At 41.0% G+C, this 65,989-nt stretch overlaps 5 protein-coding genes across 6 annotated transcripts in view; all 5 read right to left on the bottom strand.

Annotated features, from left to right (window-relative positions):
- Positions 1-11,078: 11,078 nt before the first annotated feature.
- On the bottom strand, positions 11,079-21,180 carry LOC130910470 (class I histocompatibility antigen, F10 alpha chain-like). The gene is made up of 11 exons (XM_057827815.1): positions 21,082-21,180; positions 20,988-21,005; positions 20,802-20,904; positions 19,004-20,729; positions 15,771-16,037; positions 15,382-15,660; positions 14,013-14,312; positions 13,856-13,954; positions 13,762-13,779; positions 13,568-13,672; positions 11,079-13,495 (listed from the first exon to the last, which is right to left on the bottom strand). The coding sequence occupies exons 4-11, from the start codon at positions 19,068-19,070 to the stop codon at positions 13,482-13,484; spliced, it is 1,149 nt and encodes a 382-aa protein (XP_057683798.1). The 5' UTR covers positions 19,071-20,729; positions 20,802-20,904; positions 20,988-21,005; positions 21,082-21,180; the 3' UTR covers positions 11,079-13,481.
- Positions 21,181-21,394: 214 nt separating this feature from the next.
- LOC130910473 (class I histocompatibility antigen, F10 alpha chain-like) lies at positions 21,395-28,516 on the bottom strand. Its single transcript, XM_057827820.1, has 6 exons — positions 25,347-28,516; positions 25,159-25,243; positions 23,987-24,253; positions 23,741-23,906; positions 23,628-23,667; positions 21,395-21,536 (listed from the first exon to the last, which is right to left on the bottom strand). The coding sequence occupies exons 1-5, from the start codon at positions 25,365-25,367 to the stop codon at positions 23,634-23,636; spliced, it is 573 nt and encodes a 190-aa protein (XP_057683803.1). The 5' UTR covers positions 25,368-28,516; the 3' UTR covers positions 21,395-21,536; positions 23,628-23,633.
- A 109-nt stretch (positions 28,517-28,625) lies between these two features.
- LOC130910961 (class I histocompatibility antigen, F10 alpha chain-like) lies at positions 28,626-35,232 on the bottom strand. The gene is made up of 7 exons (XM_057828633.1): positions 35,175-35,232; positions 31,636-31,902; positions 31,247-31,525; positions 29,009-29,308; positions 28,848-28,946; positions 28,754-28,771; positions 28,626-28,663 (listed from the first exon to the last, which is right to left on the bottom strand). Exons 1-7 carry the CDS (start codon positions 35,230-35,232, stop codon positions 28,626-28,628), a joined length of 1,059 nt encoding a protein of 352 aa, XP_057684616.1.
- A 9-nt stretch (positions 35,233-35,241) lies between these two features.
- Positions 35,242-44,507, bottom strand: LOC130910471 (major histocompatibility complex class I-related gene protein-like). Of its 2 annotated transcripts, XM_057827816.1 has the most exons (8): positions 44,365-44,507; positions 41,355-41,621; positions 40,973-41,251; positions 40,517-40,816; positions 40,357-40,449; positions 39,299-39,316; positions 39,107-39,209; positions 35,242-39,034 (listed from the first exon to the last, which is right to left on the bottom strand). In XM_057827816.1, the coding sequence occupies exons 1-7, from the start codon at positions 44,429-44,431 to the stop codon at positions 39,121-39,123; spliced, it is 1,113 nt and encodes a 370-aa protein (XP_057683799.1). In that variant the 5' UTR covers positions 44,432-44,507; the 3' UTR covers positions 35,242-39,034; positions 39,107-39,120. The 2 variants fall into 2 exon arrangements, with proteins under 2 accessions (XP_057683799.1, XP_057683800.1); XM_057827817.1 differs by lacking the exon at positions 39,299-39,316.
- Positions 44,508-64,449: 19,942 nt separating this feature from the next.
- fabp4a (fatty acid binding protein 4a) overlaps positions 64,450-65,989 on the bottom strand; it is a 2,857-nt gene continuing 1,317 nt past the window's right edge. Inside the window, exon 4 of the mRNA XM_057827827.1 lies at positions 64,450-64,642. Coding sequence (XP_057683810.1) covers positions 64,589-64,642 — 54 coding nt within the window. The 3' untranslated portion in view covers positions 64,450-64,588. The remainder of the gene's footprint in view (positions 64,643-65,989) is intronic.

Below are 65,989 nucleotides of genomic sequence, written 5' to 3' on the forward strand. Positions count from 1 at the left end.
TTGCTTTATTTGACTTTTGTGCTTAAAAAATAAAAGTTCTCCCTTAACTTCTTTCTTTCCTCTTTTAGAAAAAGGTTTGGCGCTATCTACTGTAAGTACTGACAATCATTTGGGGTGAGAAGTTTGAAGAATGCAGTGTAACAAAATCTGATTAATACACACAGTTTCATAGTACACTGCTACGAAATGGTGGGCAAAAAATATGGGCCCCTTTGCATTATTTTGCTTAGGGCCCCCAAATGGCCTGGACCGGCCCTGCTCCACACCCTTCTCACCTTTTTAACCCCTGACCCATGAAGAGGGCCCCTGGAAATTGCCAAGTCCGCCACTGGGGATCGCCCCGACGTAACGTACTACGTCACCGGCGTGGCCAAGGGTCAAGGGAGCAAATGAACATCTAATACATTCAATTGTGATTGGGCATGGTTACAGATGACTGAACTGCCCTCAGAGCCAGTGGCGCCTCCAGAAATTTTTCATAAGGGTGGCCAGATGGAGCCACTTAAAATCTTGGGGTGGCCAAAACTAAAAGCCATAATTTCAGGTTTTCATTATATTATTGCAGTAAAAAGGTCAGGGGAAAACTATCGGCTACTGATATACTTTGGTGTATTGTGTAATATTTGATGTTACTAATGATTTAATGTGCATAGTCCGTAACTATCCAGTCAACATTTTGAGTTCCACAATGTTGAGGTGGTTGCAGCTCAACGTTGCATTCGTAGAAGAACTGACGGAGAATAAGTTGTCTTTTAGCCAAAACTTGGCGTGTTTAATATCCACTGACATGCGGATACATCCTCTCTCATTGCTGTCTTCACAGGCAATCCCACAAATCAAAGTAATCGAAGTCAAACACAAAGAAGTAATGAAAGTAGCACTCTAGACAATTAAGTCCCATCCTGCCATCTTGTGGCGAAAAGTTAATATGTTAATAATAACAAGCAATAGGAGCATTATTTCCACATCAACTGAGGACATGAATACAAAACATTTCCTCCACCATTTCTCTCAACACCCCCACTTGTTCTAATGTTGATGGCCTTTTTAACAACCAAATGAACTTTTAAATTTCAAAAATAACACTGTCAAACTTTTTCAATTTTAACTTTGTTACAGGTTTTGTCATGAGATCAGCTATCATGTCATCCGTTGTCAATCAGGTAGCACTCCGCATCTCCTCTTTTGAGTGCGACTCCACTGCACCGGGTACCATCTGCCAACTCGACGCTGTGGTTCTCTGGTTTGAACGTCTGCTAGAAGCTTTTGAATTTGGTCTCGTCATTAATGATATGAGATGTCGCTACCGGCGTGGTCAAAGGTCTGACTGAAGAGCGTCACAACCTAAAAAATGTCACCGCCTTCGAATGGCTAGTCACAAAAGCCATCGACTATGCGGGAAATGAAGACAACTCCAAGCAACAAGATTTGTCCTAAAAGCTCCCTGCTTTTATGAAGCGAAACAAAAGTTTGCGTGGGACTAATGCGCATGAACAAAACGCGAATGCGATCTTCAAACAATATATTGTGCAGGCCATGTTGTGGTTTGTGTTGGGTTCATATTTAGTCTCCTGTTATAACAGCTGTTTTTCCTCTCAAGAGTCCAGAGAAGCTCGCCGAGCTCCCAACCAACTTAGTTAGATTTATGTCATCCAAAATTGGCAAGAAATACAGGCAGGGAGGTATGTTTAGTCTTTCTGGAGAGAAGCTGGCACCAGATGTACAGCTCAAAATGCTCAGCTAGATCAGCTTGTTCTGAACACTGCTACTCCTTTATTCGATCAGGGGTAGGAGCAAATGAACATCCAATACATTCAATTGTGACTGGGCATGGTTATAGATGACTGAACTGCCCTCAGAGCTTGATTGATATGACCATTGATTGATCAACTCAAGACTTCCAGACACTCTCTCATCATAGAGTGGTGACATACAGTCAAGGGCGTAGGTTTGGTCTCAACATTGGTAGGGACAAAATAACGGCATAACTTGCATGTACACATTTTGCTGGGGACGAGACATTAATCAGACCAAACAGATTGGGTTCACAGGGTCAGGACTCCATTTCTCATGAATATTAACCTAATTAATTGATAGGCTAATTGATCAATGCCAAATAAATCTGTATTGACTTGTACTGACTTTCATACAGTGCCTCGCAAAAGTATTGGGCCCCCTTGAATCTTGCAACCTTTCGCCACATTTCAGGCTTCAAACATAAAGATATGAAATTTAATTTTTTTGTCAAGAGTCAACAACAAGTGGGACACAATCGTGAAGTGGAACAACATTTATTGGATAATTTAAACTTTTTTAACAAATAAAGAACTGAAAAGTGGGGCGTGCAATATTATTCGGCCCCTTTACTTTCAGTGCAGCAAACTCACTCCAGAAGTTCAGTGAGGATCTCTGAATGATCCAATGTTGTCCTATGATGATAAATAGAATCCACTTGTGTGTAATCAAGTCTCCGTATAAATGCACCTGCTCTGTGATAGTCTCAGGGTTCTGTTTAAAGTGCAGAGAGCATTATGAAAACCAAGGAACACACCAGGCAGGTCCGAGATACTGTTGTGGAGAGGTTTAAAAGCCGGATTTGGATACAAAAAGATTTCCCAAGCTTTAAACATCTCAAGGAGCACTGTGCAAGCCATCATATTGAAATGGAAGGAGCATCAGTCCACTGCAAATCTACCAAGACCTGGCCGTCCTTCCAAACTTTCTTCTCAAACAAGGAGAAAACTGATCAGAGATGCAGCCAAGAGACCCATGATCACTCTGGATGAACTGCAGAGATCTACAGCTGAGGTGGGAGAGTCTGTCCATAGGACAACAATCAGTCGTACACTGCACAAATCTGGCCTTTATGGAAGAGTGGCAAGAAGAAAGCCATTTCTCCAAGATATCCATAAAAAGTCTCGTTTAAAGTTTGCCACAAGCCACCTGGGAGACACACCAAGCATGTGGAAGAAGGTGCTCTGGTCAGATGAAACCAAAATTGAACTTTTTGGCCACAATGCAAAACGATATGTTTGGCGTAAAAGCAACACAGCTCATCACCCTGAACACACCATCCCCACTGTCGAACATGGTGGTGGCAGCATCATGATTTGGGCCTGCTATTCTTCAGCAGGGACAGGGAAGCTGGTTAAAATTGACGGGAAGATGGAGGCAGCCAAATACAGGAACATTCTGGAAGAAAACCTGTTGGTATCTGCACAAGACCTGAGACTGGGACGGAGATTTATCTTCCAACAGGACAATGATCCAAAACATAAAGCCAAATCTACAATGGAATGGTTCAAAAATAAACGTATCCAGGTGTTAGAATGGCCAAGTCAAAGTCCAGACCTGAATCCAATCGAGAATCTGTGGAAAGAGTGTTCACAAACACTCTCCATCCAACCTCACTCACTGAGCTCGAGCTGTTTTGCAAGGAAGAATGGGCAAGAATGTCAGTCTCTCGATGTGCAAAACTGATAGAAACATACCCCAAGCGACTTGCAGCTGTAATTGGAGCAAAAGGTGGCGCTACAAAGTATTAACGCAAGGGGGCCGAATAATATTGCACGCCCCACTTTTCAGTTTTTTATTTGTTAAAAAAGTTTAAATTATCCAATAAATGTTGTTCCGCGTCACGATTGTGTCCCACTTGTTGTTGATTCTTGACAAAAAAATTAAACTTCATATCTTTATGTTTGAAGCCCGAAATGTGGCGAAAGGTTGCAAGATTCAAGGGGGCCGAATACTTTTGCAAGGCACTGTATGTAATAATAATAATAATAATAATACATTTTATTTCTAGAGCGCTTTTCAGATACACAAAGACGCTTCACAAGAGGCATGGAATTACAGTACGATAAAAAGGTATTAAAAGGATTAAAAACTTAAAAGCACAATAAAAAGAGGTAAAAAATATGACAGCTAGGGGTTATGGTGGGTAAGATAGAGTGAACAGGTGTGTTTTCAGTCGAGATTTGAAAAGTGATAGAGTAGATGTGTTGCGGAGATCAGGGGGTAGGGAGTTTCAGAGCTGGGGGGCGCAATGACTAAAAGCTCTGGAACCAAAGGTGGAGAGGCGGACACGGGGGACGGAGAGGGGGGGAAAAGTGGTAGGGCGAAGTGAACGGGTTGGATTGTTTGGATGGAGAAGATCGCAAAGGTAGGGAGGGGCCAAGGCATGGAGTATTTTGAAGGTGATGATGAGGATTTTGTAATTGATTCTTTGTTTGACGGGAAGCCAGTGAAGTTGACGGAGGATGGGGGTAATGTGGTGTGTTGCGGGGGTTCGTGTGATGAGGCGTGCTGCTGAGTTCTGGAGGAGCTGCAGTTTCTGGAGGGACTTATTAGGGAGACCGAAGAGCAGTGAGTTACAATAATCGAGCCGGGTGGTTATTAGATTACAGACCAGGGTGGAAGCGATATGGCGGGTGAGAGAAGGGAGGAGGCGAGAAATGTTGCGAAAGTGGAGATAGGCTGATCTGGTGATGCTGTTGATATGTGACCGGAAGGAAAGTGTGCTGTCGAGGATGACACCCAGACTCTTAACCTGAGATGAAGGAGAGATCGGTAAATTGTTGATTGTAATAGAGAACTTATGGACATTAGAGAGTGTTGCGGTGGTACCAACCAAGAGGACTTCTGTTTTGGAGCTGTTAAGTAGGAGGAAGTTGGAGGAGAACCAGGAGTTAATGTCATCTAAGCAGAGGGTGAGGGAGGAAGGTGGGAGGGAGGCGGTTGGTTTTGAGGATATGTAGAGCTGGGTGTCATCCGCGTAACAGTGAAAGTGAATGTTGTGTTTGCGGAAAATGGAACCGAGGGGTAGAATGTAGATGATGAAGAGAAGCGGCCCCAGGACCGAGCCCTGGGGCACGCCAGAGGAGACAGGGAGGGAACTGGATTGATGGGGGCCAAGTTTGACGAATTGTGTGCGGTTGGACAGGTAGGAAGTGAACCAGGAAAGGGGTGTGTGGGTGATACCAATGGAGGAGAGTCGGTCGAGAAGGATTGAATGGGAAATTGTGTCGAAGGCGGCAGTGAGGTCGAGGAAGACGAGAATTGATAATAAACCGGAGTCGGATGCTGTGAGGAGGTCGTTTGTAATTCTAAGTAGGGCTGTTTCGGTGCTATGGAGGGGGCGGAAACCGGATTGAAAGTGCTCGTAAATGTCATTGGTAATTAGGTGGTTATGAAGTTGGGATGCAACAGTTTTTTCAAGAATTTTGGAAATGAAAGGTAGGTTGGAGATTGGGCGGAGATTATAGAAGTTGGTTGGATCCAGGTTAGGTTTCTTTAGAATAGGTGTGATGGAAGCAGTTTTGAGGGATGGAGGGACTACACCGGATGTAAGTGAAGAGTGAATGATGGTGGTGATGAGGGAAGACAAGTTTTTATGAGGGCAGTGGGAAGAGGATCAAGGTGACAGGTAGTGGATTTGGATTTGGTGATGATGTCAGAGATAGCCGGGATTGAAGGAAGGATAAATGAAGAGAGGGTGCTAATGAGGGGAACATGAAAGGGAACAGGGTCAGTCCCAGAAACTGCAGCTCCGGAGTGGGTCAGGGATTGGTGAATGTCAGTGATTTTCGTGGAGAAGAATGTCAGGATGGCTTCACAAAAATTAGCAGAAAATATGTGACGAGGGAGTGGATCGGGAGGCTTAGTGAGTTTGGCTAAAAGTGAGTACAGGCCTTTAGAGTTGTGTTGATTAGCTGAGATGAGACTGGAATAGTAAGTTGATTTGGCTGCTTTGATTTGGTCCTTGTATAAACTGAGTTGTGCACAGTACATTTCTTTGTGTATTGATAGTCCAGTTTTCTTGTACAGGCGTTCGAGCTGACGGTTTCGTGACTTAAACAGGCGGAGAGCAGGGGTGAACCAGGGCGCGGATTGGGTGAAAGAAACAGAACGGGTTTTTAGGGGGGCGTGGTAGTTCAGGAGTGAGTGGAGATGGGTATTGTAGTGGGACACTAAATCGGCAGGTGAAATGGTGGAGTTTGTGGGAGGGAGGTTGTCAATGTCACAAGAGAGTGCTTGGGTGTTAATGGTCTCGGTCTTGCGAAATGAAATTGATCTGGGGAGGATAATTTTTGAATAGGGGATCTTGAGACTGAAAGTAACTAGGGAGTGGTCAGAGTATAGTAATGGGTGGGGGGTGCAGTCAGAAGGGGTGGAGCCAGAGCAGCAAACCAAGTCCAAAATGTGTCCTTTGTTGTGAGTGGGAAAGTTGATGCATTGTGTTAAACCGAGGCTGTCAAGGCAAGAGATGAAATCTTTTGTGAAGGGATTATTTTGATTGTCAAGATGAATGTTGAAGTCGCCAAGGATGATAATAGTTTGACAGAGGGAAAAAAGATGGATGACCAGTTGTGAAAAATCAAGTAGAAAATCCTTGTTAGGTTTAGGCGGCCGGTATATAGTGGTAATTGTTGTGGGAGAACGACCAGGCAAGAGTGAGGCGGAGTATTCAAAAGATGTGAGAATGGGGCTATCAGGTACAGGTAGCAACCTCCAGTTATCACGGTAGATGGATGCAATTCCGCCACCACGACCAAAGTTACGTGGTTGACACGTGTAGGTGAATCCAGGTGGAGTAGACTGATTCAGTGGGGTGAAATCCTTGGGCTGCTGCCATGTTTCGGTTAGACAGAGAATATCCAGTTTATGGTCACTTATGAGGTCATGAATAAGATGGTCTTTATTTGAGAGAGAGCGAATGTTGAGCAAGCCGAATTTAATACTGGTATCAGTGTGCTTATGAGGAAGGATCGGAGGCATTAATTTAATATGGGATAGGTTGTTGATGTTTGCTCTTTTGTGGGTAGGATGGGCACGCGTGGGTCTTACACAAATAATGGTTGGAATTGGAAAAACAAAAGTGTGGGAGTGTAATGGCGAAAAGTTCCAGGTGGGGGAGCTAGGGCCAGTGGTATGCTGTGACGGTGCAGCGAAAGAGAGAGAGGGAGAATGCGAAGGCAATGGGGTAGTGACGGGATCTCTCGTTCACTTGAGTAAACGAATCCATTCCGGTTCGTTCAGTAAAAAGATTCGTTCAAACGAATCGTTCAACAAATCGTTCGCCCCCCTCATCTCCCTCCCCGCCCAAATGAATCGTTCGGTTAGTGAACGGGAAGTGACGTTGCCGAACGAATCACCAAAGACCGCTTCGCAGTATAACTGAACGGGAAGTGACATTGCTTGGTCCCTCCCTCTCTTGCACATTGACCACTCGTCGTAGTTTCAGAAATGAGTGACAGGCGATATCATTCTGCTTTCACAGACACAGACAGCCTCGTCTCCCTCCCGCTGCTCCAAAAGCGAGGGAGAACTTCCGCGTCGTCTGTCCTAGTTCTATGGGCTCAAAGTCATGGCTCGTGCTTGCATTTCGATTTAGGACACGGTTAAACATTTTCCTTTTGAGGGGGAAGTGGGGGTTTGGGGTCGGGGGCGCACGGACTTTCTTTAGCATGATCTTGCTCACATATACAATGCTGCTGCTTCTACCAGCCAACGCGGCATGCTTGCTGTCACGAAAATAAAAATAAATCGAAAGTTTAATTCCTAAATATGGAACGACCAACACATCATATTTTCTCTCGCTCTGTTGTATTTTTGTTTTTTATTATTAAGACGATCGTATTGAATTTTTGCACTGGTATTAATAAATAAAATAATCCGGTCAGCTCCCCTGTCGTCCCCGCATCTCAGCTCGTCAAATGCTGACGAGAAATAATTGTTTGCTCTTTATGATGTCGCCTTTCTACTCTCATTAGTCTGTTAAGAAAAATGTAGACATATTGCGACTTCTCCCGTGTCCGCGCGCTTTGTTTTGGGCGCTTGAGTAGCACATGATGGACGGATTGACATAATTTGTCAAACCAACCGACACCCTCTGACACGGGGGGGGAAACACTCGGAAAAAATTGACATGTATATACAGTTTCATTGCAAATCAGTATTGTGGTGATCATACTAAATATTCTTTTTTTTCTGTGCACATATGAGGTAAATATCGCTGTCATGAAGCCTCCATATAGTGACAGTTCTCTGCCCGCTTCACTGCCGTCACTGCCTCGTAGCTACGCGTGTTTTAAATTACTGTAAATTTGATAGTATATCGTCATAGGTACAGTCCCGAGTCTGTTGAGAAAAGTAGAACACTAAACCATGCTCGCTAGATTTGTGCGGTGTTTTTGTCTGTTTGAGCAGCATTTGATAGGCTCCACGTTAACAAATATGTGACAAAGTCATTTCCTTTCATTTTATGACTCGTTCACCGCATAGTCATTACTGGAAAGTCAAGTTAGCAGCAAGCTAGGTCAGGAACCGGAGGACCGAATCACTGAACGGGAAGTGACAAAACTCAGTCTTTCCCCCCTGCCTGCACGCTTGCTGCTTATTTGGCCACACGTGGGAATGAGTGACAGACGCCTTGATTCTGTTTCCGCTCCCTCCCCTGCACGCAATGAGGCTGGCGTCTGATTGGTCGTGTGCGATGTCAGAAGACGCTGCCGCTTGCTCAACGCCCTCCCACGCAGCGAACAAGCGCCACCAACTTCATAGAACGAATCAGTGCAGATGGTGATTAGTTCGGTCTCGTTCACCCAAACAATTCGTTCAAAAAGAACGAATCGTTCGCGACCGATACAACACTACAATGGGGTCGGAAAGGGAGGGGTATCGGTTCAGATGATACACGGTTTGATTCAAACCATTGTTTTCAAAAACTATTAAGGAAACATTTAGAAAATTTCCAGAATAAATGTCTGGATTTTTGAGCAAATTAAAATTGCAAGATTTGAACATAAATTATATGAACATACACTGAGGCAAATAAGTATTTAGTCAACCACTAATTGTGCAAGTTCTCCTACTTGAAAATATTAGAGAGGCCTGTGCTGAAGGAATGTGGGAAAAAAAAAACAGAAAATCACATTGTTTGACTTTTAAATCATTTATTTGCAAATCATAGTGGAAAATACAGTAAGTATTTGGTCAATATCAAAAGTTCATCTCAGTACTTTGTTGGCAATAACGGAGGCCAAACGTTTTCTGTAACTCTTCACAAGCTTTTCACACACGGTTGCTGGTATTTTGGGCCATTCCTCCATGCAGATCTCCTCTAGAGCAGTGATGTTTTGGGGCTGTCGTTGGGCAACACGGACTTGCAACTCCCTCCTCACCCCGTGGCGTCAAAATGATAACAAGAACGGGGAGCAAAAATCCCAGAACCACACGGGGGACCTAGTGAATGACCAACACAAATTTGTTCATAATCTCTAAACTACCCACGAATTCAAGAAACATAACATTTGTCCTCAGAAAACTCAAAATTCTCTGTCTAAAAAAAAAACACACTCGGGTTTTGCAGGTTAGCAATTCACAGTTTAAGTTATGCTAACTCTGATGCAGGTCAGCCTTTCAGTAGCAAAATTAGTGGTGTTTTCCCCACTTCCACAACATTGACGTATTTTTACATGGCTGACAGCGGCTGCTGCTGCTGTATAATAATATTATGTATAACAATCTCTAAACTATCCATGAATGCAAAAAAAAAAAAAAAAAAACATTTGTCCTAAGAACACTTAATATTCTCTGTCTAAATAAAGAAATTAGATATGACAAAAAAAACCCTATTTAGGGATAAACAATTAAAAATGGGGCCTTCCTTCCTACATGATAGGGATTTCTTTGTGTCAATCGGAAACTATCAGTCAGAACGAACCAAATTCACGTGTGGAGTCCCTCAAGGGTCAATTCTTGGACCACTCTTATTCAACATCTATATGCTTCCGTGAGGTCAGATAATGGAACAGTATGACATCTCCTATCACGCCTATGCAGATGACACACAACTGTACATTTCTGTGTCCCCACATGATTATAGTCCCTTAGTCTCCCTGAGTAAATGCATTCATCAAATCAATGAATGGATGTGCCAGAATTTTCCCCAGTTAAATGTGGAGAAGACAGAGGTGATCATTTTTGGGCCAAAAAAGGAAAGGTCAAAGATAAGCAGGCAACTTAGCACTATGTCACTTACAGCTACAAATCAAGTCAGAAACCTTGGCGTAATTATTGACTCAGACCTAAAATTTGATAGCCATCTAAAGTCCGTCGCTAAATCCGCTTATTACCACCTGAAAAAATATGACCAGAATTAAGGGGCTTCTGACTCAACAAGACATGACATCAACAAAACTCATGCATGCATTCATTTTCAGCAGATTGGACTATTGCAACGGTATATTTACAGGTCTTGATAAAAAAATCAGTCAGGAAGCTGCAGCTAGTACAGAATGCTGCAGCCAGAGTCCTCACAAATACAAGGAAGCTGGACTACATTACACCGGTTTTGAAATCGCTACACTGGCTACCAGTGAGTCAAAGGATAGACTATAAAATACTACTGCTCGTCTCCAAAACACTTAATGGCCTTGGACCAAAATACATGCTTGACTTGTTAGATTCCTATGAGACATCTAGACCCCTAAGGTCGTCTGGAACCGGTCTTCTGCATGTTCCAAGAACCAAGCAGGGTGAGGCAGCATTTAGTTATTATGCTCCTCACCTCTGGAACAAGTTACCCGAAGGTCTGAAGTATGCTCAAACTGTTAGCTCTTTTAAATCAGGGCTAAAAACGCTTTTGTTTAGCACTGCATATCCTTAACTGCCTATATATTTCAATCTACTTGCTTTCTATTCCTCTTGTGCTTATCCCCATTGCTGATTTCAATTATTATTAGTAGTAGTAGTTTTTGTTTTATTTATTTTTCATTCTATTTGTGATTAAATGCGATCTTTTGTCTTGGTTTTTACGTAGTATTGATTTAAATGTGATTTTTATGATCTTCATGTGATGTAAAGCACTTTGAATTGCCTTGTGTTGAATTGTGCTATATAAATTTGTCTTGCCTTGCCTTCCTTGAGGAAAAACACGACTGCTTTTGTCCACAAACTCAACAAAAATGAAAGCTCCTTTGCGCTGCTTTCAGGTTCACAGGAATAAAATAAAAATTAACATCGGGGTCAAATTCGGTTCACGGCATTTCTCAGTTTTATTAACATAAAAACAGTAGAAAACACATACAGGACACCTCTCTAAGCAGCCTCCTACTCGAATTTTGGAGGTTAGAAAATTCACACAATTTAATGTTATGTTACCTCTGATGCAGGTCAGACTTTCAGAAGCAAAATTAGTGGCGTTTTCCCCACCTCCACAACATTGACGTCTTTTGACATGACTTACAGTGGCTTCTCCTGCTGCCCGGAAAAAAAAAAAAAAAAAAATCGAATGTCCCGACACTTCAAAGGGGACAGAGGAGGCGGTATGTTGTCGACATGTTGTATTTCTGTCGGGGCTGTGTGTATGTGGAGGTTCAAGTCATCAGCCAATCAAATGTGCGTTTGAGGAAAAAAAAACATGGATTGCCACATTTAGTGTTTGAAAAAAAGGTTAAATCTAAGTCCGAACACAATAAAAATAATTCACGTTGTTATGGTAGGGTCAATTCTATCCTTACAACATATGGGAAGACAATCTAAATGACCTACAGTATATAACTGAAGTCATGATATAATGCAAATACGGTTGGCGGGGACAATTTGAGCATCCTGAAAAGTTGCTAGTGTTATGTCCCTACCATCCCGAAGCAAACCTAGGCCCTTGCATACAGTCAGTTCAAAAGTACAAGAACTGTGCCACATATAAAGATCACTGGAACAGTTTCATCTGGAATTAATGTATGAGGAAACATCAAATAACATGTACAATTTCCCCAACATATATATATATATATATATCCATCCAAGAAGTTTCTTTGTTCCTGCAACCTGGCCAACAGAATGGCTCCCACAACCTAAGAAGTGGGGTGCCTCTGCCCTAAACCTTACAACTAGGGTTGGGATTCTCTGGCATGAAGCCGATTCGATATGTATCTAGATACAAAGGTTACGATTCGATTAAAAAACGATACATTTTTAAGGCCGAGCGATTCGATACAGTGTAAGAACGATACGGTTCGATAGAGCGAAAACGATACGATCGTAAATATTTGTTGTGTTTGTACAGTATTTTAAACATATAAAAAGACCACGTTTCTAATATAGCAAAATTAAACAACAAAATTTCATACCAATGTTATGTTTTATTTTTTTATGGAAAAAAATTAAAATAAATAAGGCTTACTATATGACCGTCATTTTGTTGGATGGGATTGATAATAAAATAAAACTCAAGTGACAGACAACAATAAAGTGCAGTCATTCAATTAAGGTATTTCCTGGTGTTTTGAACACAAGAGGTAAGTAATTTAAGTGCAAACTTTCAACGTAAACATCAATTATATGCAGCAGCTCTAGAAAAAAAAAAAAAGAATTAAACCTGCTAGTGTTATCATAAATAAATAATACATTATGCTTTACCACTGGTATAATTGGGGTAATAAAAACATGGCATTTTAGACAGACAGGTCAATAATCATTACTTTAACCTAATACACAGCAAAGTCATTCACTCATGCCTGTGCTTCCTCATTTTTTTATTCCTCATCACTGTCCATATCTTTTTTGAAGGGCAGATTTTTCTTGAGGAAGATCAACTAATCCACATGTTCATATTTAAGAAGACTGTGTTTCGTGGAAACAATATGCCGCCCTTTCCACCATTGTAGTGGGTTATTTTTCAGGGTTAAAAACTCACAATCTCTGTACCGCTCCACACTTCACACAAGCTCTGTCCCATGCGAACAGATCTGGCTGCCTTCATCACTTCGAAGTCGGACTTTTGTTTTCCTGGGTGCGTTGAAAATCAATCGCTGCGCGTCGCTGGCGTCGGTGATCACATTCTCCATTGTTTTTAGCATGTTGCTTCGTTGCCACAACTAGTTTCATTTTGGGCTGTGAAGAAAATGCTACGGAGCGTGCGTGACAGTGGTTTCGTTAGCTCTCGCGTTGTTATGACATGCCCGTGACGATCGGGTAATGACGGCGACTAGTAGCGGTTCTGCCGAAATGCATGGGAAGTAACTTGTGGCAACCACGACTGTGAGTAGTGCTTGTCCATATTATATCATGCGTGCGGTCTCGATCTAAGTGCGCTGTGTGGTGAATGACACAAGCGCAGCATGTGAAGTAAAAGCTAAATTATTATCATATTAAGCAATGCATTGAACTAGGCATTAGAAGCGGATTCTTGCGCTCGCGATAGCCGAATTCTATCTCTACTATCGGTTCATTGAATATTTAATGGCTAATTACTGTTGAATGGTAACTTTACTGTCGATACATCTGTATGTCTCACCTGGAAAACCGGATATCCGGTCGTATCGGTTTATCGTTCTCAAGCTTACAACATATCATTATAATTGATGCATCAATTGGATCTTAAAAAACACCAAATCAAGCACAAAAGTCCACATGACACAAATGGCCCAATTGGACAAGAAATCCAGTCTTTTCGTGCTTGCGTTGGAACATCGCAATCATCTTCCAACACCTGCAAGAAGAAGAGGACAAGAAATATTGACTCCTTCTTCAAAGAAGAACACAGCGATCGGGTTGGACTTACCATGTGAAGGGGTCTCACTCGGGAGCGGGCTCGGCTGAAGGGGGGGCTCGGCGGTAGGAGAAGCGGCCTCGGGAACGCTCTCGAAGGAAGATTGCTCAGAATTGGCTGCCAAAAGGCAATAAAATCAAAAGATTTGGTGAAGGTCAGACCTCCGCCTTGGCTTTGTTTAGCTCCAAGGAAAGATTTTGACTTACCAGCTTGGGTGTATTTAGCTGCAAGCAAAAGACACAAGCAAAGTTGTTGTCACCGGCAACTAAAGAAATTGCTGACATAGTAAACGTCCCTTACCTTTTCTGAATTTGAAAACGACGACGACAATGATGATTGCGAGGGCTATGAGCACCAAAGGGACAGTGACGGCCAACGCCGTCTTCCTCCTTTCTTCCGCTTCATAAAGGAACAGAGGTGAGTCTTCATTTGACGAGAACAGAAGCATGCGACTCACCTTCAATGCGTTCGTTGCTCAGGATTTTCGCGTGGTCCAGTGGGACAATGACGTCCTCCGGGACGCCGGCCGGCTGGAAGATGCACTCGTACTTGGCGTCGGCGTCCAACGCTTTGAGGACGGCGGTGGTCTGGAAGGTCCCGTCGTGGTTGGGGAGGGTCTCGCCCATCTCCACGTCCTCAAAGAGCTCCTCGCCGTCCTTCTTCCAAAACAGGGCGGCCTCCCTGGGGTAGAAACCCGTGGCGTGGCAGGTCACTGGCGACCGCGACGTCTTCTGCAGCAGGGAGATCCGCGGAAGCTCTGGACGAAAAATGCAGAGTGTACTGACTAAACCCGATTCTCAGTCTGATACTGAATGACATTAAGGAGTTTGTGATGACGTGCGCCCAGTGTAGATGAAGAAGCGTAGCATACACAGCGAGTCCATTTCTCTTATCCAATAGTTCATTTTGGTGGCATCTTGTAACTTAACTCAAATGCTCTTTATCCAAATAAAAGTAACAAACCAAAAGACTCAAAAAACGTATTCATAACGGAACAAACAAAATGAGTACATTCGTTTTAAGCACAATGAAGCTACAGTCAAAATTGTTTTGCCCTCCTAACGAGCAACACCTGCGAAATCATTAGCTGTCATTTTAAGCGTACCGGGGCTGAAGATAATCCGGGTCAGTGGAAAGACATGATTTACAGCCCCTAGTGGTAAGGAGTAAAATTACAAATAATAACACTAATAAGTCAGGAATATGGCTCATACACAGAGAATAGTTTAGGACAAAAGATGGTGAAAGTGTGTGAGGAGAAAGAGGGACAGGAAAAGAAGAAACAACGAGTAAAGTGTGAGATGGGAAAATATCTAAGGGGCAAAGATAAAAAGGATGCATGGTTGAGACAATCTACAAGAGAAGCAAACACGTAGGGAATGTGTGAGAGGACAAACGAAGATTGAAGGAGAAAACAGACATAACCAAGACAAAATGTGTGAAAGGACCAAAAAACGGAATGAACAAAAGATGTTGAGAGAGGGAAAAGATGGTTAAAACTTGGGAGCAAAAATTTAGAAAGACTGTGGGAGTAAAAAAAAAAAAGAAGGGCTCATAAGTCATATGAAAGAAAAAATATGGAGAGAACACGTGAGAGGACCAACGATGAAAAGAATGTGTGAGATGAAAAATGATAGGAGAAAATGAACATGTGAGAGGAAAAAAGATATTGGGAAGAAATGAGAATGTAGGAGAGAAAAGATGGATGGAAAGCATGAGAGGACAAAAGATGGAGGGAAGAGGTGGAGAAGGGAAAGGGTTAAACAAGGAAAGGCTGTCGTGGGAGTCAACTTCCTGTAGGAGGCGGCGGTGTGCAAAGATTGTACCTGTTCTCATGAGGAAGTCCCTCCCATTGTGAACGTGTCTCTTCAAGGAGGAAGGGCAAAGCTCAGTCATGTAATGCTTCTTCCATTGCTTAAGATTGTCTGATTGTTCCCACTTGTGTTTGGTGACGACAGCTTGCGGCTTGACCGCGATCCACCTCAGTCCCTTCAAATCAAACGATATAAAGTCTTCTCCGTCGTAAGCGTAGTGTTGCCAACCGTCCACCTCGCCGGTCTCATCGTCCCATTCGCAGCCATACATCACCTGGAACATGTGAACACCTGAGAGAAAGGCACGTGACGGCGTGTCCAGAGATAAGCCAACGTCTGCTGAAAAAGGCGACCAGCATACGAAATGTCTTGAAATGCTCCAAAGTTGGACGGCAACAAACCTCCAGTTTGGTTGAAGCGCTCTTTAGCAGTTTCAATGTTGACTTTGTGGACCTGCTCCTCGTGAATATTGATCTGTGTAACTCTCTCCCAGTAGTCCGGATCCTCAACTGTGATTTTGTTCATCCACTCCTGTTTGGGTCGATATTTCCTGCTCTTGCAGTCGTAGTGTGTAATCTGAACACCGTCAACATAACCCACCTCCAAGTACTCTGGGAAGCTTGGAATTCGAGACGACACAGTCTGGATATACTTGAGCGTGTGAATCACTGAAAGAAAAAGCAAAAACATTTGTCATCTGACATCCCAAAATCTTCTACTCATCTCATTTAAAAAGATTGGAACACAGCAACACCAGAAAACACTTTCACCAAACTCATCACCATTTATGTAGCCTTTCATTTAAAAAAGAACAGTGTCGTGTCCCATAAACTGGACATCAATTTACAAGCAAATACCTAGAAAAGTAATAAACCTACTCAATGAAACGAGGCGGATTGTGCATTTTATTCCTTCAAATTTGGAAGCCGCAGTGCATTGTGGGTCGAATCGCCATTTTGAGTGCTCACTTATTGTAAACAACTGAGCAGTGAGAATCGCCTTTGCTTTCATCATACTCTTTGATAAAATGGGACATTCGTGTTGTGTGAAAGGCTGCCATACTAAATCACACGACAAAAATGGCAGCAAAGTTGAGTAAGATTTTTTCGTTTTCCCTCTTGGAAAAGAGGTTATGGACAGCAGATTGAGGAACTCACAAAGCGGTGTCGGATGGCCTGGGTCGCAGCGGTGAAAGAAACGGAAGGGGATCACTTTCGACACCATATCTCCCTTCCTGCGTGTTTGATCTCGGCATTTTCAGAAAGGCAAGTCGGAGTTTTTTTTTTTTTTAAAGTATTGATACTGAATATGCTGTTTTTTTGCTTTCTAAAGTCGCTATTTTCTCATTGGCTAACCTTAGCTAGCTAGCCTCACTTGTAAACTCCAGGGAAAGAGCAGTGGAAATGGGTCAATCTGTTCGTGATTAATCAGTGTTTAATTTATTCAGTCATCGTTTATAAAACACTATAGAGTGAATGATTTGAAAGACAAAGGTAAACAGCAAAAATGCACAGAAATATCTATCAACGCGTGAGATTTCCTTTTGTGATATGAGAGATCTGATGGAATGGTAGCATGTCTGATTAAGTGTTTACGATTGTGAAATGCCATGGAAATATCCATTCTTACCTAGCTTTCTAAATACAACCTAATGTGATTGCAGATGAACCAGCTTATGAAATGATGGAGACTGACCCAGACTGGGCACCATCCCTACATCTGTGACACGCATCTGTTACACCGACAAACACTGCACGCTTTCAAGACGAAGTAGGCGTGAGCAGCTACGGAAAGAGACACTGCAAGCACCAGAGATGAGGGTCCAGCAGGATGCAAACATTGAAGAGCTGCAGACCAAGGAGGGACCATCTGAGCCTGGTGAAATAAACAGTCACCAACAGAATGAGGAGGGGACACCTGATGCTGGAGAAGAAAGTGGTCAGCTACAGACTGAAGAGGGGGACACATGAAGCTAGAGAAGGTGATCAGCTAATCATAGAGGATGAGACACACAACACCAATCAGGATGTGACACAGACTGTGATTAATGACTGTTTTGAAATTTTCACAGAAAACCCATCAAATCTGAAAGCACGTGCCCAAATGTTTTCCAGCTACAAGCACCACCACACTATGAAGTATTTAATATGTATTAGACCCAAGGGAGCCGTTTGTTTCTTATCAAAAGGCTGGGAAGGTGTACAAGTGACAAACATATAACCCAGAACTGTGACTTTCTTGATAATTTGTTACCTGGGGACATTGTCATGCCTGACAGAGGTTTTGACATACAATAATGTGTGGGCATGTAGTGTTCAGATTTCAAACTCCCAGCATTTACAAAAGGCCGCTGTCAGTTAGCAGCTAGAGATGTGGCGGAAAATAGGAGAACAGCACATTTGAGAATCCATGTTGAAAGGGTCATCGGAAATGTTTGTCAGAAGTATAAGATCTTAACAGGAACCATACCCATAAACATGATTCTTCCATGTGAAGGTGAAGAAGCCACAATGTTGGATAAGGTTGTCACTGTCTGCTGTGCCCTGACAAGCCAGTGCCCAACAGTAGTTTAGTACAATTAGTTTACTTTTCGTAGTGTTTGTACAAGCAGTTTTTTAAATACGTTTGTAGATGACTTAAACCTGTTTAATAAAGTATGTCAGTGACCATTTTGAAGTCTTCTTGACTGTTTGCCTCTCTTAGGTACATAAAGAACTAGTGTTGGTGTTGATAATGAAAAGTACTTTTTTTTTTACTAATTACATTCAAACAATTTTGTGGAGATAAACACTGAATATGAAATACGATGTTTGCTAACAAAACGAGAAGTTTGACAGTTTTACTTTTTTAGATATATGATTTTTACTAAAATTCTCAATCAAAACACAGCAGCAGCACAATGGTAAACAGAAAATAGCAATACAAGGATATATAAAACGTGCATATGAAGTAAAATAACACTAGTTGTAGAATAACGTGTTCAAGTAAATTTGTCCCACTTCACATAAGTCCTGCATTGAGAGAATTGCACATCTTTGCATGGCAATGTCAACACTGAAATCATACATTGTGCAATATACATGAATTTGCATGTCATTATGACAGTTCATTCACCTGTTTTAGTGATGCGATGTTTAAGATGATATTCAAGGTACAATTCAAGTTCAACAATGTTCAAGTAAGAGCTGTATCATGTTTCTGAGAGGAGCAACGAGAATGACGACTGTGTTGTCGCAGTCCTGCGGTCGAAATGCGGAGATCCTGTACCGACCCATTCATTAAATGTCCGTGAGCTTCGAGAGATTTATAGTTTTTATAATGTAAGCGCTGATACCATAAATCCAGCGATGAAGTTGGAGGCAGTAATGTTGCGTCGGAGCAACTCCTGTTCTGGTTTGTTTACATCCGTGGTACACTCAAAATGGCGCATGAGGGCGTGTCCGCTAGTTTGGGCACGTGACTGACAAAGACCGATTGGAAATGATTGGAACGTGGAAACATATATTTTTTTTACCCCTTAACAGGACTTCTAAGCTTGAATTCTTCCACTTGACATCTTGAGGTGAACTTTGAAGCGAGCGTTGCTTCGTAAAGTGCGTCACAGTCAAACAAGATGATGAGGAAATGAACTTACTGGGCTTGACGTTTTGAATTTGCACAGCCACAAGCAAAAGTGCCACTAACTCCTTCATCTTGCACATTTTTGCCTCCTTCTCAGTCCGACGTCGACCCTCGAATATCAGACAAAGTGTTCGAAGCGTTTACCTAAGCTGGGTTATAACGTTAATTTGCTTTCACTTTCGCCAACTAAGCCTTTCTGGGAAATCACGTGACCACGAATGGGCGGGAACCTACTTTAACACTTTAAATAACGAAACGAAATGATGCCGATACTGGAATGGTGTGAGGTTTTTAAAAATATATATATTTTTTTTAAATATCAACAATTTATTTTCCTTTAATACGAAATTACTGCAAACTTACTATTAGGGGTGGGAACCTCTGGGGATTCGCTACAAAGTTCCATGTGGCAATATAACAATTATCGATACATGGGTCAGGAAATATTTCTACACTATTTTACGATACAAAGAATAAACATAAAACACAAGCTTTTTCATCATTCTTCTGCAATATGAATTGAGTTTATCATTAGCAGATGTCCAATGGACCATGGATATTATCTGAAATTGAGGCTTGTCAGTCCCACAGCATGGCAAGTGGGCATTTGCATCTTGTTTTCGACACCAGCTTTTGCCTGTGTTCCGGGACCTGTGCGTCTGTAGTCATCCCTGCGCTGTCATATGTACTTTGCGTTCCAGCACCATATGATTTACAAATTAAGCACTGGCGATACATATTGCGATATAAAAAACTAGAAGAGTTTTCACTGGATGACTTGAAAAGCTGTGTTTCGTTGGGTCACCATGACCACACTTTATTCATAAAATACCGAATATTCCAGTCCCAGGGAGTCCTTCTGTGAATGATGAAGATTGCTGTATTTCAAATTAAGGGATCCAGGAGGCCAAGTAAATGTAAAAGCATCGTATGACATGTAAAAGCATAGCATAACAACAACTAGAAACTGCAATTTGTGGAGAAATTACTCTGGTGCTGTGCTGTGTGGATATACAGATCTTAGCCCCGCTCAGTTTAGTTTGGGGACATTTCGGGGACAATATCAGGTCACTCCCTGTTGATTTTGGGACATTTGGGGGACCATACCAAGTCATTTGGGAACATTTGGGGGGCGTGTCCTGGACCTGGTCATATTACGTCATTTGGGGACTTTTGGGGTGGTGTGTCCTGGTGATATTGTAACGACCCGCAGGTTAGTTCTGCCCCTGAGACAACAGCAAGAGGAGGCTGGACGAGGCTTTTCAGTTCACACACCTTGTTTTTTTAAATAAAAATGATAATAATAATAAAACAAGAAAAACAGGCTAAAAGAGGGTGTGTTAATCCTGGCTTGGGCCGGGCAATTTGAGCATTCTGAAAAGTTGCTAGTGTTATGTCCCTACCATCCCTAAGCAAACTTACGCCCTCGCATACAGTCAGTTCAAAAGCACAAGAACTGTGCAGCATACAATGAATGATCACTAGAACAGTTTCATCTGGAATTAATGTATGAGGAAACATCAAATAAAATGTTGTTCAATTTCCCTAACATTTATATACATACACCCAAGAACATTCTTTGTCCCTGCAACCTGGCCACTAGAATGGCCCCCACAACCTGAGAAATGAAGGTGCCTCTGCCGTGCAGCCTGCGATATATCATTCTCCTCGATATATCAATTTTATCCCATAAGTTCTTTTCGCGCTTGCGTTGGAACATCTTGATCGTCTTCCAGTGCCTTCAAGAAAAAGAGGACATGAAATATTGACACTACCTTCAAAGAAGAACACAGCGAGCGTGTCAGACTTACCGTGAAAAGGCGTCTCACTCGGGAGCCGGCTCGGCTAAAGGGGTCTCGGTGGTAGGAGAAACGGCCTCGGGAGCGCTCTCGGAGGAGGATTGCTCAGACTTGGCTGCAAAAGGCAAACAAATCGAAAGATTTGGGAGACGTCAGACCTCCACCTTGGTTTTGCTAACTTCCAAGGAAGTGACTCACCAGCTTGGGTGTATTTGGCTGCAATCAAAAGACATGAGCAAAGTGGTCATCATCGGCAACTAAAGAAATTGCTGACGGAGTAAACATTTCTTACCTTTTCTGAATTTGACGAGGACAATGACGATTGCGAGGGCTATGAGCACCAACGGGACAGTGGCGGCCAGCGCCGTCTTCCTCCTTTCTTCCGCTTCAAAAAGCAACAGAGGTGATGTTGTCTTCATTTGACGAGAACGGAAGCGTGCGACTCACCTTCAATGCGTTCGTTGCTCAGGATCTTCGCGTGGTCCAGCGGGACGACGACGTCCTCCGGGACGCCGGCTAGCTGGAAGACACACTCGTATTTGGCATTGGCGTCCACCACTTTGAGGTCGGTGGTGGTCTGGAAGGTCCTGTCGTGGTTGGGGAGGGTCTCGCCCATTTCCACGTCCTCAAAGAGCTCCTCGCCGTCCTTCTTCCAAAACAGGACGGCCTCCCTGGGGTAGAAACCCGTGGCATGGCAGGTCACCGGCGACCGCGACGTCTTCTGCAGCAGGGAGATCCGCGGAAGCTCTGGACAAAAAATGCAGAGTGTACTGACTAAACCGTATTCTCAGACTAATATTGGATGACAGTTAGGAGTTTGTGATGACGTGCGCCCAGTGCAGAAAGTAACAAACCAAAACGTATTTACAACGGAACAAACAAAATGAGTACCTTCCTTTCGAGCACAATGCACTAAGCCACAGTCAAAAACAGTTTTGCCCTCCTAACGAGCAACACTTGCGAAATAATTAGCTGTCATTTTAAGCGTACCGGGGCTGAACTGAATCCGGTCAGTGGACAGACATGAATTACAGCCCCTAGTGGTAAGGGGTAAAATTAAAAATAATAACACAAATCAGGAATATGGCTCATACACAGAGAATATTTTAGGACAAAAGATGGTGAAAGTGTGTGAGGAGAAAGAGGGACAGGAAAAGAAGGAACAACAACTAAAGTGTGAGAGGGCAAATATGTCAGGGGCAAAGATAAAAAGGATGCATGGTTGAGACAATCTACAAGAGAAGCAAACACGTAGGGAATGTGTGAGAGGACAAACGAAGATTGAAGGACAAAACATATACATAACCAAGACAAAATGTGTGAAAGGACCGAAAACGGAAAGAACAAAAGATGTTGAGACAGGAAAAAGATGGTTTAAACATGGGAGCAAAACTTTAGAAAGACTGAGGAAAAAAAAAAAAAATGAAGGACTCAAAAGTCAAATGAAAGAAAAAATATGGAGAAAACACGTGAGAGGACCAACAATGAAAAGAACGTGTGTGATGATAGATGAGGACCGGAGAAAAGGAACGTGTGAGAGGAAAAAACACAATGAGAGGACAAAAGATATTGGGAAGAAATGAGAATGTGGGAGAGAAAAGATGAATGGAAAGCATGAGGACAAAAGATGGACAATGAGAGAATGTGTGAGAGGACAAAAGACAGTGGCGCCCCCAGGGGGTGGCCAGGGGTGACCACGGCCACCCCTATAAATTTGTTGGCCACCCCACTGGCCACCCCGCTTGCCACTAAATCGTAGATTGTTGTAGCATCAATTATGCATTTCATCCCAAATTCAAATCTGCTAGCACCTGTTTTTTCCCAGTAATTATTTTGTTTTGTTAAATGTACACCTTCTGCCTAATATATACATAACCCAATAAAACAAAATTGTTGTGGAACTCAAAATGTTGACTGGACAGTTATGGACTATGCACATTAAATCATTAGTAACTAGGAGTGTCAAACAATTAAAATTTTTAATCGAGTTAATTACAGCTTAAAAATTAATTAATCGTAATTAATCGCAATTCAAACCATCTATAAAATATGCCATATTTTTCTGTAAATTATTGTTGGAATGGAAAGATGAGACACAAGATGGATATACACATTCAACATATGGTACATAAGTACTGTATTTGTTTGTTATAACAATAAATCAACAAGATGGCATTACCATTATTAACATTCTGTTAAAGCGATCCATGGATAGAAAGACTTGTAATCCTTAAAAGATAATAAAATTTGTAAAATTTTCAATCAAAAAATAAACTGGTAGCCCGCCATTGTTAATGCTAATAATTACTTACACAATGCTCATGGGTGCTGAAGCCTATAAAATCAGTTGCACCCAAGCGCCAGCAGAGGGCGACAAAACTCCGAAAAACACAAGTACACATTTCACTGTGCTGTCATTTTAATGTTTGAGCGGGGCATGTGCGTTAATTGCGTCAAATATTTTAACGTGATTAATTAAAAAAAATAATTACCGCCCGTTAACGCGATAATTTTGACAGCCGTATTAGTAACATCAAATGTTACATAATATACCAAAGTATATCAGTAGCCGTGTCCTTAAGTCTTTCTTATAGTTTTCCCCCTGAACTTTTTACTGCAATAATATAATAAAAACCTGAAATTATGGCTTTTAGTTTTGGCCACCCCAAGATTTTGAGTGGCCCCATCTGGCCACCCCTATGAAAAATTTCTGGAGGCGCTACTGACAAAAGATGGAGGGAAGAGAAGGAAGAGGTGGAGAAGGGAAAGGGTTAAACAAGGAAAGGGTGTCTTGGGAGCCAACTTCCTGTAGGAGGAGGCGGTGTGCAAAGATTGTACCTGTTCTCATGAGGAAGTCCCTCCCATTGCGAACGTGCTTCTTCAAGTAAGAAGGACATTCCTCAGTGTAGTAATACTTGGAGTATTGAATGTCATGGTAATATTGGTCCTACTTGTGTTTGGTGACGACAGCTTGTGGCTTGACCGCGATCCACCTCAGTCCCTTCAAATCAAACGATATAAAGTCTTCTCCGTCGTAAGCGTGGTGTTCCCAACCGTCCACCTCGCCGGTCTCATCGTCCCATTCGCAGCCATACATCACCTGAACCATGTTAACAACTGAGAGAAAGGCACGTGACACACCGTCACGTGCCTTTCTGAAATGTCTTGAAATGCCCCAAAGTTGGACGGCAACAAACCTCCAGTTCGGTTGAAGCGCTCTTTAGCAGTTTCAAGGCTGACTTTGTTGACCTGCTCTGAATGAATAAGGAGCTCTCTGTTTCTCTCCCAGTAGGTTGGATCCTCGGCTGTGATTTTCTTCATCCAGTCCTGTTTGGGTCTTAATTTCCTGCTCTTGCTGTCGTAGTGAACAATCTGAACACCGTCAACATAACCGACACTCAAGAACTCGGGGAAGTTTGGAATTTGTGACGACGCAGTCTCAATATACTTCAGCGTGTGGATCACTGAAAGAAAAAGCAAAAACATTTGTTCATCTTAAAATCTTCCACTCATCCCATTTAAAAAGATTGGAACACAGCGACACCAGAAAACACTTTCATCAAACTCATCATTTATGTAGCCTTTCATTTCAAAAACAACAGTGTCGTGTCTAAAAAAATTGACATCAATTTACAAGCAAACATCTAGAAAAGTAATAAAACTACTCAATGAAACGAGGTGCATTGTGTGTTTTATTCCTTCAAATTTGGAAGAGAAATTGGTCCATTGTGTGAGATGAGTTTTGAAAATACGCGCCGCCTGCGTTGACACGGCACACCTAAATTTTGTATGAATTTTGCGTCGATGCAAAATACCAACATTTTCTACTCAAATAGTGTTTATGTGAACTCACGGCTTCCATTGACGGTGCTAGACGTTCAATTCCTTTTGACTGGGAGGGGCGAATGAACGAACGTTCATTCGCCCCTCCCAGTCAAAAAGGAATTGGACGTCTATTGTTGTCAATGGCAGGTCATGAGTTCAGAAAGACACTCATTAGTTTGCTGCAATAATCTAGTGTTACTGTACTTATTTACAGAAATGTTGCACTTAAGAAAGAGCTAAAACATACAATTTTTCCACTTCCAAATTGCATGTTTTTGTAACAGAAAATAGTCGATTGATTTCCTAACCCGTGTATCAACAATTGTCGTATCGCCATATCGTGAGATCGTGAACCTTGTAACACAAATCATATCAGAAGGTTCCCACCCCTAATTTGCAGGTATTTTAACAAGCCTTGCCTATTTCAAAATCATAGGGGCACATTGTACATGAACGAGATAAACAATAAATCAAAAAACAGGACTTCCGAGCTTGAATTCTTCCACTTGCGTCATAGTCGGACAAGATGAGGAAATGAACTTACCGGGCTTGACGTTTTGAATTTGCACAGCCACAAGCAAAAGTGCCACCAACTCTTTCATCCTGCACATTTTTGCCTCCTTTTCAGTCTGAAATCCAAGTACATTGGCATCAACAGAATCGACACACACGGCCGTCAATGGCAATAAACAAAGTAAATGTGTCAGAGAATTTCCCAGCAATCTTTCCCACCTCCGACCGGCAGAACTGCATTCTCCAGTGGCCAAAAAGCAAAACACGTCAATGTTGTTCGACAAGCGCGACACGCCGAGGAGACTTCTGGTGAAAATCCCGCAGACAGATCCTGTCAAGTTACCTGTGCTTCCTTTGGAGCCGCAGCCATCTTCAGTGGACACCAGTATTTCCACCAAGCGTCCCAGCTTGAAGCTGTCCGTGTGGGATCGTCCCAACGTAACGTACGACGTGACCGGCGTGGCCAAGGGTCTGACTAAAGAGCGTCACAACCTCAAAAATGTCACCGCCTTCGAATGGCTGGTCACAAAAGCCCTCGACTATGTGGAAAATGAAGACAACTCCGCGCAACAAGATTTGTCCTGTGTAAAAGCATAAAAGCTCCCTGCTTTTATGAAGCAAAACAAAAGTTTGCGTGGGACTAATGCGCATGGACACAACGCGAATGTGATCTTCAAACAATATATTGTGCAGGCCTTATTGCGGTTTGTGTTGTGTTCATATTTAGTCTCCTGTTATAACAGCTGTTTTTCCTCTCAAGAGTCCAGAGAAGTTCGCCGAGCCCCCAACCAACTTAGATTTATCTCATCCAATAAGAAATACAGACTTGGAGTTATGTTTGGTCTTTCTGGAGAGAAGCTGGCACCAGATGTACAGCTCAAAGTGCTCAGCTAGATCAGCTTCTTCTGAACACTGCTACTCCTTTATTCGATCAGGGGTAGGAGCCAGTGTTGTGCATGAACGCGTTTAATGAACGATCGTTCATGAACACGTTCACATTTTGGGCGAACGTGAATTGAACGCATCATATTTCTGTCTCATGAACGTTACTGACTGTGAACGCGCTCATTCTAGCAGTTGTGAGCAGTGCTCATAACTTCGTTCATGAGTTCATCACATTTAGAGCCTTACCAACAAAACTGCATATAAAGCCATAGGCTAAAAACACACAATAAAAAAAATTAACCTTAATAGCAGAAAACTGTCCAACCTGGCAACCCAAGCTGCCTGTCACGGCCGTATTGTTTAAGCCAGACATGTCCAAAGTCCGGCCCGGGGGCCAAATGCGGCCCGTGGTCAAATTTCATCCGGCCCCCAGCCTCTGTCGTAAAATCAATAACGACTGGCCCGCACACAGACTTAATAAATTGGTCAGCAGTACTGCAACCAGCATATGAAGTAGCTTACACACGAAATGCTGCTCCTCATTTACCCACTAAAAGGCAGCAGCACTTTAACCCTTTATTGCCAAATGTATCACATTTGATACACCTAAAATTTCCTTATTTTGAGACTAATTTAGAATTTTGACATTTCTTTTTGAAAACAAACAAAAATGATGGATGCAACTCAACACATGCATTTGCAGGTTCTATGAGAAAAAAAACATGACTTAGCATGGGTTATGAATATTAGAGCGCTTATTACACATATTCATTTTGACTTTTCTTTTTACAAATTTGAAAAAATAGTTTCATTAGGACCTTATTTTTCAAATTTTGGGATTCTCTGATAATTGCTTCGTGTTGCAGGTATTGAAGGGCTAAGCAACATTACCCCGTGTGACCTATTACTTCCATTTTCTAAAATGGTGACAATCAACAAAAAAAAGAAAGTTGACTGTGACGGCCGACGCTTCAAGGATAGGTGGAAATTGGACTATTTCATCACTAAAATACGGAACAACTGTGTCTGCCTCATTTGCAAAGAGACAGTCACTGTTTTTAAAGATTTCAATGTTAGCCGATATTACCAAACAAGACACGCTGACATGTACGGCAAGATTACAGGGAAGATTCGCAGCGAGAAATTGAAGCAACTTGGAGCCAGTTTAATTTCACAGCATCAGTATTTCGCAAGAGGCCGAAAGTCGCAAGAGAACGCCACAAAGGCTAGTTGTAAGATTGTTGAAATTATTCAATTTAAAAAAATAATAAAGTAAATGTGACACACTGAATGGCTTGCTAAAATTTGCTTAAATATATTGTTCTCCGTAAAGGACGTCAGCCAAGGTCGGCCCCCCACATTTTTACCTCACCAAATCTGTCCCTCTTTGCAAAAAGTTTGGACACCCCTGGTTTAAGCAAATACGTCATACGTCGGATGGCTAAAATATAACGTTCACTTGTAAACTTTGTCCACCTGGATTGAAGAAGACCGTCCGTACGTCGGTAACGTCTTTAGCCAACCTTAAACGGCACATCGAAATAAAGCATGCGACAAGCCTTGCTAGGTATCTGCGACTGCGAGCATGTGCGATTAAGAAAGAGACTGCAACGGTTGGCCAGAGCAGTACCTCTGCCACCCAAATACCGCTAACAGCATACCAGATTCATTTAAACAGCAAGGTTTTGCTTATGCTTATGAAAATATACTGTAGATAAAAGCTGTAGAGCTGCTAATGTGTGGACGGACTGAGTGGCAGCAAAGCATCATGGAAATCCCAGTAATCTGAGGGCTGCCCCCTCACTGCTAGTGTAAACCCTGGTTATACAAGGATTTGAAATTGAATATGAAGATGAATCCGACACATAGTTTCAGTGTTTAAAAGGATACATGAATTGCTGTCTGTGGTTCTATATGGAGACTGCCAATAATAGCTTGCAACAATTTTTGGCGAACAAAAAGAACTGAACTTCAACAGTTCATTTTTTGGAACCATGAACTTTAGTTCAAAATTTTGAATTATGAACTACGAACTGAACAGTTCATTTTAAAATTTGTGAACTGCAATTTGAACTAGTTCATGTAGAAAATGAACTTTCCCAACACTGGTTATGTCCCTACCATCCCTAAGCAAACCTAGGCCCTTACATACAGTCAGTTCAAAAGTACAAGAACTGTGCCACATACAAAGATCATTGGAACGTTTTCATCTGGAATTAATGTATGAGGAAACATCAATTAACATGTACAATTTCCCCAACATTTATATACATCCATCCAAGAAACGTCTTTGTCCCTGCAACCTGGCCAACAGAATGGCTCCCACAACCTAAGAAGTAGGGTGCCTCTGCCCTAAGGCTTACAACATATCATTATAATTGATACATCAATTTGATCTTAAAACACACCAAATCAACCACAAAAGTACCCATGACACAAATGGCCCAATTGGACAAGAAAACCAGTCTTTTTGCGCTTGTGTTCGAACATCACGATCATCTTCCAATACCTGCAGGAAAAAGCAGAAGAAATATTGACTCCGCTTTCAAAGAAGAACTCAGTGAGCGTGTCGGACTTACCGTGTGAAGGCGTCTCACTCGGGAGCGAGCTCGGCTAAAGGGCGCTCTCGGAGGAAGATTGGTCAGAATTGGCTGCCAAAAGGCAAAGAAATGGAAAGATTTAGTGGACATCAGACCTCCGCCTTGGCTGTGTTTACCTCCAAGGAAAAGACTTTGACTTACCAGCTGGAGTGTATTTGGCTGCAATCAAAAGACGCAAGCTAAGTTGGCATCGCCAGTGTATTAAAAAAAAGCTGACGGAGCAAATGTTCATCACCTTTTCTGAATTTGACGACAGCGACGACAATGACGATTGCGAGGGCTATGAGCGCCAACGGGATGCTGACGGCCAGCGCCGTCTTCATCCTTTCTTCCACTGCACAAAGCAACAGAAATGATGTAGTCTTCATTTGACGAGGATTGAAGCGTGCAACTCACCTTTAATGCGCTCGTTGCTCAGGATCTTCGCGAAATCCAGCGGGACGATAACGTCTTCCGGGACACCGGCCAGCTGGAAGACGCACTCGTATTTGGCGCGGGCGTCCACCGTTTTGAGGTCGGCGGTGGTCTGGAAGGTCCCGTCGTGATTGGGGAGGGTGTCGCCCATCTCCACGTCCTCAAAGAGCTCCTCGCCGTCCTTCTTCCAAAACAGGTCGGCCTCCCTGGGGTAAAAACCCGTGGCGTGGCAGGTCACCGGCGACCACGACGTCTTCTGCAGTAGGGAGATCCTCGGGAGCTCTGCCACGTGCGAGAGGGACAAAATGGAGACAACGTTAAAAAAGATGGGAGATGAAAGGACGAAAAATGCAGAGAATAATTTAGGAGAAAAGACTGAAAGTGTGTGAGGAGCAGGGCCGGCCCAGCCTATACGCAGACTATGCAGCTGCTTGGGGCCCCTGACCACTAGGGGGCCCCCAATCTGGCAATTGTTTAGTTTATACAGTGGTTCCTCTACATACGAAGTTAATCCGTTCCAGGACCTTGTTTGTAAGTCGAAATGGTCGTTTGTCGAGCAGGATTTTCCCATAGGAATACATTATAATTCCATTAATTCGTTCCACAGCCCAAAAACCTTCACTAAATCCTTAAAAAATACTGCTGGTACTATTACAAATGGCAATTACACATAGCAAAAAAAAAAAAATTATAAATCAAAATCGGAATAATAATAATAATAATTATTATTATTCCTGTATTAATGTAACGAATCGGGTTCTAATGTGGCGGACGTTTTTTGCTGACCCTGAACGCACCGCGGGGCTGACGTGCCAGAGACAGACCGGTGAGCTTGAGTTTCACTTTCACTTTGAATGTTTTCTTGAGAACACCGTCAATTGCGGCAGACAGAAGGTGTTTTTGTTTTGAATAAGTTGTGAAATAAATGATAAAAACGTGGCGAAGTTGGCGATTTCTCTGGAGATGTTACCACAATAAGAATTGTCAGCTTAACTTATAAAGACTGGCGAACGATGGTCGGAGGAGGACCGTGGAGATGTATTGTTGAGCCGTTTCACGGATGCCCACCCTACGCTCATATTTTTCTGTCATTTGCATCTTCATTTAGAAGGTAAGCGTCAACTTTTTCCTTGTTTCACCACCTGTACCAACCTTTTCTGATACCAGTGTTGATTTGTCACACAAGAAAATCCGCCGTGCATTCGTCTGCGGTGCTGCCATTGTCGTCGTATTTCGAGCATGTCGTCGGATGTAGAAACAAATGGCGAGTCAAATTTTACGTCGGATGTCGAAAAGTGTGTCGAAGCGATCGTATGTAGAGGTACCACTGTATTCTATTTTGTTTACTACAGTTTGCTTTATTTGACTTTTGTGAGTTTTGATAGTTGATTACAAGCTTAGAAAAATAAAAGTTCTTCCTTAACTTCTTTCTTTCCTCTTTTAGAAAAAGGTTTGGCGCTATCTACTGTAAGTACTGACAATTATTTGGGGTGAGAAGTTTGAAGTATGCAGTGCAACAAAATCTGATTAATATACAAAATATGGACGTATGGGTTGGATTGCATGTATGGGTTTCACAGTACACCGTGACGAAATGGTGGGCCAAAAATATGGGCCCCTTTGCATTATTTTGCTTAGGGCCCCCAAATGGCCTGGGCCGGCCCTGGTGAGGAGAATGAGGGACAGGGAAGATGGAAAGACGAAACAACACCTAAATTGTAAGAGGGAAAATACGTAAAGAGCAGAGATAAAAAGGATGCATAGATGAGCCAATATACAAGAGAAGCAAAGATGAAGGGAATGTGGTCAAGCACAAATGAAGATTGAAGGACAAAACATCGACATAACTAAGACAAAATGTGTGAAAGGACCAAAGACAGAAAGAACAAAAGATGTTGAGACAGGAAAAATATGGGAGCAAAAATTTAGAAAGACTGTGGGAGTCAAAAAAATGAAGAGCTCAAGAGTCAAATGAAAGAAAAAGTATGGCGAGAAGAAAAAACACAATGTGTGAGAGGACAACAGATATTGGGAAGAAATGAAAATGTCAGAGAGAAAAGATGAACAGAAAGCATGAGAGGATAAAAGATGGATGATGACAGAGAATGTGTGAGGACAAAAGATGAAGGGAAGAAAGGGAGAAATGAGTGAGAAGGGAAAGGGAGAACAGGGAAAGGATGTCTACTTCCTGTAGGAGGCGGCGGTGTGCAAAGATTGTACCTCTTCTCATGAGGAAGTCCCTCCCATTGCGAGCGTGCTTCTTCAAGTAAGAAGGACATTCATCAGTGTAGTAATAATTCAAGAATTGATTATAACTGTCCTGTTGGTCCCACTTGTGTTTGGTGGAGACAGCCTGCGGCTTGACCGCGATCCACCTCAGTCCCTTCAAATCAAGCGATATAAAGTCTTCTCCGTTGTAAGCGTAGTGTTGCCAACCGTCCACCTCGCCGGTCTCATCATCCCATTCGCAGCCATACATAACCTGGAACATGTGAACACCTGAGAGAAAGGCATGTGACGGCGTATCCAGAGATAAGCCAACGTCTGCTGAAAAAGCTGACCGGCGCATGTAATGTCTTGAAATGCTCCAAAGTTGGACGGAAACAAACCTCCAGTTTGGTTGAAGCGCTCTTTCGCAGTTTCAATGCGGACTTTGAAGCTCTGCTGATTTCCAATATTGATCTGTGTGCATCTCTCCCAGTAGTGCGGATCCTCGGCTGCGATTTTGTTCATCCACTCCTGTTTGGGTCGTAATTTCCTGCTCTTGCTGTCGTAGTGGCTAATCTGAACGCCGTCAACATAACCCACCTCCAAGTACTCTGGGAAGTTTGGAATATGAGACGACGCTGTATTGATATACTTAAGCGTGTGAATCACTGAAAGAAAAAGCAAAAACATTTGTTAATCTGATATCCCAAAATCTTCTACTAATTAAAAAAGATTGGAACACAGCAACACTTGAAAACATTTTAGCGTTTTTCTCATCATTCATGTAGCCTTTCATTTAAAAAAACAACAGCAGGCTTTCCCCTACATATTAATAATTGTGGCACCGCGCCACACCAAAATAAAAGCCGCCACACCTTGCAGATGAGTTGTTGTTGTTGTTGTAAAATTCATTCTAATTATCAATTCGTATTATTCAACATGATGTCTAAATGAATATAAGATCATTTTTACGTACTATTTGCCATAAGTCGTCTGAAATAGCACGACAAATACAAATTGTTCCTTTACACGCTTTATTTTGAAAAGCGCATCAGTTCTCCTATTGAAGATTTGCGCCTGGAGTATGTCGGCACGGCAATCGAAATGGGAAGAAAAACCCACAGAAAGGCATTTGAAGTAAAAATGTCCCGATCGATCGGCATATCGGGTCCGATCACGTCATTTTCAAAGTATCGGAATCGGCAAAAAAATATCGGACATGCCTTTTTTAAATATATATATTTTTTTTATTTAAATCGTTTTGTAATTGTATTTAACGTTACAGACTAAATGCCTTACATTCATCCAGAGTCTTTAGTTTTGGCTTAACGTTAAAATATTTAACGCAATTAACGCATGCTCTGCACGACCCACTCACGCATTGTCACGTTCAATCAATAATGGCGCCGTTTTACCTATATATAGAGCTAACAGGCAGCGTAAAATGAGTAGAGAGAATTTTGGCTGTCTTTGGAGCCTCTTTTTAATTGGCTAAAGCCTTAAAATCCCTCTCTCAACAATTAGAAATATCGTGGGAAGCAGTGTGGGGAAGAACTAGTAGTGGTTGATTTTTTTCCTTTACACCCTATGTTACTTCCCAACGCAGAGAAGATATATCAATTGGTGCCACTACGCACAGTCATGGTTGCACTTCCCATCATGCATTTGGGCAGAACAGTTAAATGGCTACAGTATCATTTACTGAAAGCTCAACAAATACACTAGATGGCAATATTTAGTCACAATATACAAAGTCACATTAACCTTTAAGAATTACAAGTCTTTCTATCCGTGGATCCCTCTCACAGAAAGAATGTTAATAATGTAAATGCCATCTTGAGGATTTATTGTCATAATAAACAAATACAGTACTTACATACTGTATGTTGAATGTAAATATTCAGCCGAGTTTTATTCATTTTTTTCTTAAGGCATTGCCAAAATGTATACGATCGGGAAAAATTATCGGGAATGATTGGAATCGAATCGGGAGCAAAAAAATAAAAAATAAAATAAATCAACCGGATTGGGAAATATTGGGATCGACAGCTACTCGAACTAAAACGATCAGGATCGGATCGGGAGCAAAAAAAAAACATGATCAGAACAACCCTAATTTGAAGTAAATGAATTTACCTCTGGCTTATACTGTAAAAACAACCTTAATATTGACATTGACGTAAGTTCTTTATGGCGTGTCTTTGACCCGAATCGTCGCCTCCTAGCATAACATTTGCACGGAGCTAACGTCACTCGTTGTAATTTCAGATGAGGATTTCGAAGTACAGTATTTTGGAAACACAAAAGTTCCTCAATACGAGGGTCCGTTAACAAAATGACCATTATTGTTGTGGTGATCGAGACCGTCACGTTTCTAAATATTAAATTAGCGTCTGAAGCTAATTAAATATTTCAGAACATCAGGCACACGCTCCCCGGTTCCGAAGGTATTAGCTCACACGTTCTGAGGAGGAGAAAGAACCAAATGGTTATGGCAAGCGGTGTATTTTAATGTTTATACAACGTTTTCAAATGAGGCAAGATCACAGCTGGAGACGCAGATCAGGAAAGCGCACAGTTCAGCGTCGGAGAACTCAACTAAGCAAAATAGCAAACAGAGAATCTAGCTGGAACCCAACATGGACAGAAATGGCAAAGTTCAAGTCATGGCTGTACCACACAAATCAAGGTGAGTGTTAAGAATCCTGCACCTATTATATTTATTCATCATAAATTCATAATTGTATTATTTTACCATAATTTCTGGTGTTGAAAAAGGTTAATTGTCTATAAACTATAGACATTATTATTATTGTCTATAACCTGGCATATTCCTTATACAAAAAATTACAAGACAGATGGCGTATTTACATTGAAAGAAGTATTTTTCATCTCATTGAAAAAAAATCATTATATGAATTTGCACTAACAATCCGAAAAGTAACTCCAGCAAAGACTTCAGTTTGAACTGAAGTCGGATTGACTAATGTAAATTAGACATATTTAAATCCAAATGGGTGAAACATTGAATGTTTCAGAATATGGACCAAGTCAGATGTCATGATGTCAAAAATGGCATCACAGACTGATGAATGAGGAGTGCCGCTGACGGCAACTGTCGGCCATTGCGTTGACAGTGCCCATCTCAAAAGTGAACTGTGAGAGAGATTTGTCTGCAATGAACAGAGTAAGACATTTACTCAACTGTACAATGTAAGTTACAATGCGTCATTTCCTAGATCTCATTTTTTTCTTATTACTGTGTAGGTGAAGACAGACTTGAGAATCAGGGGGACCATCTTGCAGCACGCCTCACTAAAAATTGACCATTTATTGCTGATTTCTCTTTTTATTTATTTACTTTTATTCCAGTAAAATCAAATGTTCGCAGGCATGATGCAAACTTTGCAAAGGTTAAAGTTCTTAGAAAAAAATAAATGTTTTGGAAAAAAATCTTAATCGTCATGATATTAAACAAATTCACCGCGGCACGTGATGAAAATTTGCATTTGAACACTTAATTTTTCATTGAAAAAGGTTTCTTTGATTGAAGCAATCCTTTTTGTGTTTGGGGCCATATTATTGGTAAGTCATTTGTGTCTAAATCATTTAATCCCCCCAAATAATGCGTCAATCAAACAAAATATTTTCAATTACAAAAATCATTTGAAAAAATTGCCCTCCCCTAATTTTTTTTTTGAAAATTAGCCTATATGAAAAGCAAATGAACGTCTAAGTTGCTAGTCACATGATCTGTTCGAAAAATAATTTTGACCCATTATAAAAATATATTTTTTTGTTCATTCCATTCATTTTTGTTGCAGTTTTTTTGCTTTACAACTTTTATACATAGGAAAAGTCAATTACATGCAATGAAACTTTTCGGCCACCAGGGGTGCGTCACAGTCGAACAATGAACATGATGAGGAAATGGACTTACCGGGCTTGACGTTTTGAATTTGCACAGCCACAAGTAAAAGTGCCACCAACTCCTTCATCTTGCGCATTTTTGCCTCCTTTTCAGTCCGACGTCGACCCTCGAATATCAGACAAAGAGTTCGACGCGTTTACCTGAGTTGGGTAATAACGTCACTTTGCTTTCACTTTCACCAAGTGTGGGTTTCTGGGAAATCACGTGACCACGAACCTACTTTAACACTTTAAATTACGAAATGGAATGATGCTGATACTGGAGTGTTTTGACTTTTTTTTTTTTAAATGTCTTTCTTAAATATCAACAATTTAGTTTCCTTTAATATGAAAATAATGCAAACTTACTATTAGGGGTGGCAGCTCACAATTCGCTACAATATTCCATATGGCGATATAACAATTATTGATACATGGGTCAAGAAATATTTCTACACTATTGTACTATCCAAGTAATAAACATAAAACACAAGCTTTTTCATCCTTTTGCTATGATATGAATTGAGTTTATCATTAGTAGACGTCCAATTTGTTTGAAGTGGGAGGGTGGCAGTGAATGAACATTCGTTCGTTCGCTGCCATCCCTCACACTTCAAACGGATTGGACGTCGACCGCAGTCAATGACAACCAATGAGTATAATTTGGGGGCGTTTTAGGCTATTTGGTGTTGATATTCGGGTTTCAGAACAGGAAGTGACCCGGAATCTCCCCAAATGAATGGGCAGTGACTCAAATTCAACAAGAAGTGTCCTGTAAATGCCCCGAAAATCGAAACGGATTCCTGCGTATCCTCTCGTTTCGATTTAAGCGAATGTTTATTTGCCTCTTCCGGTCAAAATGGATTGGGGGTCTCGTGCCGTCAATGGCAGCCATTGAGTGAAGAGAGACTCTTCTCGTGGAAGATTTTGGTAGAAACTTGGTTCCTTTTGATTTTTGAAATAAGTGACACCTTCTTAAAACGAGATATGGATTCTTAGCGGGAGCATATCGCTAGTCTTTTGGGATACAAAGTATCACGATATTCACCATTTTGATATTTTGTCACACTCCAATTGGATGTCTACTCATGATAAACTCATTGGTGGGAGAGTGCCTCTTCATTCATTGGATCGGACGTCTGGTGCCGTCAGTGGCGACGAATGAGTTAAACTGTCTCGAACGGGAAGACAAAATGTTCCTCAGCTTCTCTTTAATGCTTTTTGTGGACAATTAGACGCGTCTTAGCGCGAAACTTGAAGTCAAGGAACGAGCAAATTTTGAGGAGTGGACTGACACGGGATCGAGGACCAGGTGGACCAAAAAGCAGGGAAAAACAAAAACAAGGCAGGGTGGCGTTGAACTCAAAATGCTTTCATTATCGTGACAAAAAAACAATCCATGCAAAAGACAATGTGATCCAAAAAGGCAAAGTCCAAACAAAACTCAGGAGTACAAACTAAACTGGGAAACAGGGAAACATTAGGGCAAGGACGTAAAACTTGAGAACAGACGCTGTCAATGGTGCTCGGGTAGACAATGACACAACAAGAACAGACAGCACGTGGGGATCTTAAATACAGACAAGGGGTTACGAGACAACTAGACACAGGTGGGTGACACAAAAGGCAGTAGATTGGTCAACACACAAGGAGCATGCCACAACAGGTGAAATGAGTGGGTAATAACATGGACAAAACTCAACACAAGGCATGACAGGAACAGCTTGGATTGGCGTTCAAGTGGTAAATCGACATTAGGTCATCTTTTCCAATCTTGTCCTGGTCTGCCTATTCTTTGTGAAGGCATATCGATAACCCATAGGTGTCATGGTTAGAGGAATATTTAGATTTTGATGCAGATATAAGCTGTGTAGTTTGTGTTGGGTATTTTTTCTGAAGGACGTCGGGGTTCCTTGGAGTCGGAATGAAAAGAGAAGACACTACCGTTTCAGATGAACAAATAAAAGCTTTATTTGCACAGAAATCCTATGTGTCCTGTTTTAACAGCAGTTTTTCTCTCACGAGTCCGGAGGAGAAGATCACATAGCCCCTACCCGCTGTTGTTAATCTTACTTAAAAAAATAATAATAATAATAATTAGTTACATATTACTTCTCCCAAAAAGTAATTGAGTTAGTAACCAGTTATCTGAATGTAAGAGTAATTAGTTACTTGGCAAAATAACTGGTGTTACCATTCATGTTTTTTTTCCATTCCCAAGAAAAAAAAAAAAAACATAATAACTAGGGCTGTCAAAATTATCGCGTTAACGGCCGTTAATTAATTTTTTAAATTAATCACGTTAAAATATTTGACGTAATTAACGCACTTGCCCAGCTCAGACAGATTTAAATGGCAGTAGAGTAAAAGGCCCACTTGTTAATTGTGTTTTGCGGACTTTTGCTGCCCTCTGCTGGCGCTTGGGTGCGACTGATTTTATAGTGTAAGTAATAAATATTGACATCAACAATGGCGGGCTACTAGTTTATTTTTTGATTGAAAATTTTACAAATTTTATTAAAACGAAAACATTAAGAGGGGTTTTAATATAAAATTTCTATAACTTGTACTAACATTTTTCTTTTAAGAACTACAAGTCTTTCTATCCATGGATCACTTTAACAGAATGTTAATAATGTTAATGCCATCTTGTTGATTTATTGTTATAATAAACAAATACAGTCCTTATGTACCGCATGTTGAATACATATATCCATCTTATGTCTCATCTTTCCGTTCCAACAATAATTTAAAGAAAAATATGGCATATTATAGAGATGGTTTGAATTGCGATTAACTAATTTTTAAGCTGTAATTAACTCGATTAAAATTTTTTATCTTTTGACAGCCCTAATAATAACCTTTGCTATGTTTGGAAGTCATTTAATGTTGTGAATCAACCTTTAAAAGTTGTTAAAATTGCTCCCGTTATTGCCCTTTTGTCTACTTTCGACATGTGAAAGTTTTAAAACTGTTTCATCATATAACAATAGATTCAAGTCAAGATTTTGCCAATTTAGGAGTATTTTAAATAAATAGTTACTTAGGTTCGCTGAAGGTTCTCTACAACAGCGCCTTCCTGAGAAGTCTACTGCTTTAAGATGGCAGCTGTTTACTAATGCCGGCGAGTCTATCATTTCGCATCTAGTTCTCTAAACATTGTGCTAACGCCAACGTGGCCGTCATTTCGCATCTAATTCTATATACATGTGATATCTACTGTAGCATCATGTGGGTGTGGTTTGTAGGTTATTGGCTACAGTCAGGTATTATTGGAGCCACTTAGCATCGCGTTTGCAACGGCGTCACAAGTCCATTGCCTCCTCCCCAGTCCCGCTCTGGTCTCTCATCTCTGTCAGTCCGTGTCTCTCAAACTTTTCTCATGTCATTCAACTAACGTAGTAACACATAGTACCGCACGCCTTTACATGCTCAGTAACGGTAACGGCGTTGCCAAGAAAAACTACAGAAAAAAATAACGCCGTAATTAACAACACTGCTGTTGGCCCACACAGCTGTCTGTAACTTTCCTGTCCTCGAAGTATTCCCATACCAGTGACTTCCTTTTCTTTAATGGGGGGAAAAAGTTCAGGTGTTTCATGTCTTCCCGCCAACGTGCAGCACAGCTGAGTCACTGACACTGACCGACAACACGAGGTGGAGGGGTGAGCTCTGCATTTTTGGGACTTAAAAAATAGCTAATAACGTACTGTATTGACGGTATGACAGAAAATTTTAGCGGTTCTGAAACCTTGACGTTTTCATACCACGGTATACCTTAAACCGGTAACCGGCACATGCCTTGTCCACATTAACTACAAATCTCATCTTTTCAAATCCAGGATGATGAGAAAGCGCTTGCGTGGAGACATTTCGCTCGTCTTCCTACGCCTGTAAGACAAAGAGGACAAGAAATATTGACTCCGCCTTCAAAGAAGAACACAGCGATCGGGTCGGACTTACCGTGGGAAGGTGTCTCACTCGGGAGCGGGCTCGGCTAAAGGGGTCTCGGCAGTAGGAGAAGCGGCTTCGGGAGCACTCTCGGAGGAAGATTGCTCAGAAGTCGCTGCCAAAAGGCAAACAAATGGAAAAATTTGGTGGACATCAGACCTCCACTTTGGCTTTGTTTAGCTTCAAGAAAAGATTTTTACTTACCAGCTAGGGTGTAATCGGCTGCAATCGAATGACAAAAGCAAAGTGGCGGTCAACAGCAACTAAAGAAATTGCTGATGGAGTAAACGTCTCTTACTAAAGATGTCCCGATCGGGTCCGATCACATCATTTTCAAAGTATCGGAATCGGCAAAAAAATATCGGACATGCCTTTTTTATATACTGTATTTTTTTTTTTTCAATTAAATCGTTTTCTAATTGCATTTAACGTTACAGACAAAATGTCTTACACTCATCCAGAGTCTTTAGTTTTGGCTTAAAGTAGTATTTGTCAAGTTTATCGCGTCAACAGCGGTTATAACATTAAAATATTTGACGCAATTAACGCATGCGCTGCACTACCCACTCACGCATTGTCGCGTTCAATCTATAATAGCATCGTAATGCGTTTACATAGACCTAAAAGGCAACGTAAAATGAGTAGAGAGAATTTTGGCAGCCTTTAAAGCCATTTTTTTAATTGGCTAAAGCCTTACAATCCCTCTCTCGGCGATTAGAAATATCGTGGGAAGCATTGTGAGGAAGAAAGGTAGTAGTTGATCTTTTTCTTAACACCCTATTTTATTTCCCAACGCTGAGAAGATATATCAATTGGTACCATTACGCACAGTCATGGTTGCACTTCCCATCATGCATTTGGGCAGAACTTAAATAGCTGCAGTATCATTTACTGAAAGCTCATAAAACTCCACTAGATGGCAATATTTAGTCACAATATACAAAGTCACATTTATCCTTTAAGAATTACACGTCTTTCTATCCGTGGATCCCTCTCGCAGAAAGAATGTTAATAATGTAAATGCCATCTTGAGGATTTATTGTCATAATAAACAAATACAGTACTTATGTACTGTATGTTGAATGTATATATTCGAGTTTTATTCATTTTTTTTCTTAATGCCTTGCCAAAATGCATATGATCGGGAAAAATTATCGGGAATGATTGGAATTCGTATATCGGGATCGGCAGATAATCAAACTATAACGATTGGGATCGGATCGGCAGCAAAAAAACATGATCGGAACAACCCTATCTCTTACCTTTTCTGCATTTGACGACGATGATCGCAAGGGTCAGGGCGAGGAACGCCAACGGGATGCCAACAGCCACCCCAGTCTTCCTCCTTTCTTCCGCTTCACAAAGCAACAGAAGTGTTGTCGTCTTCATTTGACGAGAACAGAACTTCTGCGCGCCACTCACCTTCAATGCGCTCATTGCTCAAGATCTTCGCATGGTCCAACGGGACGACGACGTCCTCCGGGACGCCGGCCAGCTGGAAGACGCACTCGTATTTGGCGTTGGCGTCCACCGCTTTGAGGTCGGTAGTAGTCTGGAAGGTCCCGTCGTGGTTGGGGAGGGTCTCGCTCATCTCCACGTCCTCAAAGAGCTCCTCGCCGTCCTTCTTCCAAAACAGGGTGGCCTCCCTGGGGTAGAAACCCGTGGCGTGGCAAGTCACCGGTGACCGTGATGTCTTCTGCAGCAGGGAGATCCGCGGAAGCTCTGCCACGTGCGTGATGGACAACATGGAGACAATCTTGAAAAAATTGGAGATGAAAGGACAAAAAATGCAGAGAATATTTTCAGAGAAAAGACAGTAACAGTGTATGAGGAGGAAGAGTGACAGCTGTAGGAGGTGGTGGTGTGCTAATATTCTACCTGTTCTCATGAGGAAGTCCCTCCCATTGCTCAAGTGCTTCTTCAAGTAAGAAGGACATTCCTCAGTGAAATAATACTTCTTCAATTGCTTATAATCGTCCAGTTTGTCCCACTTTTGTTTGGTGATGACAGCTTGCGGCTTGACCGCAATCCACCTCAATCCCTTCAAATCAAACAATATAAAGTCTTCTCCGTCGTAAGAAAAGTGTTCCCATCCGTCCACCTCGCCGGTCTCATCGTCCCATTCGCAGCCTGACATCCGCTGGATCATGTGAACACCTGAGAGAAAGGCACGTGATGGCGTGTCCGGAGATAAGCCAACGTCTGCTGAAAACGGTGCATGAAATGTTTTAAAATGCTCCTAAATTGGACGGCAACAAACCTCCAGTTTGGTTGAAGCGCTCTTGAAGAATTTCAATGCTGGCTTTGTAGGTCTGCTGATTGCCAAGACTAATGTGTGTGTTTCTGTCCCAGTAGTGCGGATCCTTGGCTGTGATTTTGTTCATCCAGTCCTGTTTGGGTCGATACTTCCTGCTCTTGCTGTCGTAGTGGGTAATCTGAACACCGTCAATATAACCCACCTCCAAGTATTCTGGGAAGTTTGGAATTCGAGATGATGCTGTGCGGATATACTTGAGTGTGTGAATCACTGAAAGAAAAAGGAAAAACATTGGTTAATCTGATATCCCAAAATCTTCTACTAATCCCTTTTGAAATGATTTGAACACCGTAACACCTGAAAACATTTGTATCGTTTTCCTCATCATTTATGTAGCCTTTCATTTCAAAAGCAGCAGTGTCATGTCCAAAGAAATGGACATCATTTTACAAGTAAATATCGAGGAAACTACTGAAAGTACTCAATGAAACGAGGTGTATTGTGCGTTTTATTCCTTCAAGTTTGGAAGAGAAATTGGTCAACTGTGTAAAACAACTATCTCAAATAGTGTTTATGTAAAGTCACGGCTGCCATTGATGGCGATAGACGTCCAATTCCTTTTTGACTAGGAGAAGCATTCGTTCATTCGCCCCTCCCAGTCAAAAGGAATTGGACGTCTATTGTTGTCAATGGCAGGCCATGAGTTCAAAAAGAAACTCATTTGTTTGCTGCAATAATCTAGTATTTTTGTATTTATTTAAATGTTCTCAAATGACCTGGTATGACCAGGACATGTCCCCCAAATGTCCCCAAATGACCTGATATGACCAGGAAATGCCCTCAAATTACCTGCTATGACCAAGACATCTCCCCCAAATGTCCCCAAATGACCTGATATGACCAGGACATCTACCCCAAATGACCTGATATGACCAGGACATGTCACCAAATGACCTGATATGACCAGGACATCTACCCCAAATGACCTGTTATGACCAGGACATGTCCCTAAATGACCTGATATGAACAGGACATGTCCCCCAAATGGCCCCAAATGACCTGATTTGACCAGAGCATGTCCCCCCCAAATGTCCCTAAATGACCTGATACAGGACATGTCCCCCAAATGTCCCCAAATGACCTGACATGAGCAGGACATTTACCCCAAGTGACCTGATATGACCAGGACATGTCCCTAAATGACCTGATATGACCTGGACATGTCCCCCAAATGTCCCCAAAAGACCTGATATGACCAGAGCATGTCCCCCAAATGTCCCCAAATGACCTGATATGACCAGAGCATGTCCCCCAAATGTCCCCAAATGACCTAATATGACCAGTGCATGTCCCCCCAAATGACCTGATATGAGTAGGACATGTCCCCAAATGAAGAACATGTCCCCAAATGAAGAACATGTCCCCAAATAACCTGAAATGACCAGGACATGTCTCCCAAATGACCTGATATGACCAGGACATGTCTCCCAAATGACCTGATATGACCAGGACATCTCCCCCAATGTCCCCAAATGAGCTCATATGACCAGGTCATGTCCCCCAAATGTCCTGATATGACCAGGACATGTTCTGGTGTCCAAATAATTCAATTTTAGACTCATCTGTCCTAAGAAAATTATTCCAGAAGTCCTGGACTTTTTCTACATTCATTCTGGCAAACTTCAGTCTGGCCTTCATGTTCTTCTTGGAGAGCAAATGTTTCCTCTTTGCACACTTCCCATGAATGTTAAATTTGTTTAGTCTCTTTCTGATTGTAGAGGCGTGCACTTTCACATCAACAGTAGCAAGAGCCTGAGCTAGGTCCCGTGATGACATTTTAGGGTTTTTCATTTTTTCTTTTAGCAACTTGCGGTCTGTTCTCGGGGTGAACTTGCTTGGACGGCCAGACCTGGGCATATTGCAGTTGATTTGAATCTCCACCACTTGTAGACTATTTTCCCAACAGTGGACTGGCCGAATTTATATTCTTTTGAGATCTTTTGAAATCCCTTATCAGACTCATAAGCATCTACAATCTTCTTTTTGAAGGCCTCGGACGGCTCCTTTCATCTCACCGTGGTGTTTTCTCTCACTTCAACAGTCAGTCACTGTTGAAAGTATTCTGCGTTGAGGGGTGGGGCAAACTTTCTTCAGACCGCTGCAAAAGACTAGTAGATGGCTACAAAAAGCGTCTCACTGAAGTTATTTCAGCCAAAGGGGGTAACACTAGCTATTAGATGGTAGGGTGTCCTAACTTTTTCCTCAGTTAGAATATGCATTTTTGTCTGGTTTAATGAGTAAAACAATATTAATTTTTGTTGTTTATCTGCAATTAAATCACTTTATTTCCCAGAAATGAAGAAAAACATCAGAGATTAGACATTAACATGTGAGCGTTTCTTAATAAAGAACTGAATATTTAATAGGGTGTCCTCTTTTTTTCACATGACTGTAGCTATTTTCCTTATAATCGTAAAATGATTTCCTCACCCGTGTAGCGATAATTGTCGTATCACAATATTGTGAGACCATCTGGATCATGAGCATTGTCACGCAAATCATATCAGGAGGTTCCCACCTATAATTCGCAGGTATTAGAAGAATTGCCCAATGAACAACTGAAAAAATGAAATTAAAAAAAAAAAAAAAATCAAATTGGAAATGAAAAGGAAACACTTTTTAAACATTTTTGAAAGAGGAAAACCATAATTTTAAGGCCTTCAGTTCAAATTGTAAATATACGTGTGATCAGTATTTTAAATCATTTCATTAAAGCTATTGCGTGAAAACTCGACGGATTTGAAAACAGACGGTCAGAAATGATTCATTCGGACGACTTCTCTTTACCCCCAAAATGTATTTGAGTCATAATCCACTTTCAAAACAGTGCCCCCCCCCAACAGGACCTCTGAGCTTGAATATTTCCACTTGACATCTTGAGGTAAACTTTGAAGCGAGCATTGCTTCGTAAAGTGCGTCACAGTCGAACAAGATGATGAGGAAATGGACTTACCGGGCTTGACGTTTTTAATTTGTACAGCCACAAGCAAAAGTGCCACCAACTCCTTCATCTTGCACATTTTTGCCTCCTTTTCAGTCCGACGTCGAAAAAGAGTTCGACGCGCTAACCTGAGCTTGGTTATGACGTCACTTTGCTTTCACTTTCGCCAAATGTGCCGTTCTGGGAAAACACGTGACCTTGAATGGGCGGGAACCTACTTTAACACTTTAAATTACGAAATGAAACACCGGTACTTTTTTATTTTATTTTATTTTTTATTTCTATTTTTATTTTATTATTAACATCATTATTAATTAAATATGAACAATTTATTTTCCTTTAATATGAAATTACTGCAAACTTACAATTAGGGGTGGGAACCTCTCGGGATCTCACGATTCGCTTCAATATTTCTTATGGCGATATAACCATTATCGATGCATGGGTCGGGAAATATTTCTACACTATTTTACTATACAAGTAATAAACATTAAAAAACAAGCTTTTTCATCCTTCTGCTGTGATATGAATGGAGTTTTTCAGGGACCACACGAATTGACTCAAAATTTGAGAATACAGTTTTTACTAATAATTCTTGGTCATGTATTACCTTTAACCCTTTCAATTAGAACGGTGACTACAGTGGACAGCTATTTAAAAGTTGGAATTTAAGATTTTTAACCCTTTGTGGAGCAAGTGACTACTTTTGGTCGTTAAAAAAACACAAAATTATCAGCGCTTATTGTGACATATTTTTATATTTATTGTGGGTTTATGTTATTTTCATAATCATTAATAAATGTAATATAAATTTGTACAATTTTAATAAAAAAGTAATGAAATTAAATCAATAAAAACAAAAATACAGGCTGGTTACAGCTTCATGTAAATTTCTAAAGTTTTTTGTTTGTTTTTTTACCCCCCCATCGTATTGAATTCATGCATGCCATTGACATTAATAGACGTCTCATTCATTTTAACAGGGAAGACTAGCTGAAAATAAATTCAAATGAGCTGTCCCGAGCCGATTGCGGAGTCTCACTCTCCCTCCCTCCATCCCTACCTGCTCTTTGTTGGTTAGGCAGTGAGTGCACTCGAGTTGCTATTTAAAGTTAACAATGATTGACTGACGTTGATGCTTGATCTTGCCAGAGAAGCGAGCTTCAAAGTGTTGCATGCGTCAATCATCGTTTTACTTTTAAACAGTTACTGTGGCAACCCATTGTGTGAAAGTGAGATGTTTGAGCGGATTTGAGTGGACTCACTCAATGAAGCATTTAATAAAGCCAAGCATTTTTCTGCTTTTTCTTGTTTAAAAATAATTTGAAGTGCTTAAATTTGCATTTTCTTTTAAATTATACTTTGGGAAATAAGTGAAACAAACATGTCTTACATATCTATCTCTTTCCAATGCTAAATCTGAATAAATACATTGAACACCCACCCCGAAAAAAATTGGGGGGTATTTGGCTACTCCGTGGTTTTCACTTATCGCGGTGATGTTTCTTCTGATAACTTCCACAACACCACTCTGTCAATTAGTAATCTAACTACCTGAGTTGGTGTTTTATGTTTTGAATAAAGATGGAAAATGGCTCAAAGTTGACACCAATATTGCAATTTTTTGCTCACTTGAATGTAGCGCTTTGGTGTCGTCTGTTCAACTTTCTGCAACTTTCATAAGAGCACAAATTGCGACTCATTATCGCAAATTGTAACTTTCCACTCATGTGCAAAGTGGACGGATGCATGGCTTTCGGATTGGTCAGCACTTTCAATTTGACAAACCGTGAAGAGAAACGCGTTTGGTCGACGATGAGACGCGTCCTAATGCTTTGAACAGAAAGCAAAAACTCGTTTCTGTGAAAAAAAAACAACATCAGGTCTTTTCCAAATTTACCAAATCTGGACGTTTAGTGTCGTCAATAGACCCTACCCACCGACGTCACAAAATCACGTGCTCGCTGTATGGTTCCGCCCCCTTGTCCGTCATTTTGTGTCTGTATTATCAATGGTCTCAATTGATCGAGCAATTTATAATGCATTTCATGGAAGACCCGGTGCTTTCGGATGCCGTAAACTCACTTGATTCGTTGCATAAAAGGCGTTATGTGGAAAAGCTTCAGTTTATCCATTCGCCAGATCCATATTTGATGCCTAAATCGATGTTTTTCGACCCGCTGTCTCCGCCGTATTTGCCTGACATCTGCTAGCTACCCTGATATGTACAACTATCTTGTCCACACAAAATCAGCCTATTCTCACGAAAGTTTGAAAAACTTTAAGAGCTTGCAGGCTTATAAATACTTCGTTGCTGGTTGGGTGAAACAGGTCCTCGTCCACGAAAATTCGGCAGGAATCTATCTTGTGCTTGGAAAGGTGAGTTACGAAATTTTCAATTCAAAATCTTTTGTTATTGCTAACATCCACTGTCAAGTCTAATGTATTTCATGTCGTTTGTCAATGGAGTTAGGGCTTTTAATGTTTATATGGTAAATTTAGCGATAGCACTCTCACTACATACATACGTGTATGTTGTCGGCGATTAGCCTAGCGATGATCTTAATTGTGGTTGTCAGCCCAAAACCCTCTAAATATATATTAAATGCATCTTACCAGATATAAAATGACTACTTCATAATCTGTGGTAATCGTTTGGAGCCCAGTTTTCTCGTCGAATTGCAGCAGCCCATCTCGCTCTCTTCTCTCCGGGTCTCTCGGAATCCGGTAGAACTTCAAGTCTCTCCGTCTTCTCCGTCTATCTTCTCTGTTATTGCAACCGACCGCCACACACGCCGTCACCATTTTGATTATTAATGTTAACGAGCAGAAAAACACGTCGTAAATAGGAGGAATGTACGTAGCCGTAACAGGTAATCATGATGTGTTGACGGACAATTGGGCGGCACCAGTCAGGAGGAAGGAGTTGTGACGTCACGTGGGTAGGGTCTATAGCAGCCAATGAGTTAAAAAAACAACAACATTTTTTCATCATATGAGTAAGTTGCCAGGGGTTTATCACTAGTAGACGTCCAATGATCCAATGACGGTCGTTCATTGGCTGTGAACTCTTCCACTTCCAATGGATTGGACGTCTAACGCCGTCAATGGCAGACAATGAGTTCAACCGTGTCCTGCCAAGCTATGATAGAGTTGTGGAATTCATTCATTCAATTCAGCAAATTCAATAAAGTGAGTATGTAGTAATTTAGTATTCCAAGGAAGATATTGCGTGTTTTGTATTGGTACAATATCGGTCGATACCACACTGCCGGCTCTATTAATCGATATCAAGAGCCCAAAAAAAATGGTACTGGTGCAACACTATTTTGTAACCAGTAAGAGTTGATGAAGGAGCTTCCTGTTTTTTCCACTAGAGAGCAGCAGAGTGCCACTAAAACCAGTTTATTGTGGGCGTCAAACAGCATTTGGTGATTTTCAGTAGCGTATGCTTTTTATTCATGTGTTTAAAATATCGCGATTATTCTTGACGATAGATGATATATTTGTTCAACATGTGTCAACACTGCCCCTTTTCCTACCCCCTCTTTACCGCTCTTTCTGTGCATATGCTGACTGCGCTTGTGTTGCATTTACGTGTAAGGTATGCCGGTTGTAAAAAGGAATGTGCCTGGTGCTACGGTGAATGGAGGCAGCGAGGCGGACGCCAATGAGTGTCATTCTGGCATTCGCCAAACGCTGACATCCGTAGACCTGCGGGGATTACAGTACTGATGTGGTTTTGGAGGCTTCTGGTTCCAGCGGCGCAAGAGGAGAAGAGCAATTGGCGTGTGTTGTTTTCCACAAGTTGTTGTGGTTGTCAGTGCTCAAAAATCATATCAAGTCATTTTGTTTTAAAGTACTCCTTGCCGAATTTATTCTCTAATGTGTTTTTATTTCTATTTCTTAATTGATTGTCACTCTTTTAAAGCAACACTAGGGAACTTTTCAACCTTTAAAAAATATTTTCATAACATTTGTGATAATATGTCGACTGACAACTAGTTGAATAACACTTCAGGGAGTCTCTTTCACTTTCACCGGCAATAATTATCTTTGAGGAAGGTGGCTGGAACCCTGCCACACACACACACACACACACAAAAAAACATACAAATGTGCTGACTGATTTACAGCATACGCCACTTCCCCCTTTCCCAATTCATTATAAAGGCAAAAATCGATGCTAACACTTTCATGCGAAATCTGCAAAGATGGCTGAGCAACAAAAGGGATAAAAAGTTTTATTTGAGGAGGGAAAAAAAGGATAGAAGGACACTCAAAAACAAACATTGACCTGGCTTTCACTCGCTGGTGTGAAGCTATGCTATGCTGCTAACCGTCATGTGCTATTGTTTAGCCACAACTGTATTAATTACCTTATTACTAATCATCCGTCACACAGCTGCCGGAAACAGAAATGTTGTTACATCCATCTGTAGGCGACAGGCTGTTCAGGATTTTACGGTACTATGAGCTCATGCGCTAGTCCTCATGGGAAACACCGTCTTCCTCAAGGCAAAACACTACCGCTTTTGTCCACCAGTGTCGCTAAAATCAACCAAAACTGAGATGTTACCAAGATTTGCTTGAAATGTTTCTTGCTAAAATTTATATAATGTGAAGCACAGTGAATTATCTTGGTTGAGTTGTGCTTTTCGAATAAACTTGCCTTGCTTTGGTCCAAGTCACCTTATAGCTAGCTAGCTACATTTTTGCACAACCCCACAACCCCTCTGTCTTAGCAGAGAATTGTTTGACCCCGCTCTGGCGCACTCAAGGCTACACTACTTACATGCCCTGAAGCGGGAAATTAAAATCTGTCATTGTTATAAACTCTAAACATGGCGAGTCGTCATAAATTGGGTGCGCAGAAATGAAAAGAAAGAGAGATGAAGACCATAGAGGTGAACGTGAAAAGATTTTAAAAGGGGGACAAAAAGCCAGAGAATTAGGGCTAGAGTTGGCTGTGGACGGTGATGTCGGTAAGTGAACAACAGCGGCTAACACTGAACGGGTTACATTCGCAATCACCGTGACCAGAGCCTGATTCGAGTCCGTCACCGGACGCTTGTGGCCTATTGAGCAGTGGTATGACATGCTTCTCGTGTTGAGCCGAGGAGAGAGAAGGTGATGGGAGATCAGGGCTATATGTTCGTCTGTGGGGAGCAAGTGCGCGAGGCTGAACAGACTCTGTTGGATTTATCTTGGGTTTACAACCCACTGTGTATTATAGCAAACGCTAATCCGAATCTATCACCGAAACAGCACAAACGAACCTGTTAACAACCTAGCCATGCACTCCATTGAGTGTGAGCTTGCTCAAAAACTGGATTTCACTGATGTTATAAATGACTTTGCTGTCAAAAAATCTAGGCGCATCACTGTTTGAGGGTTTGATAACCCCACAGGATGTTTAGTTATACTGTTTTGTTGCTTAGCAGGCAGGCGTAGCACTCTCAGTTGTATTGTAATGTAGCCTACATGGGATAATAGATGGAAATTGTTTCTTTATATTGTGTCACATCACATTACGTTCTGGTAAATTGAACCGTCCATCTCAAATTGAATAATTTGAAAATTTACACTGTCATTGCTTGCAAAGCGTTAAAAGTACTGCGTATGTTGTCGTGACAAAAGGGTGGCAGGGGTGGGGCGGGGGGAATTTGGGGGGCCTATAATGGTCTCTTGTCCCCGGGCACCTGACAGCCCTGATCATACATCAAGGGTGTGGGGCGGCTAGGGTTGTTTGGGTGGGGCGGAAGGGTGAGGTGAAAGCTGGCTCCCCACTGCCAGCCCAGTAATTCCTGCACCCCTTTTAATACACCACAAATATTAGACTTCACAGAGCAGCTACGACGAGGGGTGGAGGTAGGATTTGCTGCTGGGAAGAAGTTCCACGCTGCGGTCCAACTGCTCTGTCAGCTGGGCTCTCCTATTTTAATGCATACACAACACTACCCGCCCCACACAACCCCATCACGGTGCTGGGTAGTGGCTGCTAATCAGGGACCTGGCAGCCACAGTAACAGGGTGATGGGTGCCCCCTATACTTTTCTGAATAGTGGGGCTCCAGGGGCAGGGCTCCTAAAGCGGGGCCTTCTCTTCTTCTGGGCTGTCGGATGCGGGGGCTTGGGGCTCCAGTCCTGCACCGCCCCATAGTGTCCTCCTTGGAGCCCAGCGGGCATCGCGGGCGGGCGGTGGCACATCCCCTTGTCCTAGTTTTCTTTTTTTTCTTCTTTTTTTTTTTTTAAACTGTCCTGTTCAGTTGTTTGACACGGAGAATGGAAGTCTAAGTGTCCGATTGGTCTGAACAATTTTAATGTATCACATTGAGAATATGACTTACTCCCATTGTGATCATTCAACATATATCGCTTATTATGATAGAACAGCGAACAGGAAGTGGTTATGGGGGGAACAGAAGAAAAGAAACACAAGAAAAGAAACACAAACAACAACAAGAAATAAATTGAACGCCTAAAGTTACTAACTTTTAATATGTTGGTGCTATCGTCAGCTAGATGTATTTCCAGTTGACACCATGTGGGGGGCCTGTTGACCCGGGAGAGATGGGGAGGGGGGTGGGGAAGTCTATGAGCTAAGTGATTGGGAGGGGTAGATTGTACACAAATCAGCTCTGTGATCTCGAACCCAGTAATCATGTGAATCCCTTGTGCCTGTTGGCAACCGACCCTACGCTGCCCCACCGCCAGTTCCGGCACCGTGAACCCCCTAGCCGAGCGCGCCCAATCACATCCAGCCGCACGCGAGCCCCGACATACACGCGACAGCTACGCAGACGAGCGGGGACACCGTGCAGGTGCCAACCCAGAGCCACGACCTGCGCTCGCTTCCCCCTGATTGGCAGGGGCTGTGCCATGATACCATGACTGGTCTGAGTGAGTTCACGCACGACCAGGTGCAATTAGACACAAAAGTAGCATAGAAAAAATAGATAAAAACCATATTTATATTTCAAGTTTTTAAGAGGACGGTAGTGCAAAATTAACTCATTGTCTGCCATTGACAACAATAGACGACTAATCCATTTGAAGTGGGAGGCTGGCAGAGAATAAACGTTCGTTGGACGTCTACTACTGATAAACTCATTGAAGTTGACAGCAAAATTATGAAAACAGCCACATGATTGGACCTTTATCATCATCAGTGGCTCCGAAAGAGTTACAAAAGTGACTTCCCTGTCTGCCAATGTCTGACCATACATGTTCCCCTTTCTTGGACTTTACTGTTTGCTCTGCGAGTTCATTTTGGAGTGCGTGAAAAGGTCACGGCGGCGACAGATTGCTGTGTCTATAGAGTCTTTTGGGTAGACATACACTAAGAGGAACAAGGACACTCAATCATTCCCGTTTTTCAAAAACGGTGTATTTTGTCTTCACAAATTTTAGTCCTTGAAGCGCTTTTAGGACTTTCAGTGTTATGTAATCAACATGTGCTGGCGTAGAGTAAAGATGGGGATTTTTTGGTTCAGTTTTTACGAGGCCTCAGGGTGATATTTTTAATGGCGGACAGGTGTAAAAGTCTAGCGAGACGCTAACATGACGTTAGCTCTTCTGTCATACCAATGCAGATGATATACAACTCTATATTACAGTGTTCCCACATTAGTATAGTTCCTCAGTTTTATTGTTTACTGTACGTCAAATCCATGAATGGATGTGCTATGTTTTTCTTCAGTTAAATGAAAAAAGTTTAGCTCTTTTTTTTTTTTTAAATAAAATTATTAAAGAAAAAGAAAAAAAACAGTATATGTTATCTTTTGTCTTCTTTTTTAGTTATTTTAGAATTGAAATATGGAGAAACAATCCAAAATTTTCTTTTATACAATATTCATTCATTATAATGATTTGATTTATTTAAAAAAAAAAACTGTAAATATTGTCATTTTTATTGACTTACAATAATTTTTGATTGGTTTGAAAATAAATTTTTAAAAAAAATGGAAAAAACAGCTAATCTTATAATTTTTTAATCTGTTTTTAGTGGTTTAATTCTTTTTTTTTGTTATGAAATATTTTATTTATCAGAAAATATTTAATAATTCTAATATGAAAAAACAGTATAAATATTTGGTTTATTTAAAAATATTTAAAAATGCCAATATGGACAAAAACAGTAAAATATTTAGTTTATTTAAAAATATTTAGAAATTCGAATATGGAAAAACAGTACAATTATTTGGTTTATTTAAAAAATATTTTAAAAATCCAAGATGGAAAAGCAGTAAAATATCAATTTTATTTTTATTCACAAAAATGATTTTGTGTAATAATTAAAAAAAAAAAGCATGCTTAAAAGGCATAAAAAATATATATTTTTAAAACTTATTTAGAAACAATATTTGTTTTGATTTAAAAAAAAAAAAGTAAAATAAAACATTTTCTTCATCTTCTTTCCTCATCTTCTTATTTTTTTTGTATTTAAAAACAATCTTCATTAAAAAAAATCTAAATATGGAAAAAAACAGTAAAATATCTACTTTCTATTCATTCATGAAAATATATTATTACTTTTTTTTTTCAACCCTCTCATATGTGAATTATGATTTTTATTCTTTTCAGGATATCAGAAAAATGTTTTTTAATAGCTGTCCACTGAATAGTGACCACTATGCACCAGAGGTTTAAACAAGGACAAAAAAAAACAATTTTCTATTGTCTTTTATGATTTCTAAATATAATTTTTAACTGTTGAATTCTTATTTATTTTATGTTCTAAATAATAATTTGTTGCAGCTCTACTTGATGTCCCGATATGATTTGGCGCTCATGTGGGAACGAAAAAAATTCTTTGGCTCTAATCCAGACTGCTTTCTTTCCGACTTCGGGACAAAAGCAGGCTAGAGTTCAAGGAATGTGCCGGACAAAAAAAAAAAAAAAGGGTCATCCACGTCCCGGGTGGGAGGCGGTCATGTGATTGTTAACCATTCAAGCGTTGGAATTTACCTCGAGTCCGAAATTCTTTCACGTCTCAAAGTAATCCTGAGATGTCATGCCGAGATCAAAGAGGTGATTAACTCGTTCTCTGCCACTGATGGCAATAATCGTTAGACTGGGGAGGGTTGGCAGCGATCACTGTTTTATGTATCTGATTCCTAGCCTCTACAAATGGCGTGATCGGCCCGATTTCCAATCATGTGATTGGATTGGAGACATCCATATTAATCAGTGCTCTATATCTCACCTAGCCTAACCTAACCCAACAAGACCATGTAAATTCCATCTGTCCATTTTACATATGTTCATTTTGTCTGTCCTTCCGTCTCTCTCCAAACAACCCTTCCAAGTGTTTGCTATTTTAGCTCGCAGCTGTGCGGGGCCGCCACGCAGCTGGACGACGCCCCGCCGACTTTCACACGGGCGTGGACGCTGTGAACCCTCAGCAAGACCATAAGTCTTTGACAAGGTCTCTTCAAAGGCGCGTTTACCAAAGTAAACTATCGCTCATCCTGTGTTTTAACCCTTTCAGGGACAACGGTGACTACAGTGAACTGCTACTCAAAAAGGTGCTCTGTAAGGGTGAGCATGTCCCACCCGAGAATAAGTCGCACCAACCAAAAAAAAACGTACAAAAATACTGGAGTAAGTCGAATTTTGGGGAAGTCATTTTATATAATCAGAGACCAAGCACACACATTAAACAATATACTGTAGTTGTAATAAAATGGAGAACAAAGTGCTAAATAGCTCCAGTGGGGCAAATAAGTATTTAGTCAACCACTAATTGTGCAAGTTCTCCCACTTGAAAATATTAGAGAAGCCTGTAATTGTCAACATGGGTAAAGCTCAACCATGAAAGACAGAATGTGGAAAAAAAAAACAGAAAATCACATTGTTTGATTTTTAAAGAATTTAATTGCAAATCATGGAGGAAAATAAGTATTTGGTCTATACTAAAAGTTCATCTCAATACTTTGTTATGTACCCTTTGTTGGCAATAACGGAAGCCAAACGTTTTCTGTAATTCTTGACAAGCTTTTCACACATTGTTGGTGGTATTTTGGCCCATTCCTCCATGCAGATCTCCTCTAGAGCAGTGATGTTTTGGGGCTGTCAGGAACGCGGGCAGGCAGGTTGTGTGGACCCAAATGCAGGGAAACAAAAAGGGCAGCGAGGCAGGTGGCAGTGAACTCAAAAAACGTTTTAATAATAACTAACAAAATCACAAAGTACAAACAAAAGGACTATGGATAAAAAGGCAATGTTCCAACAAAACGTACCTAAACGGAGGGACAGGTACACGAGGGCTTGGACGGGACTTGACTTCAACGTTGACATAGACAATGACATTGACAATGACGCAACAAGGACTGAAAAGAAACTGGGAGCTTATACACACACGCAGACAAAGGGTAACGAGACAATGAGGAACAGATGGGTGACACAGGTGGACGCAGATTAGAGGATACACAAGGAGCGGTACACCAGGTGAAATCAATGGCAATTACAAGGACACACTAGGAGGGAATCAACACAAAACCTACAGGGGCTGTCGTTGGGGCCTGACATGAATACTACATCGTTTTGATGCGGAATTGCGACATTGGTCGAATGGAGACGGAACCATCTGGATGCAAACATGAAATTTTTTGTCTTCCCGGTGAGTCACCATGTAAATGGCCACTTAATTTGTTTGGTAAAAAATGGTTTCAATTGCTCTTGAAGTCTCTTGAAGGCAGAGGGTTCACCTACTTATTTCCCCCCCTTCTGTCTTTGTTTGCATGCTATCCTCATTAATATATGAAAACCTATAAATGTTTGGGTGGTTTTAGTTAAAGCAGACACTGTTTTGTCATCTGTGCGATTTTGACAAAGATCAGATCACATTTGATGGCGATTTTATGCAGAAATGTGAGAAATTCCAAAAGGTACTGATACTTTTTCATACCACATGACATGACACTGTCATGAGCATTAATGAATGCTTATGACAGATGGTATTGAGTGTCCTAACCCTAACACAGCTCCTAAACTCTAATCTCAACTCAAAGACTTTTGAAATAAAATCTCACTATTTACCATCATATACAAAATGACACTCAGTGACACCTGTCATAAGCCCTCATTTATATTCATGACTGGTGTCATGTCATCATTATGACAGTCTTATGACACAAAGTTCAAATGTAATGTAACCAAAATAAATGTTTTTTTTTGTTTTTGTTTTAACACCACTACTTTTATTTGAGTTCACGTTCACCACCGTACCAATACTTTTACTTGAGTATTTCTTTTAGTAGTCTTCCCACCCCTGCCTATTGTGTTCTCTAATTTAAAAGCAATACGAGTAAACTCCCCTAAGAAAACAACCACAAGTCCCTCCCTCCCACCCATGACGAGTTCCTGTCCCGGGGACCCCTCCCAACAACCCCATCCCGGATCCCCGCACAGGACGAGAGAACTCTTTAAAGTGAGGCTCCACAAACAAATGCAAGACAATGGCCTCCCTGGCCGCCACAAACCCGCTAGCACGATCCGACTTGTGCAAGAAAAAACACATGTTAGTCAGCAGGAAGTGAGTTGAAGTGGCTTTTATTTTTTTGCAACGTCTTCACAATTTTCCAACATGTGACCCGACTTGAGCGGAACTTACTGTATGTGTACCATTGTCTATATGTTATGTTAGCAGGACTAGCAAGCGGACATGTTGCACGCTCTCTACCGCCAATGAGTTTATCACTAGTAGACGTCCAATCCATTGAAAGTGGGCGAAACCCATAAAATCAGTCGCACCCAAGCAACAGCAGAGAGCGACAAAACACCCAAAAACACAAGTAACAAGTGGACATGACACTGTGCTGTCATTTTAATCTGTTTGAGCGGGGCATGTGCGTTATAAATTTTACCGTGATTAATTTAAAAAATTAATTACCGCCCATTAACGCGATAATTTTGACAGCCCTAATATATACGCATTATTTATGTATATATAGATATATATCTAGATAGATAGATATTTGCTAATTTCTATATTTGTGAAATATAGATCGATTGATATTATTGATATATCATACATATATCATATATAGTTCATATATTGTAAATTCAGAATTTTCATGACCTTGCATAAAGGTTATCGGCTGCAGGAAAAATGTTAGCATATCACACTTGCGCTCATCGGAAAGACGGCCTCAAGAGTCCGTCGCTACCGTGCGATGTATTTTGATAAAAGGAACTTTTAAAAAAAATGGATCCTACTTCCTACCGCAGGAAATCTGACAAGTTGTGATACGCCGAGCTTCTCAGAGCCCTCCAAATTTGAAGAATTTCTGCCCCCCCGCCTTAAAGGTTCCCTACTAGTTAAAAGCCCGTGTTCTCTTGTTTGCTAAGGTTTCAAGTTTGTTTGAGTTCTTCTGTCTTTGTAATGGTGTCAAATTGTACTCCGACAAAGAAGCAAGAAAGCAGTTTCCTCTCCGGGGATGACGCTCGCTCACGCTGTTTCTGTTTGGAACGTGAAACTCCGGACGGCCTTGACCCGGGTCGACCTAAGCAGGCTTTTTTTCCAATGAAGATAACAGAGCCCGAGAAGCCATAAATCTTTTCATGCACGAATTATGAATAATGAATTATGATTAATATATCCTTAAATAGCAATCATACAACTCATTGTCTGCTATTGACGATGCTAGATGTCCAATCTATTTTGAGAGGGAGGGGTGAATGAACATTAGATTTATTGCTACGCGCTCTACCAGTGGCGGAACAAATGTGAATAGGGCCCTGGTGCGAAAAGTATAAATGGGCCCCCTGAGGTGAACCTCCGTCGAGTGGGATAATTATCGAAGACCCTTCCAGACTGATGTGTGGGGCGGCAGCGGTACTAGTAGAAATTTTTTTGCAGGCCACTCCAGACAACCAGCCAAGCAGGAAGGGCTGGATTTGAGATCTTTTAACTCTTAAACACTATGGGTGTACCGGTACACAAAAATCTTGGTTCCGTACGTACAGTGGGGCAAATAAGTGTTTAGTCAACCACTAATTGTGCAAGTTCTCCCACTTGAAAATATTAGAGAGGCCTGTAATTGTCAACATGGGTAAACCTCAACCATGAGAGACAGAATGTGGAAAACCCCCCCAGAAAATCACATTGTTTGATTTTTAAAGAATCCATTTCCAAATTATGGTGGAAAATAAGTATTTGGTCAATACCAAAAGTTAATCTGAATACTTTGTTATGTACCCTTTGTTGGAGGCCAAACGTTTTCTGTAACTCTTCACAAGCTTTTCACACACTGTTGCTGGTATTTTGGCCCATTCCCCTATGCAGATCTCCTCTAGAGCAGTGATGTTTTGGAACTGTTGTTGGGCAACACGGACTTTAAACTCCCTCCTCACCCCGTGGCGTCAAAAAGATAACAAGAACGGGGAGCAAAAATCCCAGAACCACACGGGGGAACCTAGTGAATGTCCTACAGAGAGCTGGGACCACAGTAACAAAGGCTACTATCGGTAACACAATGCGCCGCCAGGGACTCAAATCCTGCACTGGCAGACGTGTCCTCCTGCTGAAGAAAGTACACGTCCAGGCCGTCTGCGGTTTGCTAGAGAGCATTTGGATGATCCAGAAGAGGACTGGGAGTATGTGTTTGTTAGGTTTTGTGTTGATTCCCTCCTAGTGTGTCCTTGTAATTGCCATTGATTTCACCTGGTGTACCGCTCCTTGTGTACCCTCCACTCTGCGTCCACCTGTGTCACCCATCTGTTCCTCATTGTCTCGTTACCCTTTGTCTGCGTGTGTATATGAGCTCCCAGTTTCTTTTCAGTCCTTGTTGCGTCATCGTCAATGTCTATGTCAGTGTCAAAGTCGATATCTACCCAAGCCCTGGTGTTCCAAGTAAGTTTTTTGATACCCAGCCCTTTGTTAGTAACCTGAGTTTTGTTTGCTACTGTGTTTTTTGGGATCACCGCAGTTTTGGTTTGTACTTTGTTTTTTCTGTCGGCCTTAATTAAATCATTTTTTTTGGAAACATCATGCTTTGGGGCTGTTTTTTCTGCAAAGGGACCAGGACGACTGATCTGTGTAAAGGAAAGAATGAATGGGGCCATGTATCGAGAGATTTTGACCAAGATGAGACTTGGCTGGGTCTTTTCAGCATGACAATGATCCCAAACACACAGCCAGGGCAACAAAGGAGTGGCTTCGTAAGAAGCATTTCAAGGTCCTGGAGTGGCCCAGGCAGTCTCCAGGTCTCAACCCCATAGAAAATCTGCGGAGGGAGTTGAAAGTCCGTGTTGCCCAATGACAGCCCCAAAACATTACTGCTCTAGAAGAGATCTGCATGGAGGAATGGGCCAAAATACCAAAAATCAAACAATGTGATTTTCTTGTTTTTTTCTACATTCTGTCTCTCGTGGTTGTGGTTTAACCATGTTGACAATTACAGGCCTCTCTAATATTTTCAAGTGGGAGAACTTGCACAATTAGTGGTTGACTAAATACTTATTTGCCCCACTGTACCTCGGTTTTGAGGTCATGGTTCGGTTCATTTTCGGTACAGTAAGAAAACAAAATGCAAAATATGAATGTGCTAGTTGTTTATTACACACTTTAGTGCTTTCAACAATAGGGACATTAGCCTATACAAAGCTAGAATTCTGCTCAAAAAGTAGCGGGTATTTAAAGATAATCCAACAACAATTTGCCTTTCAGACCCCGCATATTGGTCAGCTTTCTTTCTGAAAGAAAGAAGAAAAAAGAAGTCCTGTGCTGAAGAGAAAAGCAATGACAAATGACAAAGATTTTAACATGTATTTCACAAATGAAATGCCTTAATGAAACATTTTTTTTTCTTATGAACAGTTTTCAAAAGCTTTATTGGTGGATTTTCTCAAGTTAAAGCGCCACACAGAATTGAATACATTTAATTGTGTAAGCAAGATCTGTGTATTATTCTTATTATTTCAATTTATTTTATTTAAATGGGCTATCATTTATTTTATTATCTGTTTATATTTTACAAATGTGATGTAGTATTCATTTATATTGTATATTTTATGTTGTATAACTTTAGTTCCTATGTGAATATTAGTTCCTACTTGTTTTTTTGTGGTAGGAGGGTTTTGTATTGAACACGGGGCCGTGTTGGTTATTATTATAGCAGAGAAGACAGCAGTAAATCAACAAAGACAAGTCAACTGTGCCCCGATCTACCACTCAAGAGATCTGATAGACTCAAAAACTAGGTTACGATTGCATATTAGTTTGAAAATCGAACGGATCCACCGTATTTTTACACGAGTGACTTCCGGTCTGCCCGATACTAGCTAGCGGTAGTAGTATTGACGCAGGAGGGCCGCGTCTCGCGTCAAATGATAAACTCTGCCGTTCTTTTCACGTGCGTCGCGTTGAGCCGCTTCTGGGACGCATCTAACACGCGGCTGCACTGTGACTGGTGTGCATTGGCTGATTGACTCTAACGCCCACGTTTCACTGCGTTCTCGCGGCGGCCATGTTGTCACGTCGTTGACGTTTCTGGGTTATACTGTCCTACCGTGTTGGTCCTCATTATAGTAGAGAAGACGGAGTAAATATAATCTACACAAAGAAACTGTAACCCGATCGACTCACAGCCTCGAAAAGTAAGGGTTATATTTAGGGCTGTCAAATGATTAAAATGTTTAATCGAGTTAATTACAGCTTAAAAATTAATTAATCGTAATTAATCGCAATTCAAACCATCTCTAAAATATGCCATATCTTTCTGTAAATTATTGTTGGAATGGAACGATAAGACACACGACGGATATATACATACAACATACTGTACATAAGTACTGTATTTGTTTATTGTAACAATAAATCCACAAATGGCATTATTAACATTCTTTCTGTTAAAGTGATTCACGGATAGAAAGACTTGTAGTTCTTAAACGATAAATGTTATAGTTACAAGTTGTAGTAATTTTATATTAAAACCCCTCTTCATGTTTTCGTTTTAATAAAATATGTAAAATTTTCAATCAAAAGTACAGTTAATATAATAATAAGAAGAATAAAAATAACAATAATAAAAATAGAGTGACCAAAGTCTAAGTTTTACGTGTATTTTGCATAGCTATTTTGATATGGAATGCCAGTTCATTTTGCATTGTTGTTTACCTGTGTGTCAGAATAGGGCCTCATTACTATAGCCTGAAGTGCTTTTCTTTTTGTGAACATTATTTTTTTTTTGGAGAGATAGGAATATTATTTTTGTTGTGCTTTCACTAAACGATACTTATGTTTGTTGTGAAGGAGTTGCCAAAGTTTATGCCAATAAACGGTGCGGTCCAAAGAACGCCTGAGTCCACTCGCCTTTACTGTATAACATATATCTGTACATATCTTACCCAAAATACAGCAAGAGACACATAATTGCCACTAAAAGAAAGAAAACTTACCGAAATATGTGTGGAGCACAAATAGCAATTTGCATTGCATTGTGAATACAGCATAAACGTCTCACAACTACTAATTCTCCCACGTTTAGAAGAAATAACATGAGTATGGAACGGCGCTGCCCCCAAGCGGCCGGTGGCATTCTCTTCACTCTTAATGTCCATAAACGGCCTCATTGTAATCTGTTTGAGGCGATATGCGAGCAGGTCATTCAGTGCATGCGTTAATTGCGTCAAATATTTTAACGTGATTAATTTTAAAAAATTACATAACGCCCGTTAACGCGATAATTTTGACAGCCCTAGTTATATTACGTCAGAAACTCGTTCGGTACGCGTCCGTTCCGAACCGAGCACCACGAACCGAAATGGTTCAATACGATTACATGTACCGTTACACCCTTATTAAACACTGTACAGGTAGTCCCCAGGTTACGACATTCCCAACTTACGTGATTTTGACTTTACGACGCTGGAGTCTTGTCGGTCATTTTGTCTCCAGTGTTTAGTTTTTTTTAGAGTGCAGTGCCTGCATTCCATTTCCATGCATCATCTTACCCCATAAAGTTCTGGGTGTGACAAGGGGGCGCATATTTTAACATTTAAACACTATATTACAGCTCCGTGCATCATGGTACCCTCTCTTCTTCCAACCACACCCCTTTTACACCCACAAATCGGGCCCCCTAGAGGCCTGAGCCCAGGTGCCTCTGCACCGCCATCACCCCCCTAAGCTCCGCCCCTGCGCTCGACTAAACTTTACAATATGATTCCCCACTATTCAGCCAATGTTTGAAAAGTTCACATCTGCTCCATGTTGACAAAACGAGAACTCCTCCCGGGGGTCCCGTAGTTCGGGAATGCTCCAAAGCCCACAAGCCAGAGGGTGTCGTAAGGGAAGGTACCGCGTGTTTTGTCTGCTGTTGTTCTTCCCACCATTGTGGGAACTTTCTGGGAAGTTTCAGCGCGCAAATGGGGAAACGACACAGGAAGCGGCGAGATAGCGAGAAGGCCACATGGCACATACAGCTTGTTGGTGACATTAAACAGTAGTAGTGATTTTTTTTTTTTGCTGTAAATTCAGAGCAAAGAAATACAGGCTACTAGTATTATGCTGTTAAAAAACAAGGAAACCATGCATATTTTACTGTTAAATTACAGTGTATCACAAAAGTGAGTGCAGTCCTCGCATTTCTGCAGATATTTAAGTAAATCTTTTCATGGGACAACACTGACAAAATGACACAATGAAAAGTAGTCTGTTTGCAGCTTATATAATAGAGTTAATTTATTTTCCCCTCAAAATAACTCAAAATATAGCCATTAATATCTAAACCCCTGGCAACAAAAGTGAGCACACCCGTTAGAAACTACATCCCTAAATGTCCAATTTGAGTACTTCTTGTCATCTTCCCTCCAAAATGTGACTCGTTACAGGTGTGCTGTCAGCATTGCTGCAGAGATTGAAAAGGTGGGGGGTCAGCCTGTTAGTGCTCAGACCATATGCCGCACTCTACATCACATTGGTGTGCATGGCTGTCACCCCAGGAGGAATCCTCTTCTGAAGACAGTACACACGAAAGCCCGCAAACAGTTTGCTGAAGACATGTCAACAAAGCACATGGATTACTGGAACCATGTCCTATGGTCTGATGAGACGGGCGGGCTTTCTTGTGTACTGTCTTCAGAAGAGGCTTCCTCTTAAGGTGACATCCATGCACACCAATTTGATGTAGAGTGCGGCATATGGTCTGAGCACTAACAGGCTGACCCCCCACCCCTTCAATCTCTGCAGCAATGCTGACAGCACTCCTGTAACGAGTCACATGACATTTTGGATGGAAAATGACAAGCAGTACTCAATTTGGACATTTAGGGATGTACCGTAATTTTCGGACCATAAGCCGCTACTTTTTTCCCTCATTTTGAATCCTGCGGCTTATAGTCTTGTACGGCTTTTTTGTTGATTTTTTTGTGTTAATAGGTAACACCATATTTGACAGCGGCATCATAAGACTGTCATAAGGCTACCACTTATTTACTAATGCTCATGGCAGTGTCATGTCGTAATTCTGATGGTCTTATGGGGCCACTGTCAAATGTGATCCTAAAATAACTAGCTAGTTAACTATAACAATTAATGAAACAACTTGGAACAGTAACTGACGAAATAATTAGCACAGAACATGAATTTTGATTGTTATTTACATCTGTAGCGCTGCAACGCATGCTAGGAGGCATGTTGGACGACAACAGTGTTGACGGCAGGTGGGAGCACTGATGGCCAAATGGAGCTTCTTGAAGCAATTAGGCTTTGCAGCCAATTGGTTTAATTTATTACAGTCTTATGATGACACTGTCAAATAAAGTGTTCCCCGTTAACATCTTTTGGTGTAAATATCCCATAAAACGTTGAGGACGGCTGCAGCTTATAGTCCAGTGCGGCTTATCTATGAACGAATGCCATTTTCCTGTCAAATTTGGTGGCTGGCGGCTTATAATCAGGTGCGCCTAATAGTCCAGAAATTACGGTACGTAGTTTCTAATGTGTGTACTCACTTTTGTTGCCAGGGGTTTAGATATTAATGGCTATATTTTGAGTTATTTTGAGCGGAAAATAAATAAACTCTATTAAATAAGTTGCACACACACTACTTTTCATTGTGTCAAAGTGTCATTTTGTCAGTGTTGTCCCATGAAAAGATATACTTAAATATCTACAGAAATGCGAGGGGTGTACTCACTTTTGTGATACATTGTATGAACAAATGACTGGAATATTATTCTAGCTTTGTCTTTGGATACTTGTATTCTGTTTACATTAAATGTAGGCATTCAAAATGATGAATTTTCATTTTCATTTTTTAGTTGAAAAAATATACTCATGAAGCAAACTCAGTTGTGCCAAAAACACATTTTTTGGGACAAAAAAAAAAAAAGCCCATTCAGCTGCAATGGCAAAAATACAACAATTTTTGTCTGGTTCATATAATTCATACATCGAAAGATTCACAAAACCAAGGCGTACAAACAGTTTTGGGGAAAAAAGAACAGTTCCGCCAAAATTTGACAAAAACGTCCCCATACATTTTCAATGGGCCAGTTCATTTTCATTGACACATTAAGTCCTACAAATATATATGATATGACATTTACATTCACTTTTACTGATTTTCATCTGCAAGACAAACTCCATTAGTAGTCAATATTTTGACAAAAAAAACTTACTCGACTTGCCCTAAAATTAACAGGAAGTTCCCTGGGAATACCCAGAATCATCACAAAGTGACCCGAATGGATTGGAACTCTATCACCATCAATGGCACCGCAACATACTAATTCCCGAACATGTATCCGCCTTGACCTGAACAGTACTTTCAAGCCGTTTCCATCTGTTTTGCTCATTAGAACCAATCAGCGCGACCAGTCTTGAGAAACAAGCCACTTGACCGGTCGCCAAGAATTCAATGGGAAATGTTTGACCCTCCAAAAAAAAAAAAAAAAATCAACATTTCCTGAGTACGTTCACTGCGTGATGCTCTCAAGTGGACATTCCTGCTGCCAGAAGAAATCATACATCAACCGCGGTGACCTTTCAAAGTCTTTGTTGTTCCAAAAATTGCCACCATTAGCCTCTTAAAATCAAAGGCAGGAAGCCATTTTGCCATCATTATTCTTATCAGGAATGGAGAACACATTTTTTTGAACAAATCAGCTTTATTTAAATGTGCACGTTTCCAAACAATTTCACGGGTTTGGGGGGCAACACACTAAAAAAAAAAAAATAGTTGACGCTCATTAAACTGAGCCTGTCGCTGGAACGGCCGGGATGTTCATCACGCTTCCCGCACGTAGGTCCTCACTGCCACTACATCTCCCATGATGCACCTCTGCAGAAACAGAATTTACAAAAAAAAAAAGAAAAATCAGCTCGTAACTCAAAATTTCAGGTACACTTATTGATGCTAAGACTTGTAAAATATGTACAATCTTGTTATTCTAAAATAAATATTGTTGCGGATTGTAACATGTTTTTCATTCATTATACCGTAATTTTCGGACTATAAGCCAATACTTTTTTCCTTCATTTTGATACCTGTAGAATATAGTCCAGTGCGGTTTATTTGTTGATTTATATGGGTTAATACAGGTAACACTTTATTTGAATCATAAGACCGTCATAATTATAATGGGCATTATGTTATCCGGCAAATTATGTGACTAACTCTATTTATGTGCATCTTTAATCTTTTACATCCATTCAAGTGAGGTAATTTGCTGGATAACACTGAACGACATCTATAATAAGCATTCATTAATGCTCATGACAGTGTCATGTCATAATTATGATTGTCTAATGACAGTCTTATGGCGCCATTGTCAAATAAAGTATTACCAAAAACCATAACTATTAATTAATGAAACAACTGCAACAGTAACTGAAGAAATAATTAGCACAGAACATGAATTTTGATTATTTACATCTGTAGCGCTGCAATGCATGCTAGGAGGCAACAGTGATGGCAGCAGAGGTTGACTGCCTCCCCTCAAGGGAGCAGTGATGGCCAAATGAAGCTTCTTGAAGCTTTGCAGCCAATTGGTTCACGGTGGTTCATTTGGTCTTATGACAGTCGTATGATGCCGCTGTCAAATAAAATGTTACCGGTTAATATTTTTTGGTGTAAATATCCCACAATACAATGAGGAAAGGTGCGGCTTATAGTCCAGTGCGGCTTATCTCTGAAAAAAATGCCGTTTTCATGCCAAACTTGGTGGGTGACGGCTTACAATCAGGTGTGCCTTATAGTGCGAAAATTACGGTAAGTGTATTTTTAAAAATTGCATATTAATATACAAACTTTTCATGTCAAATATTTTACAGCCGTTATATTTAAAATTTAATGGCTATACAACATCTTAATTTTATTTACATACTTATATCAGAATATTTTGCATCGTTTTTATGATTCTTATTTATTCACACATTGATTTATTAAAAAAAAAAAAAAAAGAAATTCTGAGTTTATATACCCCTATATTTTATTTTAATTATATTAATTTATCATTCATATTCTTCCTATACATAATGAATGAATATTATCATATTTATTTTATATATACTTTAATTTTATACATATTATATGGTATTTTATATATTTATTTTAAATGTATATATTTTTATATATTATACAGGTATATACTATTTATACATATTACATACATATACATATTTATAT

This window comes from Corythoichthys intestinalis, chromosome 22 (genome assembly GCF_030265065.1).
Source record: "Corythoichthys intestinalis isolate RoL2023-P3 chromosome 22, ASM3026506v1, whole genome shotgun sequence".
Classification (NCBI taxonomy): Eukaryota; Metazoa; Chordata; class Actinopteri; order Syngnathiformes; family Syngnathidae; genus Corythoichthys; species Corythoichthys intestinalis.

Bases quoted from the DNA above. Each gene is read 5' to 3' on its own strand.
- LOC130910473 (XM_057827820.1), bottom strand. From the start codon at position 25,367: ATGCAGTTCTGCCGGTCGGAG. The intron at 25,244-25,346 runs GTGGGAAAGATT...CTTGGATTTCAG, and splicing joins TGCAGTTCTGCCGGTCGGAG to ACTGAAAAGGAGGCAAAAAT. The intron at 23,668-23,740 runs GTAGGACCAATA...TCTTACTTGAAG, and splicing joins GCTGTCGTCACCAAACACAA to AAGCACGTTCGCAATGGGAG.
- LOC130910471 (XM_057827816.1), bottom strand. From the start codon at position 44,431: ATGTGCAAGATGAAGGAGTTGGTGGCACTTTTGCTTGTGGCTGTACAA. The intron at 40,817-40,972 runs GTAGAATATTAG...CGCACGTGGCAG, and splicing joins GGACTTCCTCATGAGAACAG to AGCTTCCGCGGATCTCCCTG. The intron at 40,450-40,516 runs GTGAGTGGCGCG...TGCTTTGTGAAG, and splicing joins GAGCAATGAGCGCATTGAAG to CGGAAGAAAGGAGGAAGACT.
- LOC130910470 (XM_057827815.1), bottom strand. From the start codon at position 19,070: ATGTGCAAGATGAAGGAGTTAGTGGCACTTTTGCTTGTGGCTGTGCAA. The intron at 15,661-15,770 runs GTTTGTTGCCGT...CCTTTCTCTCAG, and splicing joins GCGCTTCAACCAAACTGGAG to GTGTTCACATGTTCCAGGTG. The intron at 14,313-15,381 runs GTACAATCTTTG...TTTTTCGTCCAG, and splicing joins GGACTTCCTCATGAGAACAG to AGCTTCCGCGGATCTCCCTG.
- LOC130910961 (XM_057828633.1), bottom strand. From the start codon at position 35,232: ATGAAGGAGTTGGTGGCACTTTTACTTGTGGCTGTGCAAATTCAAAAC. The intron at 31,526-31,635 runs GTTTGTTTCCGT...CCTTTCTCTCAG, and splicing joins GCGCTTCAACCAAACTGGAG to GTGTTCACATGTTCCAGGTT. The intron at 29,309-31,246 runs GTACAATCTTTG...CGCACGTGGCAG, and splicing joins GGACTTCCTCATGAGAAGAG to AGCTCCCGAGGATCTCCCTA.